The sequence below is a fragment of the Pempheris klunzingeri genome, chromosome 10 (assembly GCF_042242105.1).
Source record: "Pempheris klunzingeri isolate RE-2024b chromosome 10, fPemKlu1.hap1, whole genome shotgun sequence".
NCBI classification, from domain to species: Eukaryota; Metazoa; Chordata; class Actinopteri; order Acropomatiformes; family Pempheridae; genus Pempheris; species Pempheris klunzingeri.
The window spans coordinates 19,208,934-19,281,022 of record NC_092021.1 but is presented as its reverse complement, the minus strand read 5'-3'; the positions used below and the strand labels follow the sequence as shown (position 1 = coordinate 19,281,022).

At 43.6% G+C, this 72,089-nt stretch overlaps 2 protein-coding genes across 2 annotated transcripts; one reads left to right on the top strand and one right to left on the bottom strand.

The window, feature by feature from the left end:
- Window positions 1–2,761: 2,761 nt before the first annotated feature.
- Window positions 2,762–6,012, top strand: rpe (ribulose-5-phosphate-3-epimerase). The gene is made up of 6 exons (XM_070837902.1): window positions 2,762–2,927; window positions 3,320–3,399; window positions 3,523–3,662; window positions 3,884–4,018; window positions 5,268–5,354; window positions 5,461–6,012. The coding sequence occupies exons 1-6, from the start codon at window positions 2,806–2,808 to the stop codon at window positions 5,581–5,583; spliced, it is 687 nt and encodes a 228-aa protein (XP_070694003.1). The 5' UTR covers window positions 2,762–2,805; the 3' UTR covers window positions 5,584–6,012.
- A 10,064-nt stretch (window positions 6,013–16,076) lies between these two features.
- Window positions 16,077–63,848, bottom strand: igsf3 (immunoglobulin superfamily, member 3). The gene is made up of 9 exons (XM_070838399.1): window positions 63,824–63,848; window positions 63,071–63,451; window positions 41,542–41,961; window positions 37,850–38,236; window positions 35,016–35,423; window positions 31,295–31,720; window positions 19,301–19,711; window positions 16,862–17,308; window positions 16,077–16,327 (listed from the first exon to the last, which is right to left on the bottom strand). Exons 1-9 carry the CDS (start codon window positions 63,846–63,848, stop codon window positions 16,077–16,079), a joined length of 3,156 nt encoding a protein of 1,051 aa, XP_070694500.1.
- Window positions 63,849–72,089: the final 8,241 nt, after the last annotated feature.

Sequence of the window (72,089 nt, the reverse complement as noted above, 5' to 3'; positions counted from 1 at the left end):
ATATATATGACATTTAATTGATGCCTTATACAATTACTGAACTATTCTTTTACTGGAAACATATTTTCTTGTTTTGCTTGTCGTTTGCTCTTGTTTAGATTGTTATTAGATCAATATGAAATATTAAAGGCTCCTTTTTAAGGTGAAGGATTTAAGGCTTCACCTCTTAAGAGGTTTTGTTTCTTTTGTGAATACAGAATACAATACTTTGGCAGACAATAGTAACACTGCAGGCAAACTGCTCTCCATCCAGCCAATTGCTTGAAGCAATAAAACATATTTTTCCGAAGCCCAAACAACTTTGCAGGCTATCATTAAATACCTGTGTGTGAGAGTGTGAAAAATATGTTTTTCTTTCAGGCCAATAAACTATCTTTCTGGACACACTGGTACGTAACTTATATTTTAAGCAATAGCACAGTTGGAGGGTGGCGGCTGACAGGATTAAGTCTGTGACATCTCAGGTGTTAAAACATAAAATTACCAGACAAACACAAAAGACAATAAAAGTGGAGAGCATGCTGGATCATTAGAACTGAGAGAGGATTCAAAAGGTTTGGCAATTTTGTACCTATTACACCATTTAGAAAGCTGCGTCCTGGAGAACATCTCCCACTTAACACTTACACTGACTGCAGAACTGTGTCTTTTATTACCCAAAGAGTCCTATTGCTAAAAGCTTTCCAAAAGAAATTTATCTTCAAAGGTTGTGTTCACAGAGTTTCTTTTTCATAGTAGAGAAACATTATAGGCAGTTTTGTAGGAACATGTTGCAGCTAATTACTGTGCACAGGGGACAAAAGCATTAAGGATTAAAAAAAAAAAGTCCAATAACAAATACTGATCCATTTATGTGCCAATGAAAGGCAAACTGACAGGAGACTGTTTCACTGTAATATTCCCCTCAGTCAACATTCTGACTAAACCCACTGGGTAGGAAGCATGGCTGTTTAATGGTGAACAATAGTGAGGGCTGAGATGTGAGTTCACGTGAACTTCGCGTCATCTAGTGTCAAGAGGAAGGCACTGTTTTACTCTGAAGGCGGAAGTGTGAGGGAAAACATCAGCGGCCACATCAAGTTTTTTATTTATTTATTTAAATATGCATGCAAGTTACCGGTCAAACATCTAGAGTAAGACCGGAAGTGAGAAAATGTTGCCTTCAAAATAATACTATATATTTCAGGAAAAACGTGATTAATGTTTAAATAGAAGAAACACAAAACAGAACTGAAGAATAAAACAAATATTCAATATAATCTTATGTATTGACAAGCAATGCAAGAATGGACTTCTTAATTTTTATGTTTTCTTTTTGTACTTACATGCTTTCACTAAGAACTGATTTACTTTTTTTTTTAACAACAATAATACTAATGATAATAAGGATAAGAGGGTGAACAAACCTATCTATCTATTTATCTATCTATCTTAGTCAGTTTCCCTTTTCAACAGCTTGCAAACAAGCTATACTAAACAAACCCCTTTACGGCCGGCATTTAATCCTTAACATGTCTTTAAAAGCCACACAGCATTATTTTAACCATATGCAATCATATGTAATTGACTACACCAGGGGTGTCCAAACTTTTTTCACTGAGGGCCACATACAGAAAAACATCCAAAGGGCTGGGCCACTCTCTAGAAGTGAGCTATATTGCTAACTTTAATCCACTAGAGGTGATGTATATCGCCTCACCTCTAGTGGATTAAAGTTGGCAAAATCAATCAAATGTAGGTAAATTCTGCTTGATAACTGAATATGATTCAAGAAAAAAAAAAACAGCCTTTCCATTAGTGGGCTTTCATTTATTAGTTGTGGTACAAGCTGGTCTTTGCCTTGTAGGCTCTTGTTCAGTGTGTTGAGGTGATCAGTGAGATCCACTAAAAATGCCAACCGGAGAGGGTCACTGAGCTCATGAAGAGGTCCTTCTGTCTTCAAAACTGGTCCATTTCTGATCTCAGGGAATAAAACCGCTGCAGCACAGAGCCACGACTTAGCCAGCGCACATGAGAATGGTAGAGCAGCCCCCCCAACACCAGCACCAGCACCAGCATCAGAGAGGGAAGCTTGAAACAGTCTGTGCTAGAGCCCTGGTGCTCGAATCAACAGCCTTACCTCCACTTCCTTGCCCCTCGGCGGACACCGTAGAGGTCATTCCTTTGCGCTCGCCTGTCCCAGCTGGAGCTCCATCCTCATACCTCCACACAGCTCGTCCCATTGAAGTCCCATCATGCCAACTGCACCTGGCACAGCTTCAAAAACATCCTCACCCGTCGTGGTGCTCTATAGACTGCTAACATCAAGCAGCTCCTCTGTAATGCAGAAGTGATCATCATTAGTTATTAGCTGTGCTCTCATCTCACACCGCGTCTGAAACTTCCTACACTAACTTGCTCTCTTAGTTTCCTTAATTCTGCCATTTTAGGTCACCTGTAGCACATTTCTTCTTCTATTACTCATTTTATAGAGAAGCTGTCTCGTTCAAGATAGTTACTCCACCTAGTGGTGAGACTAAGAAGTACAACACAGTCCAGCGCAGGTTCCATGTGTGGGCCGTATTACAATACATTTTTAGAATTTCCTGCGGGCCAATGAAAATTGGACCACGGGCCGCAGTTGGCCAGCGGGCCAGAGTTTGGACACCCCTGGACTACACATTTTGGTGGTCTGACGTAAGGAGCTCGTCCTTGCTTTTGGATTTTATTTTGAAGGTCGTAAGCGGAAGTGGCGCTTTACGTCGTGGTTAACTTGGCCTGGTGTCCGCTGCCAGGCTGCGCGAGGACAGTAGCAGCAGTGACAGCATGGCTTACAGTGCTAAGATCGGTCCGTCCATCCTGAGCAGCGACCTGTCCTGTCTGGGCAGCGAGTGTGTGCGGATGATGGAGTGCGGGTCAGACTACCTGCACCTCGACGTTATGGACGGGTCAGTTTATCGCTAGTTAGTTAGCTAGTTAGCTGGATGGGCTAGCATGCTAACGGCTAGCAGGCTGATGGAAGTTCAGCGCGTGAGAGCTAAAGTTGGCTAGCATCGACAAGCTAAGATAGCTTGCCAGAAGTTGAGATGGGGACGCCAATATTTATGTAACTGGATTTATCTGGCTTAAGTTTGTCAGTGAAGAGGCTTTCAAAACCTCAAAGAGTCAAACATACTGCCTGGCGAGTCTTATCAACAGACTTCTTCCTTTTCCCTGCCAGTTTAGACATTTTTATCCTCTACACTTGTGCAAGAGGTTAGTTTGCAGCTGTTTATGCAAGAGGAGATGATTTCATCACAGCTGGCAGTTAAATGTCTTTTTTTTTTGTTTCCTTTTAAAGGCATTTTGTCCCCAACATCACATTTGGCCATCCCATGGTAGAGTGCCTCAGGAAGTCAGTAGGCCAAGACCCTTTCTTTGGTGAGAGCAATCCCCATCCCCAGCCATATGTCAGACATCTAAACCAATTATCCCATTGAACTGAACCCAGAGTGCCTCTGCTGTGTGGTGGGCTGCAGTGTTGTGACAGTGTTGATGTTGCAGACATGCACATGATGGTGTCTCGGCCGGAGCAGTGGGTGAAGCCCATGGCTGCAGCAGGAGCCAGCCAGTACACATTCCACATAGAGGCCACCACCAACCCTGGGAACCTCATCAAGGAGATTAAAGAAAGTGGCATGAAGGTGAGAAGATCATGCTGCAATGATGAAGCAGGAAAGCTTCACGTCACTAGCTAATAGAATACATGTATAATGGACCTTAAGATTTATGTAAGAAACCACAGAAGAATAGAATCAAGGAAAATGCATATTATGTTTGTACCAAATTCTATTCGTTGGAAAATATGAAATATTGGCATGAACTACAAATTTAGAGGTTGTATGTAACTGTACATTTTTTTCAGGTGGGTTTGGCCATAAAGCCTGGTACTACTGTTGAAGAGCTTGCACCCTGGGCTAACCAGATCGATATGGCTCTGGTCATGACTGTTGAACCTGGCTTCGGAGGACAAAAGTTCATGGAGGACATGATGCCCAAGGTAAGGACAAATGGCGGTTAGAGGAAGGAAATTACAGGAATGTTACACACAACCACCACGCAGTGGTGTGGCGTTCAGCACCGTGGCCTCGCAGCAAGAGGAACGCAGATGCAGAATGTCAGAGGCATTAAGGATTTAAAATTCACTCTGCTGATTAACGGGACTCAGTCGGCTGACATGCTGCTCCACCAGAAACGCCTCTAAATGCACAGCAGGGTGCAGATTCTAGGGATTATACTTATAACATCTTTTAATTCTGATAAATTAGATTTCACCCTAATATGTGTGTAGCTTTCACTTAAGGCAGAGGACATCAGTTGAGTTGGTGGTCCTTCAGTGTGGCCCAGGACACACACTCACACACACGAACACACTGCTAAAAGAAGAGTGTTTGGCACGTGTCTTTGGTGCATTCACACCTGTACTTAAGAGCTGACCGCTTTTCATAAGCTGCATGTTAATGCAAGGTCTGAACAGGGCCTATGTGCCAGCCCTGATAAGTGGTATAGATAATGGATGGAAACTGCACAGTACAAGTGCTGCTATTCGTTGTCAGCCTATACTGCTGTATGGCCCTCCTGTTATTTTGAGACAAAATGAAATACACCGTGAGCCATAGTGAAGTATTTGTAGCCTACTGATTTTACATTGTGGTGCAGTAAGGTAACAGCAAGAGAGCAGAGACAAAGTTAGGAAAACCTGTGTCATTGAAGTCAAGTGCTTTTTCCTAATGCATACCACACTAACGGTAGTTTCTTACATTCCTCCTGTTAAACTGTGGAAATACAGGCAAAGACTACCTTAAAGTAAAGTTTTACTTTCAGTGTTTTGAGTCTCAAGTTCCATGAAAGTTTCTACTAAACCACAGAACTACTCAAAATTATATTATATAAGTACCAAAATACAGATGAGTTTCAGATCCAATGCTGTCTCTCTTCCTCCTCCTCCTTGTCTCCCCCTCCTCCCTCTCTCCCCCTTCTCCCTGTCTCTCTCTTTGTTGCCGTGTTTCTCTTTCACATAAGTGGGGAAGTCTATTAAGATGTCATTTAAGTTTCTCTAACAGTTAGAAAGCACCAAAGCACAGTAATTTAATCTGAGTAGCATTCACATTTTGTGCGGAGGATGTTTTTGATGTAACCTGCAGTACTGCCTCCTTTCACAGTCCTACTAGTATGCGACAATTGTGTTGTAGAAATGGTGTTCATGCAGGTTTGGAGCTCTTTCTTAGATTTCTGTGCATGTGTCCCAGGTGAGCTGGTTGCGGAGTCAGTTCCCTTCGCTGGACATCGAAGTAGATGGGGGAGTCGGCCCTGACACCATTCACAAGTGCGCAGAGGTAAAGAATACAAACACGCATCAGTCTAATAGAATTACCGGATTTAATTTCAAATCAGGTTTCGTGAGTTTCTCTTACAGTAAGCGTGTGCTCATGTTTGCTCCAGGCAGGGGCCAACATGATCGTGTCCGGCAGCGCTGTGATTGGCAGCGACGACCCTCGCTCCGTCATTGCTCTCCTGCGCACCGCGGTGGCCGAAGCGATCCAGAAACGTTCGCTGGACCGTTGAAATCTCTCCGCTTTTTGTGGCGCTCAACCTGCCCGTCCCAGCAACAAAACACAGCAGCCAATGGAGCAGACTCAGACATTTCTGGGGTAGAGGTCGGGGGTCACGGTCAAAGCGAGGGGCTCCTGTGGAGGACGTGAGCTGACGGCCAGATCCAAATCACTTTGATGTGAGTGACGCTGCACCGTGCCTCTATAACTACAACTTTATGAACTTCATCCTGCCCTGCCACAATCCTGTCTCTGAACATATAACTCAAAGTGAGTTATATGTGAGCGAGTTATATGTTTCACCCCAGACATGAGACACCCATTTCAAGACTGCAGCTGAGGCTACGCTGATTTTACATCTGTAAACATTCCTGAATATTGGTTAATTTACACTGTAAATTGTAAGTATAATTTAATAATGGAAATAAAATGGCCTAAGGAGCACTGTGTTAACTATATGTTCAGTTTTGCAAGTCATTTTTGACTTCTATCTGAAATCATGTTTCATACCTCAAACAGTTTGAGCTCTTGATATTTTGTTGAAATGGATCATTCACAAGCAACTTAACGCACTACTGAGCAAAAATATTTTACCCTTCTGAATTCCATGAAATTTGGTTTTGCAGATTAAAACGACTCCAATGAAGTGAAGTGTGTATTTTGTGCAGTTTATCCTTGAGTGTGGTTCATAGTACCAAATTAGAAACCGTGTTGGCAGACTTATTGAATCTATCAATCATAAGCAGATCACTGAATTAAGCCTGTTTATGTTTTACCTTTAGGTTGGCAACTCCAGTATAGGAATGAAGACTTTAAAAAGGGAGGCGTACAATATTTTGCGATAATGAAAAGCAAATCTACTGGATTTTAAGCATGTCTACATTCGTTCAATGATTAAAGTTTATAGTAAATTCAGATCATTAAAATAGCAATAAACAACTATTTATGTAAAAATAGAGTGGAGTAATGGAGACCTCATGCTCTGACGTGCCTCCACGTGAGTGCCTTTGAGTCCATGAGTTGTTCGGTGGGCTGAGACGTAGCACAGCAAGCTGAAAAACGAGTCAGAGCTGCTTCCCAGCGACAGACTCCGCTTACTGAGCGAACACGGCAGCACGAGAGAGGCTGTCTGCCAGCGGCTGTGTACAAATGAGACAGACGGAGGAGGGGGGGGGCGTACAGTAGTTTTGGTTTGCGATGCTGAGATATTGTATAGAGAACCTTTAAATTTCAAGACATAACCCAAAATGAAAAGAGCACATATTTAAGAGAACAAATGTAACCTACAAGTATATAACGGTCAGTGGAATGTAACTAAGAGCAATAACAGTCCAATAATTTAATCTATAGTCATTAATTGTTATTACTTTTCTTTGAATGTTAAGAATATGTGGCTCTTAATTATTCAGTAACCATACTTAAGTCTTTGAATATTGCACTTAAATCAAGTTGTGTTACTGACTTTTATCACTGTTTCCTTTTTTATACACTAGATGGCGAGTTTGGACAATAGTTTCTTGGAGTTGGGGGGGGTGGGGGGGGATTCCTAGTGAGTGTAAGAAATCATATAATTAGATTCTAAGCATATATTGTTAATTAGAAACCATGACCACATATTTTACACAGCTCTAGATTAGAAACCCAGTGCTGTAATCTATAATGCATTCAACATCCGTGGTGTGAACAGTGCCACTAAGAGTGCATAGCCACAGAATGTGTTCTCAGTAATCAATATGTAACATTGCATTTGTTGAGCCGGACTGGAGTGTAGAGCCTTTTTTTTTTTTCCTGAGGACATCAAGGAAGACTAAAGACATGTCTACAGTATCTCTCATCTCTTTGTCTTCTGAAAGAATTCCTACTGTCAATGAGAATCACCCATGACATACTTCAAACTGCAAGCAGCTCGTTCTCAATAATGCAGCACGTCTTGGAGGCAATTCACAGACCAGCTGAAATATTGATGCCTAAAATCTGTATTTTCATTTCAATGTCACATATGATGGCAGATAATGTCATCATTTTTGCCCATCTGATCATTCTATATGTGTGCTTAGAGGTTTGTATACACTGTGTGCATGCGACAAGAGTTTGTGTATAATACATGTTGTACATCACGAGGGAATCTCCTGTGACCGATTTCTATCCTAATAGATGATGACAGGCGTTTTGTATGTTGGTGTCACAGCCGCCTCGCGAAGACAGGGACACAAGCCAGTGTGAGGGAGTAGTCATCACCTACACATGCTCCACACTCCTTAAGTCATGTCGCAGTCTCATTATCAGTTAATTGACAGTTTCTCTCTCAAAATTATCTCGCACTGTTTACACACCATTTGTTGTTTTATTTATAAAAAATTGAAAATACAGAGAGAAATATGAGCGGCGGCTATGATGACAACGGGAGTGTTTGTGGGATATCTCACACATATCTCACACACTCGGGCCTAATATACATCAAAGTTGCTCATGAGAGACTTTGCACTCGGTTGCCTTGACAGCCACATCCACAGTTACCGTCATTTGTATAATACTTAAAATCAGTAATAGATGGGGGGGGGGGGGAGCGGGGGCACAGAGTATAATAATCAGATGTCTATCAGCGCTCGGACTTCGTGTTCACTCGCATGAATCACCTACATCTTTCACGCAGGGAAAGGTAGAAAGAGAGAGTAGACACTGAGAAGTCCAGAAAAGATTTAACACCAAAAAATGAGTCAGACAGCCATCATGTAGAGCTTTTGATCTTCAGAGCGCTGCCACGAGGGACTGTCTCAGTCCCTGGCAGAGGTGTGTGCAGACTTTAACCACAGACTACCACAGAGTGTACAACCACACGGTCAAAGCGGTCAGATCACCAAACAGCAGCTCGACCCCAAGGGCCGTTTTGATGGATCGCAAGGGGCTCGTACTCACCCACAGGAACACACAGCACTGTGGGGAGAAGCTGCGCCTGGTTTGAGTAGGTTTAAAACCCACATGTGGAAATGTAACACCCGGGTCTCAAGCATCTTTAACCATATTCATGATGGTGCGAGATGAATCACTCAATGAGGAACCCTTGTGTATTATACGTTGTCAAATATTCAATAGGCTCATCAGAAGATCCTGTCTGAAGTAGCTGTTTTTACACTCTCTCCCTCTTTCATCTTCTCTTGCACTTTCTGCTGCCATTTACTTTGTTTCTGTCTATTCCCCGCTGCATACTCTTTGCCTCCATGACTTGCCCTTCCCCCTTCCTGAGATCATTATATAGTAGAATTATATCTTTCTGTCTCTCTCCTCCTCATCTTTAGCACTAAAGGCACATTAGTGAACTCGCTTTCCCTGCTTCTACTCATTCATAATTACTCGGCATCCCACAGGAGAACAAGATGCACATCTCTGATTAGCTCGCTGTTGTTACCACCTTTACTTATGCATAAAGGCCTCATCTGATCGAGTGTGCATAGTCTTATTAACAATTAAATAACAACTTGCTCAGAATAATATTACAAAAGATCTCTGCTTTGCCCTGCAGCAAGGTGGACTGCTGTACAGTATAGGGCATAATGTACCTACAGTACCCTGGATAACTAAGCTCGGATTCACCGAAGGGGGCGCAGTGTCACAGGGCAGCTATTTGCCCTTTATGCTTTCTCAGCACCGGTTTACTATATATATATACTATTTTTGTGTAAAATACCCTTAAGGCATATACTGTCGTGGTTATATTATGAGTATCTTTTCTTACTGATGGAAATTATTCATTTGCCTGTATGGATCCTTTCCTATGTAGCCACAGCTCGACTTAACAGGTCACCGATAGGTTCAAGGAAATGAAAGTCAGCCCTTAATCTTGTTAGCTGATAACAAAGCCAGATTTTTCGCCATGCTAACGACGACTCTAGGGATGGAAATGTTTTTTGCCAACTTTTGCATGGAATGCAATTAATGTGCTGTACAGACATTCATGGTTCCCTGACCATGAATGTTATTTCTAATGACTTGAGTCCTCTGACTTGTCCCTTTTTCCCTGTGGCTTTGAGTGAAACGGCAACTACAGCAATGGAATTTGGTTGCGACATTCATGCCCCCCCTCATGATGGATTGTAATAACTTTGGTGATCCCTTAATGTCACAGAGCCGGCAGCGTGGCTGTTGACTTTAAATCTTGTTTAAAAATTCCTCAGGACTAGTATCTTCCTTCCAGCTGCTCCTCCATGTTAAAACTACCTCTGGTAAACCCACTGTTGGGCAGTGAAAAGCCCCACATGCACTGATCAAGCTCAAGACTAGCTTTAGTAGCAAAGGCCGAGACGAAATGACCATGGCAGAATTTCCCTAATAAATTATACATTCTATCAAGGTCATACCACCTATCAGGTATTTAAATGCTCATTTAAATTCTCAATAAAACAAATAAAACAAAGAATGCCTGGAACAGTTAATTAGCTCTGCATCTGAATCTCCAGGCTTTCACAGGGGCCTCAGAGAATAAGAAGACTAAATGCAAACTTCCCAGGGGATTGTTGCCTTAGTAGCAACCTTTGCATCAGTTTACTCCATCTTAGGCGGTGGAAGTACACACACGATTTTAGTGTTTATCTATTATGGATGAGATGAGAATATTCCAGTGTGCGTGTCAGTTTGCGTGTTTGTAAATTTGTGCATGTTTTTAATTCATAATGAATGATGTGGGACCATCAGTTGTTTTTGTTGTTTGGGTGTCAGTGAGGTGTTGTGTATTTTGTGCTGCTTGTGAATCACATCATTTGCTTGGAGTCTCCATGATAATAACAGCAACCTCTTGACATTTTCCCAATGAGCAGCCTCAACTAACAGGTCCTTAATACAAACTATTGATTCTTTTTTTTCCATCAAAATTTACACAGATCACGCCGCCCTAGAGATAACTGACTACTGCTGATCCATCAATACCAAATTGCAGTGCCATTTTCTGCAGTCCAGTTACTGCATCTCTTCTCCTCCTACTTTTATTACTCACTTACATTTCACCTTTTCTTCAACCACATCGAGGCAAATCGATGCACTACTCAAGATGTGAATGTGGCGTGTATCAACAAGATTTCTTGCTGGTCTTACTGACTCACATTTAGATCAGGATGAGTCATACCAACACAAAGCAGAGTGGTATACAAAGGTGAGTGCAACAAGCTGTGCACAGTCCTCAGAAATCAGTCACACTCCAGAAGCTGTTAATTTTTCTAGCTCTGCCTCCCTTATGTCTTCATCTCTAAGAACTGTACAACATGTCAGTGCCAGTTATAAATGGTGGATGCTGAACACTACATGTTGGTAAGCCATCACGTTTTTGTACACAAGAAACATTCACTCCCAAGGGCTTTATGTTGTTCTGTACCAAAGATCAACATGCAGCCTTCATGGGTTTTTCTTCTCTGTCCTTGTTATGTTGCATCCAAGATCACCACAGTGAAAGCATGGCAAAAATGTCCCATCTCTGCATTCTCTTAAGTGTTTCCTCTCTCACTGGTAATAAATCATAATCTATTTGCCCGAATGCTGCCCTGCTGCTCTGGATCGTTAAGTGCTGTCTGTCCATGTGTGCCCTCTGGTGCCTGTATCCTCAGTGAGGACTATGGATTCGTGAGCGTTGCTTACTTTTATGCAAAACAGATCTTTCGTCACAGGGTGTGCGCTTGAGAAAATGGAGATAGAGAACAAAAATCAGGGGAGAAAGTGGGACAGCAAGATAGCGCTCAAAGGCGGAGGATTCTGGGTTTTTTTTGCACCCTGTGAAGTTGTTACGGAGCTGGCTGACAATAACATCAGCAATATCAGTGTGCCTGCTATGAGCGCCAGTATCATCTTTGAGTGTGGGGGCTCTTTCAGTCAAGACAGATTGTTTTGTGAAGAATCGACCAAAAGCTCTTGCAGGGGAACCTGCATGCATCACAGCACCCAGAAAATGATCTACTAACTCCACAAGCAAATACCAAACTATGATTTTCCTTGCAGTGAATGCCGTTTCCCCTTTGTGTCACCATGATTTGTGGAATGGGTGGCAACATTTGTTCTTGGCTTCACTGTGTGCGTGCATTAATATGAGCTGATATGAATTCATGGGAGAAGGAGCCGGAGCAAAGTTTACGAATGGCATGGACTGATGAAAGACCGCAGTTTGCTGTTTGGGAGTTACGTGTGTGTATGTGAGGAAGGAAGAGTGAGCAAGTCCATCTGCATTTGGATGAGTTATGAATGGTGAGATGTGATTTGCTGAGGCTGTCAAAAAAGTGCCTGGTTAACTTGCAGGAGACCCTCTAAGCATCACTTATCCTCTGACATGCTGACCCAATCCTTCTCTCTCCTCCACTCAAAAACAGAAACTGGCACACTCTCACACACACACACACCAAACTGAACATGCAGAGTAAATAAACCATCACGTTGTTGAGGGGCTTCGAGGTCAAAAACCCACGCTGGCTCACCACCCTGCCGCCTGCAGGGCATTAACCTTGAGTTTACAGTTAAAGCATAACTAGATGGTTGAGAAGGGCGCTAGTCATATTTGAGCACATCGTGGTTGTTGTGAGAAGACTGGATCGATCTGCTGTTTTAAAAACCAAATACTTCAAAATGCATATGGTTGAGAGGAAAACGGAAATATGCAATGAATGTATTTTATTGCAATAAACTGACAATAGCAAAGTGCCTTTTTAATGGTCACGATGGCAACTATTCCATAGAATAAGAAAAAAAATAAATTAATAAACAAACCATGGTCATATAAAAATACATCACTGAAAATAAAGCATCACTGGCTGCACTGAAAACATCACCACAATCTATTTTACAGCTAAATCTGGAGCCAAGCACACAGCCAATACATGCAGCCCTCAAAACGCAGCTAAAACACTGTCAGAACATCTGGAGGAATCTTGGGAGGCAGCCATGGATGTTATTAATATTATAACTAGAAAAAAAAAAAAAAAAATTCATCATTCAGGTTTCGACTGTACAAGCTCCGATGATGGCGACAGCGCTGTGGCATTACACGCCGCGACCACGCCCTGCACTTCCTGGCTCAAGTTTAGAAAGTTGAAATGAATTTTGCACGAATTAAATCTAGGATTATTTCTCACACTGACGCTGAGGCAGCTGTTCAGTGGCACCATCTCACAACCTGCATCTCAGGGAATGTTCAAGATTTATAAAAGGCAACCATTCAACCGACAAACAAGCTCCTGCAGTATTTTTCACCTGTGAAAAACTCAGCTCTCCATTTGCATGTACTGCCAATGCAAATGTGAGTCAGCCAATGCTGATAAAAAATCCCATGCAACCTTTCCAACAGCTTCATCAATTACTCCTGGTGATACTGGGGCCTGAAAATGCACAGAAGGGCTTTCCTGCTGTTTTGATATATACACCTTTGACTTGTACTAGCATCGCATCAGTTAGCAACAGGAGGCTAAAGACTCTTTAGAATGGAAAAAGAGAGGTAGTCCACACACTCGATATTGCAATTTAATGAGGCAACATTTCAATCACCAAGGTCTTTGTGAGATCACAAGAACTAAGGCTATTTCCATACTCAGTTTTCTCATGCATAATCACAACATTGTACATAGTTCTACCAAATTTAAGCACGGTTGCCATGCAAGTTTATGTGTATGGTGCACAATTTTTTGACTTATGGGTTTGTTTGTTTGTTTATACGCATTATACTGTATGTTCTTCCAATTGTAGGAGGAGTTGTCATTTTCTGTTTTGCTCTCGCACTGATGTGCCTGATAAAGATTTTGATGGTCAAAATGTTGCCTCATTAACTGCTCGGGAGATTGCAGTATTCTGTGTGTGTCTTCTTCACTTAGTTTTAGAAGTGCACACTATGCCAATTTTCTGCTGAAGGTTATTTATCCACATCAATATCAGTTTTGTGAAAACACTTTTAAAATGCATGGAGTAGTCAAAAATGTCTTTTTTTTTCTAGGTGCAATTTCGGGAACTGCCCATTGCCCCTAAAAGACCCCCCCCGCAGCTAATTGATGCGCCTTTTTTTTTAAGACACTGATGAGTTTAGTTGTAGCTGGATTCACTGCACATGCATCATACTTGTAACTCCCTTGACTAAATAGCAGCAGCCTTACTCCACCTGGAATAATGGGGTGTGCTTGAAATGGAGTGATTTCCTTGAAAAACAGCGAAAGAGGCTGAAATCTCATGACTCTGTAGCTCGTGTCAGTATCAGCTCCGTACTTTTGGCTTTTTCTTTTATGACATAAATCATTTTAATGAAGTGCTGCATAAAAGCAAAGCATTAAAAAGACAAATATGAGCAATAATATCAAACACAATCTCCACAACACCCATTCTTGAAATAGATTACTTCACAGGTTCAAAGGGCATCTGGAATTGGCAGTCACATGTTGTAAATGATGAGGGACCGGGCTTTGTGGTGACTCTTGGCTCAGGAAGTCGGGGGGTTTTGGGCACTGCTCTGTCACACAAACACAATGCTCAAAGAGTTCAAAGTTTACAAAACATCAAAATTCCTCCTGCAGTATTGTCATGCAATAATACATGTCGACACGACTGAGACAACAATGTCAAGTTTTTCAAGAGAGTTTTCATGTCCAGTCTGGCAGTGAAAGGGTTAGGCCCAGGTCGAGTAGAGGATTTCACATCTCTCCTGGCTGTTGCATTCCAGGGAAGGTGACACAGATTTTCAACCCTTCTGCCTTGCGTCAGGGGAGCCGAGGATGACGCCTTCAGCTAGAATCCATGATTAGAAGACGTTTTAACAGTTCAGCTTCAGCTGTCTTTGATCAAACATCCTACCTAGGTGTTACATCACACTTCACTAAATAAATGCGACTCAAGCAAAAAGCATTAAGTGAATTCATTTTTGTGACTTGTCTGTTCAACTATTGTACATGTAAAGCCACAGTAATTTCCATTATAGGTATAGATATACAGTGTTTTGACACTGACCAAACGTGACAATCTGGTATGAAATGCTACAGACTGCAATGCGCAGGACAAATCTAGCATTTCTACATCTACCACATTGCCAACACACAGGCTATTGACATAATCTGCTTGGTGCAGTTGCCTGGCAACACAAGCAGCACAGTTCTTAGAGAATTTCAAAGCAAAAAGAAAATCTTACAAAGCTATGCAAAGTAGTATAAAACAATAAATAGAAAAATCTTTAAAATAAACACAAAAGTCAAACCTTTGCCCACGCCTATCAATTTGTTTTCTTATAATGTGCAGATAGAGTGTTTTACTAAACAACACATTTGGTAATCCTCAGTGGGGCTCTTAGTAAATCAAAAGTCTTTTTTTTAAACTTCTATGCATCATTTGGGCTTGAGATATCTTTTAAAGACAGGACGGAGTGGTCATACTGGGCAACTTAAAGAAATGTGCAAGAATTTAATTTCAGTCACTAACCCCCACTGTGTAATCTAAGCAGGACAATTCAATTGATGACTGTAAAAATCACCCTTTTCCCTACAAGACCCATAAACCCACAGCAGGAGGTAAGCAGACATATTTACAATCTGCCTTAAAACCAATCAGCTTTCCCCCCCCCCAAACATTAGCTGCTGAGGACAGTGTGGAAATAAGGAGGTCTTGGCACTGAAAAAAAAAAAAAAAAAAATCCCTCATGTCAAAGTACATATATCTTCAGCAGAGAGAACTGTTCATTTATTCTCCATAATTTCCAACATCCCTCCCTCTCTTTCTCTCGCCATCTCTTGTCGGAGAGGAGGAGGATAGAAGAGAAGAGCAGTCTCTCACTAAGGCCAGAGTGTCTGGCAGTGTTTAAGTGGCGCACGAGGACCTGTTTCTGTCTGCCAAGGCAAATTCATTGTGGAGGCAGGTGGGCCAACACACATACACACATCCTCACTTAGGACACAGACTTGTGTGTCCTTGCCTTTGTCTCTATGCAGGCTGGCAACCGAGTCATCAGCTACGGAGTCGGTGGGTGCAGAGAATCACTATGGCAACCAACATAGTGGGCCAGGCTGTGGCTGCTCTTGGATCAGTGTGGAGACTTTTTTGGCATCCACTCAGTGGCGGAGTCGATTATAGAGTTCCTTCTCTTAAATGTTCTTCCCAGATTGGCCAAAGATCTTATGTGCGCAGTTTTTTTTTCTCTTTTGAAAAATAGACAAATATTCAAAAGTAATAAAAATCAAAATGCAGCTATGAGATTAAGTTTCACAGAAAACAAAAAATGAGAGATTCATTCTACTCTCTTGCCCTTCAATTCACACTTGCACAATTAATCGTGCTAACATGGCACATCCATTCCAGTCCACACACACTCGCACACCCAAACACACGTAGTCGCTAACATAAAACAGGTAGCCACCAGGGTAGGAATTTTTAAACTGATCAACTGATTGACTAATTCAACACAGCAGTGAACAACGGTAAGGTCTGAAGGTGGAGTCCAGATCTGCTCCCTGGCGTAGTGTAGGCTGGATCCGCGAAGTCCGCGAGGAAGGGGTCGGGGGGGCCCCCCGCTTAGTCGACGGAGCCGGGGTGCAGGCTGAGTGCGGGTGGGTCCAGACAGGTGGGAGAGTAACTGAGGTGAGGCTCCTTAATCCACAGGAGGGGCGCGCCGTTCTTGCCCTCTTGGCTCTTGCTGTTGTTGCGGCTCTTGTAGCGCACCAGCAGCACAGCGATGAGGAGGATGCCGAAGATGGGGAAGGGGTAGAAGAAGACGAAGTAGAAGAGGGAGTCATTGGAGCACACCACTGACTGGAGAGTGGACACTGTCGACAGAGAATAGACAAATTAAAAAAAGGTATTCACAGATACAAAAAACATTTTTCAAAAAACCTTGATACGGTTCCAAGACGACGACTTTTAAAGAAATTATACTCTGGTTGTCATGACTCTTATTACATATTAAATGCCCTTCCTTCAGATTATATTTCTAATTATATTCATCTAGTTGTTGACACTTGTGAATGAATCCATTTGACATCTTTAGATTCAAGCACTGCTCTTGACACCATTTAAATGTTTAACAGTGGGCGGCCATCTCTGGCTCTGCTTTTAACTGGGCTTGTTTTCCATCTTAAAAATAAATGCAGCAAGTGAGGAGGCCAGATCATCTAGGGGAAGACTGACATATATGGAGAGCTGAGAGCTGGCCTATAATATTTACTGTAGCACAGAGGGCATATTGGGATTGGGCAATATGACAATATACACGAGATGAAACATCCAAAGATGCAGCAGATAAATGCATTTTGCCACGGTGTTAATTTTCACCTTCATTCAAAGATTTAATACCAACTTGCCTTGTTGCAGCACATTGACGATAGTGAACCCAGAGTTGTTGGTGGCCAAACGGTACCATGCATTGCGGGGATTAAGTAGCCACTCCTCGACATGGCAGTAGTACCGGCCTGTGTCTGTTGGCCGCGCTCCTTGGATGGTCAGGCTGTACTGGTCGGAGGTCATCCTCTCAAACTGCAGGCGGGAATTCGGCCCTGCCTCCTCTCTGGGGCTGCAGTTGCCATTTCCGAAAACGGCATCATGGCCGATGGAGAACACGCATTCCTGCTCTTCCTCTTCCTCGCCTGGCTGTTCCTCATCGTCAGTGTCTTGGGAGCGATCCACATACCAGGACACAGAGAAGCGGGAGTCTCGGGACGACTGGGAAGGAATGCTACAGCCCAGTCGGATAGAGCTGGACTCTTCCACGGTCACGTTTGACTCCATCTCCTCCACCTGCAATCGAACTTCTACGGAGGTCGAAGAAAATAAGAAAGAGAAAGAGAAACAGATGGGCGCAGAAAAAGTTTGTTTACTCAAAATGTACAGTATCTGTGGATTTTCAAGAATCTGAAGTACAGCTGAGATGATTAGTCAATACATGGATAAGTTGGGAAGTGAAAAACGAATTGGCAACTCAATAACCAATTAATCACTCGTTCAAGCAAAAATGCCACGTTTGCTGGTTCACTTAAAGCTTCTTAAGCTTCTGATTTTCTTTGTCTGGTGTGACAGTAATCTGAATATCTCTGTTTTGGGCTGTTGATCAGAAGAAACAAGCAACTTAACCTTTGGGAAATTGCGAACGGCAATTATTACCATTTTCTGACATTTTATATATAAAAAGATTGAGAAATCAACCAGCAGATTACTAGCTAATCAAAGTAATTGCTAGTTGCAGCCCTAATTCGACCTTCAAATAAATACCACAAAACAGCTAATTATTCTGCAAGAGGGACGCAAACTTTAAAAATGTGCAAACAAGAGACAAAAATAAATAAATCCCACAGTGCTGCCCACAGCTATCACTAGTTTTTCAGCTTTCCAGCAAGGTTAGATCCTACCCCAAGGCTAGCATGTCTGTCTGTCTGCATGGGTATGCTACAACCCCTTCAGGGGTGGTACAATGACCCAGTTCCACTGCAGTTACAAAAAAAATGGCAGTAAAGACCTGGCTTGCTCAGGCTCCTCTCAGACACAGTTTGGAATGGTCTTCTTGTTAAAGCAAAACGAGAGGCAGACAGGACAGCAGGAGAGCAGAAAAAGAGACAAGTGCTGGCATACATCTCCCCTCATCTTTTCTCCCGACAGGCAGATTTCTGGATGACTTCCTAGGTGAATGCATTTTTTAGCACCTTAATGAATATCCATGATGTTTACACAGCATATTCTATTCATCTTATGTACATGTTTATGTATCATTAAAAGTAAAAACCCATACGGTTATAAATAAAATACTTTACCTTGACCTGATTCAGTCTTTAATAAGTAACCCATTCCCTAGTGAGCTTTTTCATATAACCATGCGCCAACTTTTTAGTCAGAGGTCAAACTAAAGTATGAAAAGGAATCAATGTCCTATACAAATATGCCTCGTATAAAAGATGCACAAATGTGTAGATCTCTGTATTTGTCTGTATGCTGTGGCTCGATAAACTGTTCGGGCAGTGTTGTCTTCACTGCCTACATAAAATACAAGCATTTTCCTTGCCCTAGTGGTTTATGACCAGACGTTTTGATCCTCACGTTCAAGTTGGACAGATGCCATATCAGGAATTTCACTCTGCATTATAAACGGGACACCTGGCAGACGAAGACTGCTCTCAGAGATGTCTGAAAAAAAGTCACCTTCAGCTGGTGTGTGGAGACGATTCATACAAAAAAAAAAAAAAAAAGGGAATGTCAAGGACAAGATGGATTGCTATTATTTATTTGCATTTGGGGGCATGGGGATTGTATATGAAGGGAAACAGATTTATGGTAAGAGTAAGAGGATGGGAATGAGGGGAAAATCAGTCAAGAAGAGAATAAGATATGAGACGGAGAGTACTTAAGATAACCGCTATGAGGTGGGATGTCAGGGTCTGGTTAGCTATAGGTACAAAGGTGTGATGTTATGGCTTTGAGTGTATTGGAAGTTTTAGAGTAATGGACAAGAGGATTAGGTTCCCTGTCTGAGCCAGGCTCTGCCCTCTGGCATTGGCATATGACAGCTGGCATGGCTGCAACCCATTTTTTGCCACCTGAGCTCTGCCTGGGGGAAGGTGTAAGGTCATGAGAGCGAGGCGGCCTTGAGGCCTTGAGCAGAGCACATGAGAATGGGAGGAGGGATTGGGCTAACAATGTTCAACTGGTCTAAAGCAGGACAGCATGTGGGGCTAAAGTGGCAGCAGTTGCTTCCCCGCAGCGGAAACAAATGAGCATTTTGTTAAAGACAACAGCACTTGTGACCGTTTCCTCACCTGGCTGTCTGACCAGAACCTGCGTGAACCCTGAGGACTCCCTGGAGAGTCGATACCAGGCTCCATCTGGGTCGCTCAGCCACTCTTCCACCAGGCAGTAGTACGTCCCAGAATCGCTATTTTCCGCCCTGTTCAGCGTTAGCGCGTACAGGCGGGGTGACAGCCTTTCAGCCTGCACTCGGCGTCGCAGTCTCTCCTCGTCTGCGTAGGCACCGTACTCAAAGGCCCCGGAGCGCTCAATTCTCAGCAGGAGCTCATCGGCCTCTGACCCGGTTGCGCGCCTCACGTACCACAGCACAGCATGCTGGGAGTCCTGGCTGGTCTGGGAGGTGATGGAGCAATTGATCCTGACGCGACTGTCCTCCAGGTACACCTGAGACTGGTTGGTCTTTTGCACTCGCAGCTTGCTCTCTGCAAAGAATTAGGAGAGAAGGGAGTTTCAGGAGGGAAGGAGAAAGAAAAGACAAGTCATTTCTTTGGGTGCAGGGAAATGTGACAAGTACACAATACAGTTTCTGTTTTGTGACAGACGACCTGTAGCTGGGTTTATTTCTGGTGGCAGCAGGGCAGGAAAAGATAGTGGTGCGTGGGCGGGTAAAGCAGGTGACAAAAAGAAAGAAAGAAAAACAAGGGAAAGAAAAAGGAGGAGGAAATGTCAGGCAAATCAGAGCTTAGGGGATAGGAGGTCTGTTGGTATCAAGGTAGGAATGTAAGATAAGATGCCGAACAGACGAAGAGACAAGGATGAATGAGGGGGGGTTGGATTGTAAAGCAGGGCTATGGATATAATTAGGTAAGATACAAGACAAAAGCAGGGCAGGGGGTCTGTCAGCCTGCCAGAAACTGAAAGCAAGAGAGGGAAGAGGGAATGCTTTTATAAAGTCAAGCAAGGACGGGAAGAGAGCAGATAGGAGAGGAGGAGATGATAGAGAGGTGTGACTGAGATGTCAGGAAGGAGCTGAGGCTGCCCTGAGTGTTGTGACAGGATTGGTTACACCGACATCGGTTATGGGATAGGATTAGCTGCAGGTACATCAGGTGTGACTGCGACCAGGACCCCGCTGTCAAATGCTTGGGGGGAGGATTAGCTCATTTTTCATACCATAGGACCTGCTGTATTTTACATTCACCATTATACAGCTTGAATTAGACAACTCTGCTTGTTTGTCATAATCACAATGGTATTAAGCTGCACTCAAATACCACATAGCTTCAATAGATGTCAAACAATACCACATATAAGTGTATTTCTAAAGCTCACTTTCTAGCCTCTGACTGGAACTGACAGACACCTCGCAGACCCTCTCTTTAACCAACTTTGACAATATTTACTGTAAACTGAACATTAACAATCCGATTGGTAGCACTGTCGAGTTGTGGCACGCTGACAGCTGAGCCTAATTTGGGGAAACAAATTCCCTTAATTGATCTCAGCAGCAGACATGCAACCACAGAATGTCATTTTGCCACTGCTTCTCTACAAAATGAGAGTTTGAGAAAGATTTATTTTTGGATCAGAGGACTGATGTCTGCCAGAATTGTCAAAGTAGCACATCAGGTGATCTGTGAATGAACACGACAACCCATAAATATGTGATGGTTTTTTATGTCAATTTGCACAAAAAGCCTGTCAAATGTATTTACTGCAATTAATTGGACATACATTTGTCAGAACAAACTTAGTTTAGAAATACATACGTATCACAAATACAATATCCATACTCGGTTATAGACGATGATGTCAAATTACTTTTGTCAAATTAAGAACAGGTTTTGTGAAAACAAAAATCCTTAATGTAAGGTATCAAAAATGTAATGTAAAATTTGTTGTCTGGCTGATTTATGAACATAAATCTGACCCAATATAAAAGTCTACATTTCATTTTCCTTCCCAACAACCCTCTGCATCTTCAAATCCATGTACCCTCCTAGCTCACGCTAAGCTTTGCTGTGACTGACTAACTGATTGACTGCCTAGGGTCACAGCCATCTGCCCAGAAAAGCTCACCCTTATCCACAGATTGCTGTGCCTGCTCAAATGATCACTGTTTGTGATGGCTGTCTGCGTATTTGCACTATACATACAGTATGCACACATTTGGTTGCATTCAAAAGATGCATGGCTGCAAGGCATCATCAGACCACCCTGTTGTGCAACGACAATTCAAGCTAGCATCTCAAATTAGTCATCATCATTGCCTCGGTACCCACTAGAGACGTGGTAGGAAGCCTGACAATCTTCCCATCCGGAATTACTGCCGAGCCCTGCGGAATCCTGGCAATCATTTTTTTGCAGGAGAATTACCTCCGAACCTCCTGAAGTGGAACCATGCAGGATTGGATTGGCACAGGACAAAGCAATTCTCTGCCGTTCCCATTTGAAGTTTGAATCCGGAGCCAGGAGAAAAACTGGGGGCTGAAAGCGAGCTGCCGTACACCGGTGTTTACAGAAATGCCTTTTCTAAGTTAAAATAGGCTAATTATTCAAGCCCTATTAGGTGGCATCATGAGCTATTACAAGTAAATAAGTAGTCACTCGAGCAGAAACGGAAGAGCCATGGGCAGAGAGGTGGAAGAGAATTAGTGAGAATAGATATACTGTCTTTCTGTGTCCAAAAACAACTTTCTGAAGTCTCCACTCCCTCCAGAATTGTCTTGCTGTGAAATGTCTCAGCAAGACAGCAGCGGCTTCACAGTCCAGCCTGTCGATGTGACAGGCTGGACTGTGACTCGTGTCCATTCCCACTGACAGTGAGGTTTTTCTTCCCTCAGCTACAGTACAGCCATCCTACCACAGTTAGATCAATGCATCTGCTGACGCAAGCAGTAGAAAACAGGCTAACAATTCTGTATGATGTGCATACAGAATGTATGTATGTATATAGTTTGTATACATATATATAGATGAGGGTACATTCACTATGTTGTGGGAAGAGAGTCAGTGTAGGCAGACAGCTCAATCATATGCTAACAAGGCAGCTCATGTATGTGAATTCCCTAAACAGTAAGAGTGTGCCTGTGTCAGCAAGACAGTCAATACCTTTTTAAAATGTGGCCACGTGTTCTTCACTATTCTGTTTCTTTAATGAGCCTCAAGGGTGCATCCACAAAGTAAGACAAACCCATAATTGGGAACACTTGTTCTCACTGCTCTGCATTAGTTCATGTACCAGTCAAACCTGCTCTCAGTGAGCATTTAAGTGTACGGCCATTTTATATTTTATGTGCACCAACCTTTAACTCCCCTTTTCTTTTCTTTTTCAGATAACTTTCGCCATTGGAAAAAGTGCAAAAACTGTGCTCCTGTATGATCATGTAGGAGACAAAACTAATAATTTTGAAGTTAACTTTGACAGCCTTTCAATACATCTGGCTCTGGTTTCCAGGGCAACCCCATCTCATTGAACAATGTGGCATGGCTAAGATACCTTTGACGAACTCACTGATCTTATGCTTCAATAATAAAATGCAGACTCAATTAAACAAGGTCAGAGCCTTCAGTTTACATGAGAGCATATCAACAATGTACAGGATGCAATGATAAAGATAGTGTTTGGAAAGTTTGGAAAGAAAGTTGTCTACTGATATATAGAGTTTGGCATCTTTTGATGAATTGAACATATATAAAATACCACAAAGAGCAACTGTAGATACAATGCAGAGGGAAGAATAGCGTAGCTCACTTGGAGACAAAAACAGATTGAAAGCAGATTGTGATTTGATGGTAAACTGAGGCAGTAGTTGATGACTTGCTGCCCCTAAAAGCCGGTTAAGAGGAGTGAGGAATACACACACAAGACCAAATGCATGATCCCCTCCAGGCTTAACGCAGGTGGAAATAATTTACATTGTAAAGAAGTTACATAGAAGAATCAATATCACAATTTCATTATATCTGTAAATATTTTAAATCAGTCCGACGTTAAGTGTGTGATATGTTGAGGGAATATAGAACTGAGGAACATAGGACCCTGTAAACAGGACTTTGGGAACATGTGGATGACCCCGATTAACATCACCAATCATGATTAAATAAAACTTTTCAAAAAATTCTTATTCTGAAAAATGTGTGAAAAATATTGTGTTTGGTGGGATGTAGATGTAATGATATGAGCTGCATCCAGAGAGTGCGCCTCTTACCCTACTTATGTTTAGGGAGTTTGCTGGGCATGTATCGTGATTACAATACACAGAAATCCACACAGTACAGTCACTAATTGGCTCGCTGAACCCTCGTCTCACCCTCTTCCCATGTGTGGCCAATTTGTCTCATTTAATAGCTACAGGAACTGCAGAGTTGAGACGAAGCTGTCTTTATTCCTTTTATTTATCAGTGGAGCCGAGTACACAACAGCTACATACATCAGCCCACTTCTGATAAGGAAGAAAGATAGCAAAGTGCACCCCAAACCCCAAAAGCTGCACTACACAACTGTTGTTTATGAGGCAGAGCGGATGAAAACAAGTTTGAGTCCGGGGGGAGGAGAAGTTTACAGCTAAGGATGCTACTGTCGCATGGCAGCGCACACTAACCACAGCTCCCTCTCCCTCACACACACACACACACACACACACACACACGTAACAAAATTTTAGGATAACTTCAAAGGAGTTAGGAAACTACTTGGCTGAGTGTTCAGAGGAGGAGAATACAGTCTGAGATTGAAAATCAAAGAATGTTACCCTTTATTCTTTGGCTGGACAGGAAATTCAATTCATTTTCCATCTCTTTTTTTAATACAAGAATGGCTCTAAAAAGTTAGGGTTGATATGTACACATCAGCCCTCTCATTATCCCATCATTGCAGGCTTTGTTTTGACCAATCATCACTTTTTTCCCCCTCTCTTCGACAATACCATGATCTCTCTGTCTCTCCTGATCACACTCTGTTTAATCACCTGACACTAAAATGAATATTCAGCAGCATCACCTGTGGGTTCATGAATATTAATGAGCCCTTAATGAAGTGAGAACACCAGAGGTGCTGGTGGGGTCCCTGCCTAACATTTTGGCACTTTTAAAATATAGTCTAATATGTACTTAATAACCACTGAGCTGACAACCTTTCCACTGGGCCACAGATGTAATGCTTCCACTTAGCTGAAGGAGGCCAGAGTGGGAAAGAGACGGGGAGAAAACTGAGACATAAAGAGATGAGAGCGATGAATAAAAGTAGAAAGGTAGACTCGGGGAGAAGGATGTGATTTTTTTAAAGAAGACGGGATGAGAAATAAAAAAAAAAAAAGTAGGAAAGTTAAGGGATATGTCTACAAACTGAACAGATATTCACAAGCACCTACCAACGGAGGAGCGGAGGAGTGAGAGTGAGTGTGCAGAGGGAGGAGAGAGCCTGGAAAAGATGAGAGAGATGTAAAAGACAGAAAGTGAGGACATGCTCCTCAGGGGATTTCGGAAAGCAGCAGGCAGTCTCTCAAGCTCCACTCCAAAGGACTTATAGTCTTAATGGCTGCCTGCTCCGCCTTTAGCTTTAGCATTAGCACAGCCCTGGGCTAATCCACGGCCAGGACCCCAAGCATGTCAGGGCTGAAGGCTTTAGACATGCCCTGATCCCCTGCAGAACAGCTCACTTTGGCTTGCCGCACCTACCCAACATCTGCAACTACACACAGACACACAAACAAAATTTACGCAGACAGTGCTGCACGTCCCGGGCTGTCTGGATGTGAAAGGGGGCATAGATCAGAGCAAGCTGCTAGTCAGAGGCAATGAGCGATGGGGTTCCCCTGACTGAGAAGTGCCTCCTCTGCTGAACTGGGAGCCTAATTTCTATGCTAATAGCTGCGATGTATCTATGATCCCATTGTGTCAGAGGGATATTACCACTCCACATTCCTCCCCTTTCCAACTCCCCCTACTATATCATTAAGACTGGGCTAATTATGGGGATCTGGGCACGTAACAGTAATCTTGAACACACTCAGGCAGAGCCACACACACTTGCATACTGCACCCATATAATTCCCCATTCTCCACCATCAGTAGGAACACACTGATGCACTGACTGCACCTTCCCTCTTCCTGCCTGCCTGTCGGACAGAGTGATTGCTGGACGCAGGCTGGCCAGACGGGAAACGGATGCACAAGAGGGGGGGTGAGGCGCGGGGTCAGGGCAGGGGAACTCTGGGAGATTAATGGCCAAAACGAAGCTGCCACAGAGGGGAGAGCACAAAGTCACATCAGATTGAGCTGAACATGTGAGTGCACGTGTGTGTGATTGAAACGGGTCTGCCAATAAGCATAAAACACATTATGCTCATTAAACCACAGAGAACAGTGGTCATTAGTGCAGGCTAGAGGCTGGTGTTTGTCTGTGTGTGTGTGTGTGTGTGTGTGTGTGTGTGTGTGTGCGTGTACGTGTGCGCATTAAGGAGGCGGCACTGCTGAGCCTCTCCTAGCATTAGCCACTGATTTACATGGGGAGCAGCAGCACTGTAGCTAGCTCTGAGTTACGACTTCAATTACAGCAGCAGGACACACAAGTGCGCATGCACACACAATCTCTCCCTCTCTCTCTCTCTCTCTCTTCACTTAAGGGGGATGGAGAGACACAACACAGAATCTCATTGTGTCTGCAGATTGGGCCGAACAAGGAAATGAGACCTGGATTGGATTGGATTTGACAGAAAAATGTGCCTGTGTCCCTGCGTGAGTGTAAGAGGTTTGCTCTTGTGAGGGGGAAGACAAAGGGAAACAGCCTGACCTTGAATGTCTGAAACAGGCGTGATTAATCAAAAATCTTTTATGAAATTATTTTCTGTTTCAGTGCACCCCTCAGAGGCTCTTAATTTATTACCCATCATGACCCTGTGTGTGTGTGTGTGTGTGTGTGTGTGTGTGCAACAGACAAGACGACAGGGAGTGCTCTCTGATTAGTTGTATATGCAAAGTATAAACTGTATGTAGAAGAGGCAGTGTGTGTGTTGCAGAGATACAGGCAGCCTTTGCAGAGTGCTGCCTCAGGTGAGCTTGTATGCAAACCCAAACTATGTCCACTGCAGCCAAAAACAGGGCACAGAAACGATTTACAACCCTGACATCAACAATTACACTGTGATAAAGCTGCTATTGTGTGCTGGCAAGTGCAGCTGCCATAAGGATTGAGGAACGAACACGGCACTTTTAAAAGTACTGACCAAATTACCATAAGTCAGTGCTGAGTACTGAGTACGCTAAATCAGTGGCTGAGAGAGAATCTGGGTGTGAGAGTAGGCTGGAGTTTCCATTAGAAGGAAAAGCGAGCTAACGTGGCTACGTCCAAGTCAAGTCCAACACAGACAGAGCAATGGCGAGCTGAGGGCAGACACAATGGTGGTTATACTCTCCAAAGCGTGACACAGACAACACTTGCCGCAGTATTTGTAATGCAAAATGCAAAGCTGGCCGCAGCAACACTTTTAATCTGAAAAAAACATCTGGTCAAACACAAAATATACCTTAAAGCTGAGCAGTGAGCAGTTTTTGAACTATAGCAAAGGCCAAGTGATTGCCTTTTGCTCTGTGATGTCAAACTGAAATAGTTTGACACTTGTGGCCGGTAGGTGGAGATGATTAGAGTTCCATTGACTAAAACAAAAGACTAGAAAATGGCTTTAAACCAACTACAACTTTCAGTAAGTAATTACTAAATATAGACTATAACTAATTGTGCAGAAGCCAGTCAGGAGAAGTGCCGTTCTCTACTCTTCTTTAAATGAAGAAATACTCTCCAGCTCAGATGTAACTCATGTTTTAACAACATCTAAACCCCACCTGTAGCTTATGCTGATTGGTCTGAATGACTGTGGCTCAGCCCCAATCATAAATTGGAGCATGGCAAAATGTCTATTCGCACGATAATGTTCCAACAAATCCAGCTGCCTCGCAAGGTAAGTAGGAGGGTGGTGCACGGGCCAGGGAAGAAACCCATTACATTTTGGAGTCAATCCAGATCTGACTCACGAGCAGGCAATTATTAGGAAATACAACTAATGGACAAGCAGTAATATATTGACCAAATTCTAGGACCAAAACATGTATAGCGTTGCACTGGCAGATTTGCATATCATTGAAGACTGAACTCCTGGCCTTGGGGATGGTTTGTGCTCTCCGATTATCTTTGTAGTTACTTATGAAATGCCAACAATGATGAAGAAGCTATTTGAAGGAAAATGTAAACATATTGGAGCGAATTATGAGGAGGAGGAAGGAAGCAGGGAATTATAAAATATTGAAAAATCACAGGAGTGAGAAAGAAGCTGGGGGCGTGCGGGAGAGAAACATGAAGCTAAGTGAGGGTGAAGGGGAAGGAAGACATTAAAAGAGACTTATGGGGAGAGTGAGAACAAAATGTAGAAAGACAGAGATGGAGCAGGAGTGAGAAAGGAGGACATGAGGGCGATAGGCCGGGTCTTAATGAAGATAGACAGCTCCTATCCGTGCCCTGATAAGCAGGAATCTCCAATCACCGCAGTGCTGCCACTGCTATCAATAATGGCTGGGTGGCAAGTACTTCACTGGCATGAAAGGAGAGCACATGTGGCATCTGCTAGTGCCAGCCCATATTAAATGGGAAGATACCCTCAAGAACTATCAGAGAGAGACAGAGAGAACAGTCGAGGCAGGACAAGATAAGTAGAAGAAAGGCGGCATATATCCTCTAACTCAAAGCACAACCACAAGAGAGCAAAACAAGAGAGGATAAGAATAAGCAAAAAAGGCTTCCACTCTTGTGTCGTGATGTTTAATAATAATGCGAGTGAACGGTAGCCATGCGAGCGTAGGTGTGTGAGGACAGATGAGGAAAAACTCTAAGTGGGACACCACCACCCCACCCCCCGTCATCATCATCATCCCAGCTCACCCAATAACCAGACGATCTTAATATCCCACTCCTCGTGCCAGAGACACACACAAAATGTGCACATACACACATTCAAACGATGAAAATGTATTGAACTCCCAAAACCATCATTAATCTAAACTGCGGTTCCATTAGGAAAGATTCAGCATAATTAGTTGTGCATGTTTTCTGTGTGTGTGTGTCAGAGAGATGAAGGGTGTGTGTTTGTGCGTGTGTAGGCTGAGTTATGAGTAGATGATATTAGATTGTGTCGTAGAGACTGAGGCTTCCCCGGTGATCTGCCATGCTGAACATGTGTTTGCCATTATTGCATTCCAGAAACAGACAAACAGAAAACTCAATCAGGTGAAATCTAATATCACTGCCACTGTATATGCAACTGTATACTGTGTGTTTACACTTTGTGTGTTTGTGTGTGTGTGTGTTTGTGGAGATCCTCTGCTGAGAGGGCTAATATTCAATCGTGTTCTTCCATAAGATAATTATACAGTACTTCTGCTCTGGGAGGTAACCCCCCAGTGTGTATCCATGTACTGCATGTTTGTGAGTACATGAGCATGATGGTGTTTGTGCTCCTGTGTGTGCAGTGGTTGTCTGCATGAAGGCTGTGGTGGATAATTCAAGCCAAACTGCTCCACAGGGTTGCTCTCACAATGACCATAAAACTATTGTATGTGTGTGTGCGCAGATATGGTGGTGAACTCCTCTGATATGACCCATGGGGCATGGAGACAGGCAGTGCGCTGCTAATGCAATCTGGAACAGAAAGTAGGCCTGTACTGGGCTACAGGAGGCTCACTAGTTTGATGAAATGTCAGGGTGATCGCCTGACTGCTTCTGTGTGGGTTTGGTCCAGCTTTTATCTACATCCAACTTTTTCCACTACTGCTGATATAAGATGAATGGCTGTGGGATCAAGGCTGCCGTTTTTGATGCTGGTTTTCACTCTCCGCTTTTGAAGTTCAACAATAATTTAATGAGGAGTGTTATTTCAGCATTCGAAAACCTTCTCATGTGAGGCACATGTACGTCTTTTCTCTGAATACGAGAAGGTGGCGTAATGGACCATCAGGACGCTGAGAGAAAGTTCTGTGGTTGTGTCACTGAGCATCGGGGTGAGCAAGGCCTCTGTATATATGCATAGTAAGCATATGGAAGCTTTCAGAGGCACATCACGAGAAACACGTTTGCAGGGGCATTCATGCAAGAACTTAGACGTGCACACAAGTATGTATGTGCCCGCAATGCTGGTGGGGCAGCTCATACATATTGAGCAGGTACCTCTGGAAGCATGATTTAAAGTCTCTCAATTATGAATCTGGTCAGATGCTGTGTTTGCTCACACCTCATTACACACACTCCCCTTTATCCCGCTTCTTTGCGAGAGGATCTGAAAATGCCAGCCGCTCATTTAGCTAGGAGTGGTTAACATTTAGGAAAACAGAGAAGAAAAAGCAGATGGGGAGGAGAGGCGTGAGGCAGAGAGAGATGTCCTATATTCTGACAAATGAATCATCAGTCTAAATGAAGGTCTGACTGCACAACCAAAAAAAGAAAAAAAAACACACAGGAGGTGGAGAAGACAAACACAGCATGACCAGGACTGAGCCGGGCCTCGGCAACCAATGAGATAAAGGAATTACTCACTCGCCCTCCCCTGTGAGATAGTGCCCTTATACACTGAATGATCGCGCCGTTATGGTTACTGATTGGCTTTCGGTTGGCAACTGATCACATGGTCACGGTTACTGATGGCATTACCGAGGTAACTGATCACTTTGTCATGGAGACTCTCCTCAAGAAGGGAGTGGGAGGAGGACCCAGTATTCATTCCCCTGCAAAACGTCGGTGTGTGTGTGTGTGTGCGTGTGGGTTTGTGTGCAGCCTTGAGATTGTTCTGGTTAAGGATAAACAACGTAAACTGCACTTTTGGGACGGGGTGGGGGGGTGGGGGGCCCCCGTAAATGAGCATTCAAGATGATAAGTCGATTTCCAAATAACTCCTGAAGGGCCTGGGGACGCTGTGTGCTCTGCTTGAATGGTTAAGGTCAGTGCACAGTCAATCACGCAAGTAAACCAACGTCTCGTCTCTGAACTGCGGTGCTCCTGTCTGTGGTGCTTCTGTCTCAGTCTCTGTATCAGTTTGCATGCGTGTGTGTATGTGAATCAATGGCAGCAGAGAATGAGACACTATCTATACTGCACGTGACTACATTCCGCTGGCTAGCTTTGAAAGTTATATTGATCACCACAGTTAGCCTCTGGACTCAATACGGCATCTTAGTTACCCTCATGTGAACATGGAGGAGGCCCGCAGACAGGCAAAACACATGCGTACACATATCTAGTCAAAAATTGCTCAAGATCAACAAAGATAAGGTTACAGGCAAAAATTTGGCATTTTAGAAGTTGAAAACCTGCTTCGCATCCCACCCACATATCTTGCTCATATTCCTCCTGCAAATCCAACAAATCTGAACCCATTGGCACCTCAGATACCACAATGCTTTGCAGATTACATTGGTGTTTTTTTATTAGCAAGATGAGTACTTGCCTCAGGCACATTCACCTGAATAAATGAAGAATCATGCTGTTGAGGTAAACCAGACTGGGCTAATTTGAGCCAGTGCATGTTTCTGTGTCTGTGTGTGTTTGTTGTTTGTGCTCAGCCACTAATTGGGCTGTGTCTGACTTTTTCTGTGTGTGTGTGGAGCACAGAGGGCCAATGAGGGCGGTCCAGACAGTTTAATGCCTCCGCTGAGGAAAAAGGTTCAAGGACAGATTGCTCACTCTCTTTATCTCCATCCTTTGCTTTCCTCTCTTCCACCTCTTTCCCTCACTTTCACTTCCTGTGGGATATTACATTCACTGCGCTCCATTAGGAGACTCCACCCTGCCCTGCACACATGGACACGCACCCACGTCCACACACACTCCAATTAGTGACTAAAACAGAGACTAAGAGCAATTAGAGCAGGCAGGATTCCTCTAAGCTCTGCAGAATTCACTCAGTGCGTATGTGTGAGTGTGTGCAACTGTGTGTCTGCATCTGTGTTTATCCCTGTTTGTGTGCTTGTGTGCGTCCATTCCAATTAGGTGTGTGTCTACCTGGCAAGCAGCCATGCAGTCTTACCTGGCTGTACGACACTGATGCCAAGCAGGTTGGAAGTGCGGTTGGCTACTCTGCTCCAGCTGTTGTCATAGTTCCTCCTCCACAGCACGGCGGTGCACTGGTACTTGCCCGCCTCCCGACGGCCTGCCCGGGTCACTGACAATCGAAAGTTGGTGTTGGAGTGGGAGCGATCCACTGTGGTGCGGGTGCCCAGCCCCAGCAACTGCTCTCCCCACTGCAGCGTGCCCTCACGGGTGAAAGTCACCAGGTCTTTGAACTCTCCCTGATCTTCGTTGTCTGATTCGGTGCCGGCCGGCATGAAGCGCCAGGTGACGGATGTGGGGACACGAGGGTTATGGCGAGGCTTGACCAGGCACAGGAGGTCGAAGGAGTCTCCGAAGGTTACGGATGGCGTCCGTGATGAGGCTGACACCATGAAGGAGGACTCTAGATGGTGAAAGAGGAGGAGAGAGGATCTTAAGATGATATATTGTCAAATGGCCTTTCAATTCAATTAATGATGAACCCTTCAAACTGCTGATTGCATATAATAGCACAACACAACCAGGGTGCGTGATTCTAAAAGCTTAAGCTCAGCAAATGGGGGTGGGGGGCAGTGGCTCATATTCGTCTCCAGGAAGGCACCGCGAGGAACAAAGCCCCTTGTTGGAACGAATACAGACAGTATTTACTTAAAGTGCACCGTCTTATTGGTAAAGCAGTCCTCAATCTCCACAAGCATTTGCGTCAGTTTGCCCTGAGCACCTAAAGACAGTCATTTAGCTCATGCATTTGCATGTGGATGTATGTGCTACCCAGTGCTTGTGTCTAAGTTTGTGTGCTAGACTGTGAGAGCGCGCCTCAAAATTAATGGGTGATGCAACAAAGAAAACCCAGGGGAGAGATTTCCTCTAAGCACCAATGTTCGATTTACGCCCAACTCCTTGCCAAGTCTAAACTATCCTCATTAAGCTAAAACGTTCACCCAACTCCATATATTATTGCCAAGATACATCTACACTGGAAAGCAAGGGAGTCGGAGAGAGAGATAGACTAGATAAAGAAAAATCCCTTTTCTCCATGGCCTTTTAATAACCTGGCTCTGCTGCACCTATTTCAGGGCTTTTCAACAAATGTGAATGATTGGACCTGAATACGAGAAAGACTACCACACACAGATAAAAAAAAAAAAAAAAAAAAAAGGAAAGACAAACGTGGAATGGAGAGATGTTGATGAAGTCAAATTTTTTGCCAGATCAGATAATTCATTTCCTTGAGTCTTTGCAGATTTTTCCATTATGTTCTTGTCAACAGACTTGTCACTTTCTCTCTGTCCCTCGTCCCATCTCTTTCTCGGTCCTTCAGGGTGTGAAATCAATGGCTTTCTGTCCAGACATGGCCACTGCTGGGACAGACCATAATTCTCTAATAGACAATAACTCTGCCGTCTCATTCTATCTCTCATCTCCCTGCACCCCTCTTCCATCCATCCATCCATTCCTCTCACCGTCTGCCCGCCTTTGTGACAGAAAAGAGGATTTCACGCCGATCCATTTTTCTGTACAACTCTGTCTTTTTGTTTGTGTGAATAAACATGAATGCATTTGTTTCATTCACTGTACTAAGTGTGTGTGGTTGAGTGGGAGACTGTGTCTATGTGCATCTACTATACATTGGTATGTGAGTGCGTGTGTGTGTGTCTAGGCTTCTAGCTTGTGCACATTTGCCACCCGAGACACCCTGAGGCCCCTTTAAGCCAATCAGCTGGAAAGAAGACTCTCTACTAAGCACCTTTGTCTTCAACAAAAACACAAAGCTCGAAGAGGACATCCCTCGCCTATCGCCTCCAAGTCTTGTCAACAAGCAAAGGAGGAGGCTATGAACTAAATCAAGGTGCCGCAAGCGTTTAGAATATCTTGAGCTTCAACCTGTAGACTGGTTTTACTTAGAGGACAAGTCTGTGTGAAGCTCAATCTGAGCACAGAAGCAAACTGAAGCTTTTGAAGACAAGGGTTGTAGAAGAGAAGAAACACAGGAAAAAAGAACAAGTTCTCTATCTGCATGACAGAATTAGGTGCAATAAAAAGCTGCGGTTGGAAGCGTAAGTGAGAAAAACGAGGACCAAATCTGAGACAAGGTAAAACACACGCACTGACCGTCACACAACAGCGAACTTAGAAAATCCTTTGATCAACAAGCATGGAGGAGAGGGAGAGGAGATGTTGAGGAGTGTAACTGAAGAGAAACGAGCAGCTTCGGACTTCTTTTCCCCTGATTTGCATAATGCGTCCCTTGTTTCTGTTGTTGCCCGAACTTAACAAATGGCCACTTAAAAACTGACATCTCTTCTCTGCAGCACCGTTGTGTGCTGCTGCAGGGAGCTAATCCTTTGGCTGTGTGTGTTTGTGTGCGTGTGTGTTAGTGTATTGAGCACTGTGCTCCTGGCCTGCCAGCTCCTCACTGCTCCGCTCCAATGGCTTCCTCAGCCTGTACCGAGGATGTTCAGCTTAACTCAGCACTGACAGAGGAGGCCCACAGACTGTGAAACACATTGCCGCTGCATTTCCATTCTAATAATTCTGACTAATCCACATGGGTGTGTGTGCGCGCAACTTTGATGAGCGTCACGGTACCACTGCTCTTGACGTCTGGCAGGTGGTGTGAGAGTGAGCGTGTGTGTCATAATAGCTCTTTCCCCCCCGAGCGGTGCATGAATAAACCATAGTGTATTCTACTATGTGGACTGCATGTTCTGCCTGCACCATTCATCAGTCTTTAGCAAATCACAAACCATATGCCTCTCTTTGGTTTGGTGTGCATGTGTGCTGACACGCCATCTTCAAAGAGGTGCCTTACCATGCACACTGGAACAGATTTTTTTCAGTGGGGGGCTTCCCTTGATATGTGCATGTGTACAAAAGTTTCACATGCACTTATGTCCTAATGTTGAGAATGAAGAATTGACAGATGTAGTTGAATCTGAACCTTTCGTCGAGATAAGATTACAAAACCAGTACGATCCATTTGATTTTAAACATGCATGCATAGCATTCAATACTGGCTGAATAGCACGTACTTTGTTTTATTCAGCATGTTATCAATGATGCATCGCGTTTCAGATGCAATAGATGTCCATCCCATCTGTATCTGTAATAAGAAGCTTTAACAACTTTCTCAGCACAGAGCGTTTGTTTTTAATTCCTTAGCTCCCCATGTTGATAAAGGGTGTCCACACCACGACAGTCATTTTCAATAAAATGAGAAAACACTAGATTTACAGGATAAACACTGCTGCCAGGCTAATGTAAAATCTGCAGTAATGCACCTGGGGATATTAAGATAACATATGTAGCATGGCGACTACTGGATGCTATGTCATTTTTTTCCATATAGCCTATTTTCTACTTGTTTTGGACCATTTAGGGTGGAGAAATATGCTATTTCATGTTATTTTCCATGTCCTTAATTGCTATGGCCAATTATGTTTAGTAGCTCCTCTAAACCTTTAGCTAAAGTGAAGGCACGCAGTCATGTTAAGAGACTTAATTAGAAAACAATGATTATCCTTCAAATATACCATATTTTTCTGACCTGAATCAGAACAATGCATCCACAAGCACAAAAACGGTTCAAATTATTTTCATCACAGCAGTACCCACCTTTCCACACTTATGTGCCTGACTGACTTGGTGGGATCAGAATATACACTATACTGGGGTAAGATTGGGCAGCAGTAACTTACCAACAGTCTTCACGGTGACCGTCTTGGTGGCTGACTTCTCTCCAATCTTCTCCCAGTTTAGCTCTGGTTCAGTGCCAGTCTGAAGCCACTCAGTGGCTGTGCAGCGGTACTGACCCTCATCCCCAGGTAAGGCATTATACACGGACAGGGAGAACGTGTCCGCCCGCACCTTCTCCACACGAATCTCCCCGTAGCTGGACCGCTCTCTGTAGGTGGCACTGTGCCACACGGTGCCATCCCGATCCACAGAGGCCACCTCCTGAGCCGGTCCGGTCGCCTGCTTGTCTGTCCACTGCCAGACAACAGACAGGGGGCCTGTAGTGGTGTAGATTGAGCAGGTCAACTGGATCACATCGCCCTCTAGGACCTCTGAAGAGTTACTGGTCAGTGACACTGTGATGTTGCTCTCTGTGAGGGAAAAGAGGCAGAGAGGCGTGGGGGTGAGGATGAGAAAAGATAAGACACATAAAATGAGTTAGAAAGTTCCTCAGCATCTCAACTCCTTCACACGCTGAATCCAAGAGACAACAACAATCACACTTTCTGTGCCAAAACATTCGCAGAATACAGTAGGCCAGGGGCAATAGAACAAATCACTGAGCCTGTTCTCGGGGAGTATAACACAGTCCCGTGCAACTGCTACGCATGTGTGTTTGCGTGCCTGTGTGTACAAAAGTACATGTGTGAGCGGATGATAGTGTGGTTTTGTAACTGCCCTCGGGCATATCAGAGTGACAGCCAGAGAAAAGGCTCTGGTGAGTTTGTGTGTGTGTGGGTTGAGATTCTTTTTCCCTGTGTGAACCCTGTGTGGCTTGTTGACCAAGTCCACATGGGCCCAGGAAAGGAGGCTCAGATCACAGGGCTCTGTGGCACTTCAGAGGAAGAGGAGGATAAAAGTCTTTACTGGCTCTTCTGCTCTGTTTTTCTGCTTTATCTCAACTTTCATCACTTCAATGGTCATCAAACATTAGGGAGCTCTGATTGACCCAAAAGCTGTCTCTGCCCTGCGGGGCCAGTGCAGCTCTCTCTTGGGGGTGGGGCTTAAGGTTTATCACTTTTTTTTTTTCTCCCCCAAGGCCAAGCTCTGCTGCTTCCCTCTCAGCTCGTCAGCCATCCTAATAAGCATGAGCTCTCTGTGAATATGGAATAAACTCGCTTCTTACTTCTATCACACTTAAATGAACAAAGAAAAAAAAATCCTGCATCCTTTTCTTCTTCCTTTCACTCTTTCATTGTAACAGCTTCATAGTTTTTTCCACAGCTAAGAACTTATTGTGTTCAATCACTTTTTCACACCGAGACGGGAGGAAAGGATTGTTAGACATCATATATAAGTGGATACATACATCCACATTTCCATAAAGTTGTCTGGTTTCTGGACAGTTTTGCCTCATTCCCTTCTCCTTCTCTCTCTCTTTTTTTTTTTAATTATCACATTTTCCCCACCAGCTCCTTCATGTTTTTTGAACTATAGAATTAATTCTGTTGTTCTTTATAACAGTATAACCCCTCTTTTTTTCCCCCTACCCTTGCATTTGTCCTTTCCATCTCTACGATAGAGATTCAGGGTGGCATGTAAGCTCTCTATCCTGTTCTCATTGCAAAGGTAAACTCATCCATCAAGACTGATTTGTCACAAGTGTTTACCTCCCCTTTTCCTTTGCTGTCACCTCTGCCTGCCTTTGACTCATCAACTTTAACCCCTGTCGCAACCTATTACCAACTCTCACCCAATTCCTCCAATTAGAGTGATGAGGCACATCTTGAGATTGTGCGTGTGTGTTTTCAGGTGAGTGAAAGCAGACACGAGAGGACAGTTTGTGCATGAAATGCATGTCAGACTGACCGTGACTGCTATGTTTCATGCAAGTTCTCCTCCAATAACCATGGCCATTATCCTGTGTAAACCCTAGAAACATCCTTTATGGGGCATTAAGGTCTTTTGTTGGAAAAACAAAACCTCCCATACACAGAGGTTCCCTGGAGACCAAGGCCATTGTTTTGGGCTGATTTAACAGGGGGTGCAGAGCGGTCAGGATAAGGTAGCATTGGCTGCTTGAGAGGAGATACTCTTCTGTGGTTATAGTGTTTTATTATTCTGGTAGCAGCTGGCTCCACACACTGTTCCAGTCCTGAGAGACGTGAGGGAAAAGAGAAAGGAGGGGACGAAGCAAATGACCCAAACTGGTGGCGGGACGTTTTCCTGCTGCCATTGAGATGAAGAAAAATCTTCAGGACAGATTGTGAGCAGGGTTCTGAGGGTTTGACTGTAAATTTGCATCAATCTGCCCTGTCCCGCTTAGCTGAAGAGGTCTGCCCCAGCAGACCACATTAATTTAGCCTGGGGAACCACTTAGAGTGCCCTGGAGAGCTAGGCGCCATTCTCTGCTTCTTTTCTTTCTCCATGCTTTAATTTCATGGCTGTTAGCTCAGCCTCCTTGAGTCTGGACTCTTCAGCTCTCCATTATCCTACTATAGTGTTACCCCCCCCTGCTAAGCCAAGGAAATGGAAAGGACCATAATGCTGCATTACCAATCCTTAGCAAGCCACTGAAACAGAAAATACATCAGGAATAAGAGTAGCATTATCCTTTCCCCTATTACTCACATTTAACAATAGAGGCTGTGCAGCCATCTCTTATAGGCCACCTTGGCAACAGAGAGGGGGAGATAGAGAAAGATAGATAGAGGCTAGAGCAGCGCACAGCATGCCAGTCCATACTGTCTACATGAAGATAAAACTGTTGCTATGAAAAGCTCATCATTCTTAGTGTAATTGACAACTAAGGACAGGACAACTAAGCCAGTGACCTCGTGAAAAGAGTATTACTCACTGAGTGGCTGGACTGTGATCTGAACATTGCGGGACCTCTTGCTGCGGTCGATGAAGTCTCCCGTGGGTGTCTTCTCCCGCTCAGTCACACGGCAGATGTATTTGCCAGCATCTTCGGGGCGTAGGTGCTGCAGCTTGAGCAGGTGCACGTTGGCGCTCTCTTTGCGCACAGTCATGTGACCAGCCGCCTCGCGGGCTACATAATCGGGGCCCAGGACAGGCACGGCACTGGGGCCCACCACGGCCACCGGTGAGCTGCTGAAGACCCACGACACTGAGAAGAAACGCTCTGGGACGTTCTGGGCCTCAATGGTGCAGCGAAGCTCCAGCGGCTCACCGGCCGTGAAGGACCGTCGCTCCGTGGTCACCTGGATGCTGAAGTCCCGATCTGAGTGAAACAGGGGGAAGCATCAAGGTTAAAGGCAGGTTTGACAGAACGATCGGAAATCTGGTCCAGGTGGCTGTAAGAAAACCAAGTAGTATATTGCATGCGAAGCACTCAGTCATATAACTCTGATATGAAACAAAAAAGAAAAATCCCCTTGTGAATGTTGCACATCACTATGGCTTAGTAAGATAAGAATTTTATCCAATACCAGTAAACGTACAAAACCCTTGAATAACGGCACTAGATTTTAAATGAAGCAGCAGGATAGAAATATTGTGGGTGATATCGTATTCAATAGGGTGATAGTTAGTTACATTCTAACAACTAATTCTAATGTCTAAATGATGTCTAAAACAAGACAGACATGTACTACAATTGAAATGCATAACATTGCTGCGCTTTCTTAATATCCACAGTCTGGGATGCTGAACCTTGACGGGGTAGGTGGTAGGGGTGGGGTTTTGCGTTGGTCAAGGATGGGTGGGGGCAATTAAATAGCATCAGTTAGTGAGAGAGAGAGAAGCTCGAAGTCTGGTAAAACGCTGATCTTTCAGAGCGCTCTGCTCTCGCTCTCTCCCCCTTGGTTTCACCTCTGCAATAAAAAACACATCTAATTAAAATTCTCTTCAGCAGTCTGAAACAGAATCAGATGCTCTCTCCTCCCCTTTCCGCGCTGTCTAAGACAGAACAGACAAACACCACTAAGGCTAGCTCTTCCCTTTACATTACGCTTGTTGCCTGCGCATGTGTGGTTTGTGTTTGTGTGCGAGTGTATGGCTGCGTGTTCAGTTTTATTTGCTGTATTAATTTCCAGATGATGAGCACAGTATGTATCAGAGGCGGCTGCTTTGCCTCTCAGTGAGGTGGTAGCCCCGAGCTGTAATTACAAAGACTTTAAACAGACTTCCTGAGAAACACACTCATGTGGAAAAGTTCAAAGCCTGCCGTTGGTGTAGAGCTCGTTATGCAGGGGAACATTATGGTGGGAGAGAGACGGATATTGTTTACCGAAACATATGAACGCACACTCATACTAAATACTGACACACACACACACACATATAGTAATATACAGACTTGTGAACTGGAAGGCTGAGTGCCTTTTATTAAAAGACAAACAGCATATAAACAGTAGTGTAGCTATGGATGTATAAAGTGTGGAAACAATCATCACCAAACAATACATTAAAAAAAAAAAAAACATTATGCAATTAATCTGATAAAAATGTCAAATGTTTTGTAGTGGCACCATCTCAAGTCATCTTTGGATTTTGGACTATTTCTTGCAGCAGTAGTGCACATATAGCTAGACATAGTGGCACAGGGGAGAAGAGAAAGGCCCACAGAAAACAAAGAACACATCAGTTGCTGCACCTACAACAAGACAGCAAGACATTGTATTATGACATTTCAATATGATTCATTGTCGAGAAAGGGAGGCAAAGCTAAGAATCCCGTGACCTGCTGTGATGAGAATTGGTCACCACCGAGCGTCGAACTCTTTTACGGTCGTGCTTTACGGGAAGAGCTCAGCTGAGAGGACGCAGAGGGCTTGGGATAGTAAATAGCCTCATGAGTCCAGCATGTTTTAGTGTTTAGAGGTAATTAGAAGAGAAGGAGTATTAGGTGCAAGCAGCAGAGCGTGCGAGGAGGAAGTTGGCGATGGAGAAATACTGAGGAAGAAGAAGAAAAATCCAATGATGAGACATGACTGCAGAAAATGAGAGGTGATGTGAGAGTGAGGAATGAGGCACGAAGCGAGAAAGAGAAGGAGAGATGGTAAAAACTGAGAGAAAAAGGTACATTAGGATTCTGTCCGTTGCTCCTCTCCCTGTTGCTGGCTGTGGGTGATTAGCTGGTGATGGGGCTGTCTTGAGATCCACTCCATCTTTTATAATAAGAGCCTAATGGAGGAGCTGCTCCCTCTCCTCTCTAAATTTCTCTCGCTCACTGCCAAATATGCACAAGGACAGGTGCAACATCAAATACACAAGTTCAGCCTAAAGGTATGCGAGGTTGTGCTCTCACCATGCAACAAGTAAGTAAACAAAAAAAGTCAAAATGAAACCACACACACAGTATAAAGTTCGAGCACTCACATCCAGAGCCGCACAGCACAACTGTGCTGTATTCTCTTTGTCACGCAACAACACCTCCATCCATAATAGATTACAGAGAAGACAGAGAGTGACGAAGGGTGCTGAGAGGGGAGCTCTTTGTGCCTTTTGTCTCCTCCCTGAAGTATCAGGAACTCATCTGACAAGCCTGCTTTACATCTGAGCTCCCACTTTCCTTCTCATCCACCCAGCACTATCTGGGGCACATCAAGTTATATTGGTCCAGAGCGGATCTGATGCTTAATGGAGAAAGGCAAAACAATCCCACTTTGAAATGATTTACTGGCATGAGACACTCGCCACTGCGTGCTGCCTTGGTAATTGAGCTAATGTCAAAATGGTTTATCACCCATCTCCACGGCCCTTTCTTGGAAACGTACAAAGAGAGACTTTATGTACGTGGAATACAGACCAGTGGGTGTGATGGGGTCAAGCCGGGAGGTGGGGGGGGTTATAAGTACACGTGAGGAGACTTAAAGCCGTCTTTGTTTCTGGTCAATCAGCTCTAGAGGTTGACAGCTTATTAGATCATTATCATATGCGGCAGACGCCTCCATCAGCCACCCCAACACATTCTTTGTTTCTCCCATATTCATCCATCGTGCACCCCTTGTTACTTACTCAACCACATGTCTCCCTGCCAACCGTCTCTCCCCCATTATCTTCAGCCTTGAGTTGGTAACTCCCTTCCTCCCATCCATTAGACAATCTCCTCCTTCATGGTTGCCAACCGCACTAAACCGGTACGGTTTCTCACACTAATGCACTCGAGAATAAACTACACTAATGCAATTGTTGGCGAGGAATGACTGAAAACAGCATTTTTGGCTCCTGATCTCTGGGCCACTTGTTGCCTGGGAGATTGTATATGTGGAAGCCATAGGTCTCCTGTGTCAAACACCCACGCTGTTTGGAGCTGGTTAAATTATTCTTGGATGTGCTTGTAATGTGGCCCATCAAACAGACACAAATACAAAAGTGGGGAGCCTGTGGAGGCTTAGTTAAGCCCTTTTTAGTAAGCTAATGAGCTTAGTGGGAGATACTGATCAGCAATCAGAGGAACCCGGCCCACATGCTTGCGTGTGTCTGTTAAAAGGAAAGGGGGGACCTAAGAGTAGACTAGTATCTTTACCCTCCCTCCCCCTCCCTCCTTTTTTTTTTTCCACAGAATTTCTTCCCTTTACTCACCAGCGGGCTGAATGCGGAGCTGAGTCTTTTCGCTCTGCTTGCGGGTCATGGCAAACCAGCTGCCGTCCGGGTCCTGAATCCACTCAACAGCCTGGCAGTAGAGCAGGCCCTGGTCCACTGGCTGCAGCTTGTGAATGGTCAGCCTGTAGGCCATCGCGCTGGTTTTATCCAGCCTAAGGTCCCCCGCCGCTATCCTCTGGCGGTATGGTCCCCCGGAGCGCAGGACAAAGTCTCTCGACAGGGTGACCAGCTCCTGAGGTGGGGCGGCCGCGTCCTCTGGGGACCGCAGGTACCAGCCCACCGATAAGTGAGTGTGCTGCAGCGTGGCCCGAGACACCTCGCAGGTAAGCTGTAGCGTGTCGCCTTCCACCTTTGACAGAGTCTGGGCTGGAGCCGATACTGTCAACGAGTCAGCGATGACTGCGGAAATAAAGAAGATGAGAGAAAATTAGCACTCGGAGGCAGAGGATACGTGGAGGCTGTTGGGGAGGGTGAAAGCAGGTTAGAAGGACTCATTTTAGAAAAGTGTTATCTGGCCCCTTAAATACCACATGACCCTCTACCTGTCTATAAAAATACTTTGTAATAATGTTATTGCTAAATATGGAGGGCTTGCAACAATAAAGCAGACTATTTTTGTTAACGCCTACTATTATAGAAGTGAAAATAAATAGGTATTCTGCTGTAAGCTGTCAAACTCCCCAATGCGAGGAAAAGCTGTTAATGCAACCAAGCTTTTGTTCTAAGGTGACTGCCCTCTATTTCCTCTCCCATACATGACTTTCACATGTCACCATGCGTTGATGGCTTTTTCTCAATCTTGTACAGCCAGATGCCTCCAGAGACCCCTCTGGCACTTCTTTCAGACTGATTATACCCCATCTGGTTTGCCATACCAAACATAACAGCTCCACACTGGCATCCTACAGCTGCACTCCAGCTCTCTAAAACTTCCGAATGTTTTTTGATCACACTCACTAAATAAACAAACGGAAAGTTAAAACTGCTGTAACAAATTAATCCAAGCCCTTCTTTCTACACTACAACTGAGAACAGAAGACGGACTTCGAGCCAGATGGTCGGGAACGGCGGAGATGAGAGAGCGGGACAGTCGAGTTCAAGAAAAAAACAGAGACATCAAGATTCGATTGTTTCAGAGAGGAGGCTGGAAACAATCCACGTGTCGACAGAAATAAACATGTATAGCTTTTAAAAGGAGCTAAAGGAGTATTTTTGGATATGTACCAGGGAGGCTCTATGCGAGTGTGTGCAGAGTAGAGACAGAGAGAGACTGATAGATAGCACTGGACCTAAGATTCCAACATGTCATGCATTAATGACAACCACAAGGAGGAAAGGTCATAAGGTCATAGTGAAAAAAAAAAAAGTAGTTCCAGTATGCTGCGAGTTAGCTCTCTCAGCTGTGTTTGGATGTGTGTGTCTCCCTGTCATTTGGGAATGCATGACCTCACTGGTTGAGGCTACAGGCATATAGATGGTGTAAGCACACACACAAACAAACACATGTGTGTCTGTGCATGGGCACAATGCTTAGGAGACAGAGAATATAGAAAGACGTCAGTGTTCACAATGGATGGCAGTCAACCATTTAAGCCAGACTGGGATAAAATGATTGAGTGAATAATGCCGATAGAAGCTTTCTTGCATTGCCATGTGGTGACTGTGAGCCCCTCTTAGAAGCCTGAAAATGGAAGTGCTTTGTGTGGGTTTATGCTAGTGGAGTGCTTTGTCAAGATGTTTGGCTATTCGGGCTCTTAAGGGATCCTCATTGTGAAGAATACAAATCAGCATGTTTGAGGTTTGTGCTTCTCCTTAAGTTACCTGCTGTGACTAATCACAGATGCAGGAAATATGTTTCATCTATTCCAGTGATTATTTGATGTATGAAAATATATATTACATACACGCGCACACACTGGGAAACCTGCATATGTGTGCACGCTCACGCGTCTGTGTGTGAGAGCATGAGTAAAGCTGAAAAATGGGGATTACAAGAACAGAGAAACAGACTCCGCTAATGAAACAAATGGGGGGAACAAAGGCAGAGAGATCAGAGAAAAAGATAGAGGAGGCGGAGAGAAAAGGCTTGACATCTGGTTACTGGAGTTTAACAAGACACTCAAAGAAAGAAACGACGATAAAACAGAAGTGGCAGGAAAAGAAAGTGAGTAATCAGGTGGGTCAGACACAGTGGCACTCTAATGAGATGCTCTCCTCTGGAGTTATATACAGTAAGTCCAGACAAGAATAAAGTTTCATGCCATTTTGAAACAATCTTGAAAACACTGACAAGGTCTGGCTGAATACGTCCTCTACTTCGCTTCTCCATTACCTTGAGTGCTTGATAAACAGCATAGCAGCGAGTGTGGTAAATGGTATACTTGGGCAGCAATAAAACGTTCCTGTTGATATATTTGTTTGTTGCTTGTATGATAAAATGACTAGCGTTGGATCTTATAGGCCTGTAATAGTGTTTATCCTCAGATGCTTTATTTATTACTGGTTTAGGCTGAGCAATATGCCTCTGCTAATGGTGGAAACTGCTGGATGATAATTCTTTATTATCTTTTACTACTTCCAGTGGAGTCATATTATATGATATAATCTTGTGCCACTGTTCTACAAATGTGTCTAAATAAATGATTTTTAATAACTGAAAATAAACAAGATTGATGTTTTTTCTGTTGTAATCTGTCAGTGGAATCAAGATAATGAATCTTTACATATGATTTTGCATATCTACATCTATAGATAATAAGCTGTGAAAAAGACTTAAATCATGTGGCCAAGCCTTTTGTCTCTACCATGAGGAGCTCTGTCTGAAAAAGACAGGATAAAAATAGATCATTTTCATTACACAGGTATCACAAAAGTCTGATTCTGCTCCCTAAAGTCCTCTCACTCTGACTCTCCGGTCAACACTGAGTTAACGGCAGCCTCACATAGACATACTGTTACCACAACAACACACCTACGCTACAACCTGCCATTTCCATAGCAACCCTCCCACATGATGCTGGGGGCCTCTGAGAACAGCCGCGAGTTACTATAACAACTGCGCCCCCTCCCCACGACACCAACCCAATTCTGAAACCGACTCCCATCCCCTCCGTCAACCCACCTGGGGAACAGTATGAAAACAGCAAGCGGATTCTCCACGTCCCTCAGCCCGCTTCGCATCGAGATATTTAACACTTTGACTTCATCTCAAGTCCTCTGGGCCCAATCAGATCCTTCCACTCCCAATCTCAGCATTTCCAAGGGTCAGGCTGAGGTTGTAAACACACAGAGATCCTCCAATAGCCCCACTGACCTCAATCTGGGAGGGATTAGGAACAGCATGAGATGGCATTCTCAGGCAAACATGCACTTTGAATCGCTCGTGCAGACATTGCAATGACTAATTCTTCCTTAATCAAAACCGCTGTGTGCCTAATTACAACAACTGCAACAGCCTTGAAAGACAAATCCTACGTCGTTGTCCTAAGCTCACAAAAAGTCCAGCAATGAATCTATCCTACTATAAACTGTGGCCAAAACCTGATATTGCATAGCCATATAGGTAAAGACCTCCATTTTTGTCCTAACAATTTTACAAGCGCTTGGATGAGCCACACCGGGTCACATGTTTCTCCACTATGATGAACACGGGCACTGTTCATTTTACCTTGATCTCACATACACCATCCTGCTGCAGTAAATACTCGATTGATACACGTTTAGTGCACAATCGCAACTGAAGATAGTCCCTAACAAAGGCACTAGTAACTACTGAGTAACATTTACAAAAAAGTTCCCTGTTGCTGTAGGAAATTACTTATCCTTTTAAAAACATAAAACATTTGTAACTGGTTTTTCTTTTTACAAATGTATGTCCTCACTAAGAATGAATGGGCAAAGGGCTGAATGAAGCCACAAAGGAACTCTTAAATAGTGAAGGACAGGCTAACGCACAACAATAATTTAAGTCTTTTCATTGGATTTGTAGAATTTAATAAGAAAAAAAATCTCTTTCATTTAATTATATCTCTTTAACCTGTACCTACCTCTAGCGTCAACCAATCCTGGTTTAACTGTAATATTTTTGTGCCAACATTGAGGATCAGTCACCAAAATGTTAACAGATTGTTCTCCCTACAGTGTGATTAATACAAACATATGGACTTGATTTGGGTTGATTCTGATTGAAAAGAAATTGCAGCCACTTTGCAAAGCCAAAAGCTGTGCAGCTGCAACATCTTCCTAGCTCATCCAAGTGTTACCTAAACGCAGACATTAAAGGCACTTCCTGGGAGCAAACGCCAGATATTTTCAATATCTTTGGAACTTGTTTCATTTCCCTTACTAACCCCTGCAAAACTGCCAAAGAAAAATGCGTTCAGGTTCATGGGAATGCCTCCTTTTTAGTACTTTTTTTAAACATATGCAAAAGATCTGGCACTGTCATTCCACCGTTGCCAAAAACTGTGCATGTGTTCACAACAACTCAATGAGCCCGTCCTTATAATAAATACACAATTTGAGGACTTTATGGAGGATTTAAGGTAATTTTCCTCATTTGTATCGCATTCATAGACACTGGAATCTCAAAGTACGAGCGATCAAAACATTTTTCACTGATCAATCAGGTAATCTTTCGCATTTTGAGATGGAGGTTCTTATGTGCGGATGCGAAGAAAAACATGTCTGTTTTAATCTGACTGACATATGAGCTGTCAATCCTTTATAAAATTTTAAAATGACTCTTTTCCTGCTCTACCTCATCTGCAATTTTTGCTTTCATCTCCCTCCACTCCCGATCTTCTCCTACTCTCTGAGCCCTCTGAAGTGAGCGACGGTTGTCATCCCTCAAGCTGGCCTTTTAAGTCCAGTCACACAGGGATAGAAGTGTGGGGGACATGAGGACACAAAAACGTAGGGAAAGAGATTTCGCAAAGACGACAAGAGGAGAAAGAGATGACAATTTTTGAAGTCTGATCTGTACATTTTGCATGCACCCAAACTTTTAACATCTCTTTGCAGTGTGTGCGATGGCTATTGATGTTGCAGAAGCAGAAAAGATTCCTTACAGCAAAGAGAAACAACAGGAAATCAAATAGCAGTGTTTGTTTTTGCATACACTGTTTTCACATGTGAGTATTTGGGGGAACATTTTTTATTTTATTTTTTTTAAAAGATGGAACAAAAATGATCCAACCATCCGACACCTTGTGCTCTCTGTTGTGGTCTTGTCATGTGAGAAGATGAAGAGGAACTGGAGGGATTCGCACTGCCCGCTGGATGTTACCACTGCTACAGATGTTCTGGCTCACATTAACACACACAGCTCTCTCCTTTCAACAACAAACAACACATGCAGGCACCCACACAGATGTCATTTCGTCACGTTTCTCTGCAATTCTATTTGCATGTATATGTTTATGTTCCTATTGAAATGCCTAAGTGTTAAGAAGTGTTAAGGCAGCTTGTTCCTGAGAATTTGGTGTTAGTTCTCAGTTTGGGAATGCGTACAGTCAGCATTACAAATCATCCAAAAGGTCTTTGATGGGGTTGAGGCCAGGTTTCTGTTTAGGCTAAGTTCTACCACACCAAACCTGGCATTTTTAGGATGCATTTACATGGACTTGCGCCCTGCATACATTCATTTCAGCAGAGCCAATCCAGCAGTGCAGCTGGTGTGCAGAAAGTGCCAGCTCGGGGGATTCCAGCATAACAGCAAAAACGTTGAACCAGGCTCAACTTAACAAGCAATGCAACATCATCCGGCAAGGTGTTGTGTTAGCCAATCACATACGTGCAAGTGCGCGTTTCCGATGGATTGCTTTGAAGTGTCACGTTACAGTTCTCTCGTCTCATCTCCTACTCCATCTTTCAGTAAATGTGTTTGAAAACACTTTTGTTTGTTTGACATCATAAGGGGTTCCACACCTACTGAAAACCTTGTGAATCCTTGAGCTGTCCGCCATTGTGTTTTCCTAACTAACACCAATTCCCAGTAACACGAAGATGTCGAAAGCAAAACCTAAGCACAGAGATCGTTCTGCTCTTCTAAAACGGAGTATTCAGAAAGAATCTGAAATCTGCTGCCGCCGCCATGTCAGGCAAGTGCAAAATAACGTGTTTTTTTTTAACATTAAACCATGTAAACCTATTATAGGAGGGCTTCCAAATACAAGTATGAGCTTTAAAATGAACATAATATGGGACCCTTGATGAGGGGCTGTTTCAGAGTCAGTGGATGAGGTGTCCACATACTTTTGGCCCTATAGTGTTTGACATTTCCATACTACTGCCTACCACCGCAGATGCTCTGCCAATGCTGAGGAGGTTACCGCTTTTCAGTGTGGAATGGCTTTAAAGTGTTTGTGTTTGTGTGTGTGTGTTGCTGCAAAGCAAATAGCCATTTGGCAAAGGCAGTAGGGTGATTATTGTTAATTACTCTGTGAAACTGAGAGCACTGCTGAGAGGAAAACAGCACGAGTGGGCGATCTTCAGCTCCACTTCATGTGAGTCCAGCCTCATCACAAAGCAGACGTCACTTACTGACCCCGGATGCTTGCAACACATGCAGGCGTATTGGGTCAGGAAGAAATAGAAAGCGTGATAAATACAGGAACTGAGCCTCCACCTGTATTGCATATACTTATTATCCATTATCCTGCCCATTCACATCCTCCACGCCTTTGTTCTTCTCTGTGAGAGCTGTTGATGAGTCAGAATGACAGATGAAGTGGTTCAACTGGGAAATTGGGAGAGAGGAGGGTAAAGTAGGAGGAAGAAGATAAAAGGTGAGGATGAAGCCAAAGAGGAAAAGGAAGAAAAGAGCAAAGATGAAGAACAAAGAGGCAGTGTTCTGTTCCTTGATGCGTTCCACAACACCCCCCCCCCCCCCCCACACACACACACACACACACACACACACACACACACACACACACCAACTCTTCATCATTCTTGCACAGGAAGTGCAAAAATTACTGCAGATAGATTATTATTATTCTGTTTGTAGACTATATATAGATAGTGAACTTGTCACTCTTACTTCAATACCCTAAATGACTGCGCGCGCACACACACTAACAAAAATCTGCCACACAACAAACAGAGCAAGCGCTTTCACAGGAGACTGGAAAAATCAAGCAGGACTTCAAACAGTGAGCAACCAGTGAAGCAAACTCTGATGAACTGAGGTCTACACGCCAGCTCCAAGAGCTTGAACGGATAATAAGGACAGGATATGGAGTAAACACAAAGGGGAAAGAAAGGCAGGGTAGGGATCATGCCTTGGAGCCAGAGAGGAGACGTGTGGGAGCCCTCTTTAACAGAGAAGAAAGGGGTGAGCGGAAAAAAACAAGACTGGAGTTGAAGGCTGTGGTGTGGGATCTAGGTCCACAGCAGGGGGTACATCTATAATACAACACACACACACACACACTTAGACAGATGCACGAGTGGTGTTCTGTATTTTAGACTCAACAGGGTGTCGGGGTTCACCCATTTCTGTTTTCACATATTTAAGTGTTATGTAATGTAAGGCTAAATGCTGTTGTGCATCGTATGGACTCTGGGACACACATTTATTCATTTAATGTCTACAAGTTGTGTTCGTTAATATGATGTTCTCTTGTGAATTTATGACAATGTGTTGCTGCAGTGCTGTTTTTTTTTTTTTTTTTTTTTTTTTTTTTTAAATCCATGACGTACAACACCCTTGTAAGGGCTTCCAATAACTGAAACGCTGTTGTGCTCCCTGCTGAAAAAAAAAAGGCCCGAGCCTCAGTAGCTCACGATAAACTAGGCTCTGCTTGGCCGTCCACAGAACAAAAGTGCTGAACCAAACTCCAACTGCTTCAGCTGTGCTTTCAGGATCCCATTCAAGAATGACAGTAGGGGCGTGGATGATGCCTTGAAATACAACCACTTAATGAGGAAACACAATGAGCGCATTCATTAGACTGTATGTGGATGGCGCTGTGAACTAACAGCTGTCAGTTTGCTCAGCTGTCAAATATTAGACATCGACACAGCTAAGATCTTGGTCAGAGGAATAAATGTTTTTTTTCAGTGCTGAATAAATTAACTAAATGTTTCATCAAAACCATCACATTCATCTACGTAACAAAAGCAATGGGATCCAAGACCTTTTCACTGCCACATAATTACTGCATCTGCAGGAAGTGATCTTGATTACATAAATTATTAGCTCATCAGTCACAGAATTTCTTTGAATAATCAATTGTCTTAAAGTTTGCTCTGATTCTTCTCAAATATTTATATCAGAGTCGTCCCAGAGATGTCGTTCTCCTCTTACAGTAATGACTACTTCCCATATAAGGACCACTGTAGAAACCATCGCCATGCAGATAGGGATAACCAGAGAGTTACACATTTGCTGTAATCTGTTAGCAAATATGATCAGGCAAAACACAAGCAAACAAGTAAATGCTCCTTAAACAGTATGAATGCATTAACAATTGTTTATCATCAGGATCACAGATTGAGAATAAACCCCAATTATACAACCCCAAAGTGTAAACTGCTTCATTTTGAGATTTTATAAAAAAAAAAAAACTGGTACAAATTTAAAACAAATTTTCTTTGTAATTTGCTTTTCAAATGAGCCACTGTGAGTCGATTGTCTCGCACTGTCCCATCTGATGAAAGAAGCTTCAACACAGTCCTACCATAAGAAACCACATCCAATGATCCCAACCTATGAAAATGCGAAGCTAAAATATTTGAAGCGAGTGAGAAAAGGGGTAACAGGAGAGATGAGAGATTGTACAGATGCCGTTATGAGCTTCTCAGGAGCTCGGAGGTCCCTTGCTAATGGAACATCAGTCTGAGTGGGTGTCTTTGTGTGTGTGTGTGGTTGTGTGTGTAAGTGTGTCCCGTGCTATAACACAGAGGTCACAATGACTGGAAGGAAAAGGCTTCTTCATTTAATAAAGGGGTCTCTGAAGCATTCTTCCCTGTCACCTTACAATGTCATTCTTCTTCAGGCTCTGTCCCATTTTTCTCCTCACAATTTTCTTCTCACTTGAGCGTACATTCCCACCCCCCCACCCCCTCCTCCTCCACCACCTCCCTTTCAGACAAGTTGCTTGTCAGCACCCAATTATCACGTCTGTTTTTCGCTGGCTACTTGATACTCCAGCCCATGCGCTTCATGGCTGTCTTAGAACACAGCCAGGCATGTTTTTATTGAGGGCCAATCAGTCTCTAACCAGCTTGTAGTGTACATGTCAGTCAGAGAGTGACCCTCTTGCAAGTTTATTTTTTTCATCATCTTAGAAGGCCGTAGAACTAGTACGGGGGTATGATCTGCTCAGTGCGTGACAGGGAGAGACAAACAAAGCTAAGCCCCTGCGGCTCTTGCAGCTCATTATACCTAAATGTAGAAGAAGACACATGAAAATCAGGCAGTTTCTCGCTCTTACACACCACCCAAACACTCCAACACACACAGATAGTCAAGCCTGAGGGGACAGCGGCTCCCTTTGACACACAGCAGTCCTCTCATGTGAACTCAGGACGATGTCCGCAAAATCAGGTCCAGACTTGGTCCTGTGTTACACTTTCACACATGTAGCAGAGGACTGGAAATAGTCCATGTCAGATGCATTCATGCCTACAGGGAATATTCCGGTTGGTGTAGGTGAGGGGTGGCACCTGGGTAGACAGCAGGAGGCAGGAAGGAGCGGAAAATACCTCAACTGGACATTACACAGACTTTGAACAAGGTATCTGGCAGAGTAAAATCTGTTTTATGTCCAGTCCAACTGATTCAGACATTTGCGTTCTCACATGCAGCTCCTTCCAGTGGTCTAGATAAGTTGAGGGTTGCAGGGGATCTGTGAAAGGGACTACAGAGTAGTATAAGTGACTGATGTACTCCTCTCTGCTCACCCAAACATTTCCTCCAGAGCTGTGACTCAGCTGTACTGGGTCACTGAATCACACACAGTCCTAAGGGGTGTGCTGCTTATTAACTATTTTCTAGAACACGCAGTAGGTTAATAACAGAACACACTGGCACAGGATGTTTTCGCCTCTATGTGAAGGGTTGCAAAATGGTACAAATTTCATAATGGCATTTCAACTACATTTCTACAGCATGTTGTCCTGGGAAGCTGAACTTCGTCTGAGTGAAGCAGGGGATTTAAAGAGTGAATAGCTCGATATCCAACCATATTTTATCTGCCTTTTCAACAAGAAACAATGATTTGCTTCCGACGACCAATGCAAGACGAAGGTTGACGGGTTAGACTTACTGATGTATGAAACTACCACAGCAAGAGACGCAAAATGCCAGCTTGAAATTCATGAATGAAATTTGATGGGACGGTTAAGGGATTAACTTGCATCTTTTAGCTCATTATTTTTGTTCAACAGCCAGCAACTAAGCTGAAAACAGCTGCCTTGACACAGTTAACTATAGCTAGTGAACATAGTGAAACATTAGGCAGCTAAAGAGACAGGCATTTCCCTCAGGAGTTGGTGGAGACCAAAACTGAGCTAAAAGTTAGCATTTATCATTGGTCATCCAGTCGGCCAAAAACACAACTCTAAATGAATGATAACTGCCTAGCTGAATGTGTAAATAGTCAACTGTTTGACATACTGTATTATGGTAAGGCAAATATGTTAGCAGTGTTGTGTTTACAACTTTCGTGCCCCAAAGTGGTTAAAAAAAACAAATCAATTGGAGAAGTTGAACACTTATTTCCCTAACAAATATTTTACCAAATCACATAAGAATTCATAGCAACATGCCAGCTCTTTATGAATAAATAAAATGACCAAGGGACATGCAAAATAGAGCATTACCAATATGATACACAATTAAATAAAAAAGGAAATAAGAGTGAAAATACATGAAAGCATCTAAAAAACTGGCAAAACTTGAAGGGTGATTGAAAAGTTCATTTTGTAGGACTTGCATGCATGTGTCCAGGTTTCCTTGCTGGATGACATAAGCAGAGAGGGAGGGGTAGAACAAAAGGAGACAGTAGGAGAAGAAAAGAAAGATGGGCAGCGAGTGGAGGAGTGGGCTTTGTTATTGTAGCAGCAGAATGGTGATGTGGAGTTAAAAGGCTGTATGTTGTGATAAGAGAGGGATCTGTGGTGAGAAGAAGCTTTCAAAAATGAGACGCTGTTTACACAAAGGCAGAAGAGGAGGATTTAACACTAACTAAGATGCATGCAAATACACATGGGCACACACACATATGCATAATATGACACAACCTCTCACTGAGGCCCAGCCAGGAAATGAGCCTGAGTGTGAGTGTTGGGAGGATGGAGAGTAAGCGGGAGATTAAAAGGCAAGGCGTGAGAGGAGGGGTAGTCTGAAGAGAGGTGGGAGTATGAAAGACAAATCTTCCTAAGAGCATTTGAGAAGAGCTGTGTGCAAAGCTATCGTTGACTGAAATCCTTTAGAGCATCAAAGATTTACTCATCATGCCTAAACACATGAAATATTCCTTCCAACCCTCCCCTCCATTCAGCATCACCCTCCTTCTCTTTCTTTCCCCACACTTTTTTTTTTCCCTCATCTTCATCAGCTTCAGTCACGTTCCTCATTGCTTTGTCTGTCATATGCATCCTTTGACGTTTTCCGTCTGCTCCTGTGTCCACATAACATGAATTACAGCGAAAACTCCGCACTCGAGAAGGCCGAAACACAAACAGACGCCACCCCTGTGTGTGCTTGTTTGTCCTCTCCATTGCTGCTGTCCTGGAGGTTGTTGGCACATGTGCAGAGTTTTGCTCCGTCTGCCAACATCAGCACAAACACACACCCCAGAGTCATTACCACTTCTACACACACACACACACAAACCCACAGATGCCGCCATGCAATAACCCATCTACCTACAAGCACATGTGAATGCACGCAGGCACACGAACATGCCATGTGCAATCATTCGCATTCTCACACAAACATGCCTTCCCACTTGTACACTATAAACAGCATTTATCAAGTATATTATGATTCTAATATTACTGGAGGTGCAAGTATTAAAACTAATAAGCTCCATCCCTGCACTGCACTTACTGTCTCTCCCCCTCTTTTCTTTCTCTCTGTACCCCTTACAGGAGCTCCCACCATCTCCCTTCATCCATCGCTCCAGCCCCAGATGGTAAAGCACTGTGACCAATTAAAGACTTCCCTGAGGATAGAACCAGTTATAGCCCCAGCCATCTGACCATTTCTGTGTGTGTGTGTGTGTGTGAGAGAGAGTGTGTGCGTGTGTGTGTGTGTGCGCATGTGTGGAAACCTTACAAAACATATCACTGTGTTTTAATCAGTGTACAAAGCCTTATCTTTGGGCCAGTTCCACACACCGTCTGTCCTAAAAAGGTACCTTGCCATTTAAGTCCAGGAATACTGTCATATCTAAAGCCTTTTGTATTGCATATAGACAAACAATGATAAGATCTAGAGTATCGTTACATTAGGACTGTGCAAGGCAGGGGTTGAGTCAAGCAGAGCCTGGAAGCTGGCCAGAGGCATTAGCAGGTGTGTGTGTGTGCTGTGTTGGTATAAGAGAAACAGTGTCTTTGAGGGAAAGAGGAACAAAAAAAAACAGCAGAATGTAACTGAGGGAGGTGGGCAGCACTCAATCACCAGGCACCCGTCCAGCAGGGCAGCAGATGAGGGAGCAACTGTCTGTCTGAGTTGCCAGCACAGAGGGGAATTAGGCATATGCCAACCCCACCCCACCCCTCTCATACACACACCACACACACACCCATCTCTCTACCCACATCCCAAGGTGGCTGCTCTAGTACAGGGGCACAGGTGGCAACACATGTCTGGGACCAGTCATCCCTCCGTCTGTTTGTGTGTGTAGTACATCTTTACACAAAGTCAAAATCTTTGTGAAAGCTTTTAGATAAGTGACTGTGTGTGTGTGTGTGTGTGTGCACATTATTAGATTCTGTACTACAGTTTTAGATGGTGGTGTGTCCCTGAGATGGAGCTTGAGGGTCATCAGTTTGCTTGCCTCATTTCAACAAAATAAGTGAAGGCTCCCAGGTTTCTCCACTTACTTTTCACTTCTACGCCAGCACTCAAAAACTAGCCTGCGGCTGCTTCTGCAGCCCACACTCAAATCCATTACATCAGACGTTTTGAGTAAACCTCTGTTTCTCATTGCAAATAACGAGGCTGTGATTAGCATGCTAATGAGGTGGGCGTGATGCTAATCTTTAAACTAGTTTTTAACAGTCCTTACCGACAGGCCCATGCCAAGTAGAGGACAAGGAGGTGGCGACTTCTCTAAAGAGTAAATCCACACTGGATTGTGTATGGAAGAAGACTATAGCTGCTGGGATAAAAGGTATATTTGTTGAACCTCTGACCACAACCATGGGTGTGGCCACATGTGGTCTATGGGTGCCCTGCAAAACTCGACACAGTGGCTTGTTGTATGTAAATCCAAAAAAGTGAAAAGTGACTGCATTGTCCCTGCCAACTCAAAAATGCTATAAAGAGATAATTCAAGTTATTATAGCATAGTCAGGACATGCTGCTGTTCATTTTCCCCCCTGATGAATATTTAACATCATACCTGCTGCCTCATTTGTCGCCTGCTCTTCATTTGAGAGGGTTTCTCCGCCCCTGCCACTACGTCACAATCAGCATGCTGGCACGGCCAGATGGAGTGCAGCTCATGTGCTTGCGATCACAGTCAGCTGCGTTGCACGAACAGCTACATCACTGCCAACCACTAGTTGGCATTCCAAAAAAATAATTTGCCTGGGTGCAGTTGCCTCCTTAACAATGCCAATCCTCTACCTCTCCACACGCTGACAAGGGTTCATTGTTTAGGTATCTCTAAAGTGCTTGAATAATCTGCCTCGGGTGGCGGCACGAGTGCCAATATCCATGCGTGTTCTAGCATATATGAATGTGTGTAAATGGATTCTGATGCCTGAGTGCGTATTTGTGTCTGTGTCAAAAGGGGTTATCAGATGTATGGCTTGAAACAGGAAAAACCTCCTGCCCCCCTTGTGCTCAGATAAGCCTTCAAAGCAGTCGCCAACATCAAACAATGCAGCGGCAGGCTGAGTATCCTGGACCACACTCACAAGCACAAGTCCTGGAGGCTATTATACCACAAGTTCCACCCTTTGCAAACACATATTTTAACGACATGAACACAAGCAATCGTTAGCACATCCATTCACATCCATATTCATGCTGAATTCATATTCAAACTGCGGCTGTGTTCTGTTAATCTCAAAGAGAAGAGGCAGCAGGCCCCTGAGGGTTAGCGCTTAGCTAAGCTAATCAAATCAACTACAGAAACAGTGGCACATCTTTAGCCCATTATATAAACATTAATAAACATATACACTCAGTACACACCAACACACACACACACTTGTATTTGTTAACATATTAAATCCTTTCTCATTAGCCTAGCACAGTAGCGTGGGCGCTGAGCTAAATGCAGAGCATCTCTGACATCATTCATATTTTCATATGGGTAACAACCAAAATTTGCATGGCAATGTATGCTTGAAAGTGTGTCTGTAGGCTACGAGAGCATTTAGATTCACGTTTGATGGCAACAGCTTCTTAATTGGCCCACCCTACTCCTCAGCAATATTTGGAGCAAGAGGCAGGGCTAAAGCGCTATGCAGCCTCATCCAGGGGTCTTCAGAGGTTCATAGTATTCAAGTGTATTCAAGAGCTGAGCTGGGGCGTGGGTTGCACCAGGTCCAAATTATATTCGGTGTAATCAGGTCTGTGTGTCATAAAATGCTTATTTTTTAGAGTGAAATGTGGAGTGCAGGAAAAATTACACATAAAGCGTCGCTTTTTGACCAAGGCTTCTTGTTAATTGGTGATGCATCATGCTGCTGCCAGCAATAGTGTGCTCTCTCTGCTTCTTTTATTTGTCTGTTTAGAAAAATTGAATTTCGGATCAGGTCTAACAAACCTGTGCTCTACTCATGTCTGATTGTTACTTGACTTTGGCCTTGTGAAGACCTGTAGCTCCATCACAGTGGTCCTCATTGACTTTGGCGATGAACGCAGTTTTTCTACCAATATTGAAAAATGCAATCCACCAGAATGAGTCTGTGCCAAGTCCTAAAAGCTACTTAAGACCATCTAGTGTCAGGGAGCCAGGTGTGATTCTGACCATTATGTGATGAGATTACACGCCTGAGCACACATTCAAAATGTAGTTGCTCCACCAAAACACTTCTAATTTGATTAATGCCTCTAATTTCTTATTTAATGCACTGCCCCAATTTTCAGTACAGCCTTTATGAGGCCTGATGAGGATTAGCGTAAAACTACAGTTGTCCCCAAACAATACATGTACATACAGTATAATACAGCTTGCCCAATGGGACTATAAAGTATCAAGGTGTCTGGTTTGCCCTGTTCAACAGCACTGTTTTATTCACAGTGCTACGGGTTCTATTCAGAGGTTGTATTGTCTACCACGGTGATCCGCTAGGCTGTTAAAGCCCTCTTCAGTGATGTTCAGTAGAAAGGATGTGTTCTGATGGGAGCACTACAGCACCGTCTCTCTCAGACTCAATTATGGGTGCGACATCTGTCCTGACTGACAGCTCGCTGCAGTGTGTGACTGCGACTGTGTTTGTATTTCTGTCTGTGTATGTGCGCGTTTCTGTCTATGGTAGGTCCGAGTGCCAGTAATGTTATTGAGCAGGAAGCCCTGTCCGCTGTAGCAGATGAGATGTGCAAGGAAATGGCAAGCCAGACGTAGTGATACAATCTCTTTCCATTTGGAGTTCTGCCTGGTCTGCAGCTTAAAGCCACTATGTGCTCTCTCTCTCACACACACACACACACACAGAAAAGGCAGAAAGGAGGATGTAATTGTAAATGAAACTGAGAGGTGATGGTGAGACCCAAGAAAGGAGGAGCAGAGAAAGCTAGAAGTGTCACTGCAAGGAGAGATGGGGGAGATAAAATGCTCCAGTCCCACACAGGCCTCTGCTCCCAATCAATACAAACAGAGAGATACAACTTCCCATGTCTATTCATCTACACTTTCTCTCCTCTACTCACCTTTTCCTCTGACACATCTTACTGTGTTTTTCTTTGTCACCACAAGTTTTCACCCATTTGTTTGTCTTTTAAAAAAAAAAAAAAAGAGAGAGATGCCCATCTCCATCTTTTTGCTTCCCATCCTCCTTCCTTTGGCCTAATTCAATCACCGGTCCCCTCCACAATCTTATCCTATGTGCTTCAATCATCCTCGTGCCCGTCTCCTGTGATGAAGCTCAACGAGCAGCTGTATTGACAAAACCATATACCTGCATGACCAACACCGGTTGGGGGTCGAGGCGGGGACCAGACTGAATCGACTCTGAAGCTTTTGGATTGATGGAACGAGGAGGGTTCAGGTTGAGGAGAGAGTCGAGGAAAGGGATGTGAGGGGGGGGGGGGGGGGGGGGTCTCGTTGTCACCCAGTGTGAAAGATAAAATGTGAGATGACATCTCCACATTCGGTCTATCTCATTAAGTGAGGTAGAGGAGTGCAACCTGGCAGCACTGACTCCCTCGTGAAAAGAAAGGCAGGGGAGAGACACAAATCACATGCACACACACATATACACACACACACACACGCTGAGCTCAGCAAATGCATGATTTAGCCATTCTTACCCTGTATGTGTGTTTAGCAGTGCACAAGCTCAGCTATGCGAAGACGCATCAACATTGTTGGTTTTTTTTGCCCATTTCACAAACACTGCATTTTGACCTTGGGTCACATTTATAGATTTCTAGCTTACACTAGGGCCATAGTTTCACCAGGTGACAGGATTCCTTTTCTCTACTGCAAATGGAGGGACTAAAATATAGGCCATAAATATAATGAAAATGAAAAGTGTGACAGAAGAAATGTGGTACTTTGGTCTGACGTGTTCTGAAATGGTTTTCTTCTTGCTTAATTGAAATTCCTGTGTCTCATCTCTATCCCTTTCCTTCTTTCTCTTTCTCTCCCAGTCTCCTCCTCAATTTGTGCTGGCTAATTGCATTTAGAACTTGTATGGCAGTTAGTAACTGCATTAACCTTAGGAGTCACATCAGGCAGAGACTATTTAAAACGCACCCCTATAGTGCCAGCTGTATTGTGGGTAATGCCTCCGGGAGGTGTAACCAATCACATTGGAGTCGAGTGGAAGAGCTCATCATTTATTGGTCACACACTCTATTCAGCATCGCCCCACTACCCATTTCCAGTACTGCCGCTTCTGTCCCCATTCCTCTCTTTTCCAATTTCCTCATCACTGCTTTTTCCACACAATCCATCTCACTTTCTTTAAAACCACTCACTGCCAAACTTCATTCTTTCAAGTGTCATATATCTAAAAGATAAACGCTTTCTTCCTTTCTCTTGTGTGGTGGCAGTGAATAACAGGAAGAAGCAAGAATGCTTCTGTTTGAAAATCCACCAAGGATTTGGTTCACCACCTCCATCACTGTATTACTACAGGACTGGGAATGGATGACTACTGCCAAATGCGGAGGCTAAAATCTGTGTATCTGCCAGCATGGTGACTCCTATGGTGCTTTCAAGAACAGTGAGGGTATACGGGAGCTTCATAAGTAAGAGCAGTATGATACTTGTCTCAGCGAGGGCTTGTTGTTCTGCTAGCTGTTGGACTCACTCACACACAGGCTGTTGCGTAGGATAAGGACAACCATGATGGCCATGTCAGGCTGCTGTCCTTTTCTTCTGCAATCTGATGTGTAGGAGGAAGTCAAACACACACATGTACACGTGCAAACAAGCGCACACACACACACTGAAATACAACCCACAGAGCTGAGTCAAGGCGACCTTTGACCTCAAAGGGCTTCACAACACCCTGGTTTAACGCTCTCCTTGTGTAGCACATAACCACTGACATTTATCAAGAGGGACAGTATGCTACAGGTGAGGTTAATCTTTTGAGGTTATCTTTTTTTTATTACTATTATCCAAAAGAGAAAAACAAAAACAGAATGTATCCAAACTCTTCTTGTAGCCTCAGTATAGCTCAAGCTCACCTCCACTGTCATTCAAAAAACACATAAAACGCAGAAAAAGTGCTCCAGTTATGCATGAAAGTGGCATTTTGAGAGACACATTCCTTCATTCTGATGAACACGCCAAGCTTGGTTTACCCTCTCAGCTTGTCAATTCAGTATAGCAGCGAAAACATGGAAACTGAGAGCTCCAAAATGTAATGCTTTAATATGCAAGGCAATACACAGAAAATATTTGTTTGCAGCAGTAATTTACTACTTTTGATGTTTTTGATGTTGATACTTTGGCCACTTAGGAGCAACAGAAATAAGGTGTAAACATGTTGACATATTATTACTTTATAAGGCTGTTATGATGAATGTGCTAGCAAACAGTTTCCTGTTTAGGCATTGAGCAGATAGGGACCATATATTAGCATTGTTATGAAGTGGTGTTTCTAGCCACCTGATGAATGCAGCCCGCGTTTAACTCTGATGTGCAGAGCATTTAGCGTCTAAAAAGCGAGTCGGTGGAGACCAAAAACAGTTAGTCACCAACTCTGGCAGGTAGGGTACAATGGAACTTTATTTCTTATTGCTGAAGTCATGTCTGATGAGACTAGTGAGACTGAACCAAAACAGTTCAGTCTTGGGCGGACATGATGAAGCTCTGTAAAGCCGAAGGGGAAGTGCAGAGTTGGGTGAAGATTCTCTGTGGGTTTTGTCACTGTGATTCACTCTTCATATCCGAATATTAGTTATAAACGCTTTAAATGTGTAGGCTGATATTTCTTTTAGATGAAAAACTTTTCTAGCCAGTGAACCACTTTGCTTCCACCTTCAAAATCTTGGAGAAAAACAACAAAAATGTCAAATATGACCTTTCTCTCTATTAAAGAATAATGATTTTCACACATCTCTGTGTCACTCCAAGATTTAGTGGACATAATCCAGCATTTGTGCCAGGGCACAATTAGTCTTTTCACATGTGGGATGATGGTGCACTACCTAAGGCAGTATTGGTACTTAGGGGCTGGGCAGAGCTACATTTCCATTTGATTAATCTAAGTTTAGTATCACAGAGGGTAAAAAAATAGACGCAAACACACTTTCTGTTTACTCATTCCCTTAAAGCATTTTGGGAAACAAAGAGGAGCAGGGATTGTCTTTCCAGGCAATCATCCACTTGCACAACCCCATGATTCTATGTGACAGGCAATACTACGCACAGCGTCATCGTATCGGGGAGAACAGTGTCCAGGTGCAATGCAGAAACTGTTTTCCTCGGGCAGCAGGTATTAAGTTCCATGCTAAAACCCGACCCTGTTCTCTGTACAGAAAGGTGACGGTAGATGAAACACATCCCTGAGAGTAAGCCTTTATGTAACTCGCAAGGCGCAGATCACCGCCTTCTACCCCTACAATTACCCCAACTACCCCTCCACCAGATACACACACACAAACACAAACAGAGACACATCCCTTCTGCCTGCCCTTCTATCTCATATCCTTCCTCCTCTTATTTCCTCCTGCTAGTGGCTGTCCTTTGACATCACCCCTGAAACAACAAAATTCTCAAAGGCAACATCAGCTAAGGTTTTTTTTTAATGCAACAGAACAAGAGCAAATTAGAGAAAGAGGCCAGTGCTGACGAATGAAGACAGACAGATGACAGAGTGAAAGACAGGAGAACGAGGAAGAGAAGAGGGATGTGAGGGGGAGGGGACGGAGAACAAGGTATTGTTTGACCCTTAAAGGTCCAAGGAGGCGTGCAGCTGCTGGGGAAATCACAGACAGTCTCCAGAGCACAGCAGAGAAAGGATAGAAAAGACCCTGCTGCATACCCCTGACCTCCAAAACTGGGTTAAGAGGTTAGAGACACAGAGAGGCTCAGATAACAAAGTGCCTCAACACCTCTGCTCGCATACTCTCTCACACGCACTTCTATAAATACTGTGTGCCATCAGCAGTGCTGCTTTACAGTGGCCTGTGCCTGAGCCCTGCCCCACATTCAGATCATACTCCTCATACAACCGCTGAGGTCCTCATAATAGCACTTTTTCCGTGAAAAAACCAAACTATTGATCAGTTAAATCAATAGCTAAACAATAACTTCTGTTTTCAAAGGAAAACACCATTCACAGTGCCGCACACCGAGTGACTTGGTTACGCTGGGACACAAATGAAGTGCAGACTCTCGACTCGACTTTTCAGCCGGTAAGCGTTTGGTTTGCACTTTGACCCCTAAGAGAAAGGTCAGTCATCATCGGGGATACAGGCATGAAGCTATGAAAGGAATGGTATCCTCAGCTATGACAGCTGTGGCTTCACTACTGCGGGTGGATTTCTGCATGTCTCAGGGAGAAAAAGAGGGGGGAGATTGGGAAGGAGTAGAATAAGGAAACTAGTGCTGCTGTTTTAAACAGTCACACATCACTCCAACACATCCGGTATGCTATTGAAACAGCTCAGGGCACGGACAGAAAACTGTAGATGTGGGAGGGAGGTACGCGAGTTGGTGTGAGTGTGTGTGTGGGTGTGTGAGTGTGTGAGTGAGATTGAGAGAGGAGAGGAAAGCTTTGTTTTCCCCAGTCGGAACAGGTGGGACTGGAGTTTAGGGTTCTGGTTATTGATTGTTTTCAGCCTTGCCGTCACCGATATGGTCGCGATACAACTTCCATCTTGGACTTGGACAAGACTTACAAAACAATAAGACATCACGTTCAAGTTCACAGCACACATAAGCAGGGCAGCAGCCAAAGGCCAAACATCCCTCATGGGCCACAAAGGCCCCAGTTTGAAAATGTTACTGTAAGTTTGTTTGAATATGCATCACTAAGACACACCGTGACAAAAAGCAGGTCATGCATGTTTTACTTCACAAGGCCCTACATAGGGGGGCCTGTGTTATATACTAGTTTTGATACCTTTCAAATTTCATTGACATTATGCTTATTATGGTGGTATACTGTACCTACATAAATCTATCACAAACTAATGGACTCATGGCAAACCTGGGGCAGGATAGTAAACCAGAGGGGGATTTTACTGGCCATGTTTAGTCTTCTATGTTCACTTTATCTGATGGGCAACAGGACACATGTAAGAGTCACAGAGAGCATGAGGGGTCAGCTACCTTCAGAGAATGGCAGGCGGGTTCTCTTTTAGTAAAGTAAGAGGAGCGAACTCAGTTATTATCAATAATACAAAACCATAAATGAGAAATATACTCATATAATGGATTTGGGCGAGTGGAGAGGTAATTAGGTGGTGGTGATACACTCAGAGGGTGATTTGGTTGATTGTGATTGGTGCCTACTCAATCAATAAACATCCATTGTTTAATTCATTTATGCTGCAGCCTTTGACGAAGGTTGGCCTTGATCAGATATGACAGTTCACAGCTCTAAGTGTAACGTCACCACATGAGCGTTCGTGGTATCTGTACATTGATTACAGTGTATTTGTATGTCTGTGTGTGTGGTCTTTGAGACTCACCAGTGAGGTTGGTGCGTGCGCTGTAGGATCCCAGGTACCGCCCGTCTGTGTTGGGTGTGTAGCACTCAAACAGGCCCTGGTCGTTGGCCTGCACTTTGGTGATATGGAGCACAGCTGAGTCACGACTCAGCCTCTCCACATTGATCTCTTTGCTGTTCACCCTTTGGGTGTACACGGCGTAGGCATAGTTTGGCTGAGCTGTGCTCACGATTCGGATCTCCCTGTCCGGTGCTGATGGCAGGTACATGGACCACTCAAAGTCCTGCTCCACTCCCTCTTTGTAGCCCGTCACGTTGCACCAGATGGTCACGTGAGAGCCCTCAGTCCGTATCAGCGGTCCACTTTCCACTGTTACCACTCTCTGGGACACGGCAACACCGGCTGCAGATGGAGGACGGGTGAGAGAGATAGAGAAAGAAAAAAGGAAGAGGGAGTGGATGGGGTGAAGGCAGGGAAAGAGGAAAGAGAGAACACGGGTTACAAAACTGCGGTTGAAATATTTAGCAGTGGCAGAGCTTATGCACCCCACATCTCCCAGGAAATACAGAAACGGCGTGACATGTGCAGCTGAGCATTCTGGAGAGCGCGTTCTGAGGCTGAGCTGCGCGCTCACACAAACAGTGTTTAAACACCGCTAACCACTTCAAACATTCACTGCAACTCTTTTTAACAGCTGCCATACAATCACGCTCACTGCCATGACACGCACTCACATGTTAACCCCTCACCACACAGACAGCACCGCAGCCGTACGTCTCCTGAGGTGAGACGCAGCCATCTGGGAGTTAGGAGAGAGGTCAGGGTGAGGTTGTAACACACAAGTCAGCAGGGCATGTTAAGTGTGTCCAGCTGTATGCACTACATGTGTTTTTGATTTTTAAAAAAATGCTGTTTTGCCCGACACATTCATAATCTTTAGTCCTAATGATTCCTGAGCGAGGATGTGCTCAGACTACAGATTAGAACTGGACCAGCCTGGCTGATATATCGGCCAACATTAGCTGAACGCCGATATATCGCGTACCTGCATATGTGGTGGCTGAAACGTAACAAGACATTTCAGAGCCAAAATGACGACCACATCCAAACCGTTTGTCCACCAGCAAACAATGACAAGTTTTCAACTGCAATTTAGTCTCACTCAGTGTACATCTTGCTTACAATTCTTTAAGAGATCGTCATCAGAAAAGTTTGTTAAAGCTATAGGTTTGTGTACAAGAATTAATAATACATTATCAGAGGTTTTAAACGGTCAATATGTGACCAAACACATAGAGCTGAAAAGTATCAGTTGTCATTATCAATTAATTCTTAGCAACTGTATGTCCAAAATGTCCACACTGTTAACATTAGTGCCAACATTTGCAGTTTAATTACACCCATTAACACTGTACTGTAAGGGGTCAAATCTGCTACCTGAAAACCTATTCATCACAAATGCCTCCCTGTCCTTAGCAAGAAATAAATTCAGTTTAAACGTTAGTCCTCAATATTCAACTCCTGTAAAGCCAGATTAGTTTCATAGTTTATAGTTTACAGTATACACAGTGCAACAGTATTATTTTTTATTTAAGAGACTCTTTCATTCGCTCTTGTATTGTGCAAATAAAAACTAAGGCTTTAGGAATATGAGATGGGTAATCTTCAAAACGATGTTTTTGCAGATTTTGTGTTTCATAGGAATGAATGAGAATCTTTTATCTATCATGTTGTTCTCATGGAATTTGTGGACTGAACCATTAGGCATGTACTGCAACAAACTGAGAGCTTTAACTTTAGCATTAAACCCCTAGTGAGGACTGATTATTAGTATTCTGTATGTTGCTTTGTAGCCTATATTTAGGCAGGCGGCATATGTGAATCTCATCTCATGCACACATACACACGCACCCACACACACCAAACACACAAACACACAGCATTCACCATTCAGGGAACAACTACAAACATCCCTCTCATTGGGGCCAGAGACAACAGAGCACTTACACATACCCCCCCAAATCCAGACAGAGCGACAAGTACGCAGTTTCCTGTCTGCACAAGCAACTGGGGATTGCAGCTGTGTTTGTGTGTGTGTGAGAGAGTGTGTGCATGTCAGTGTGTGTGTGTGTGTGTGTGTGTGTGTGTGAGAGCGAAAGTCTGTAAGATGCTGTGTCTGTGGGCACAATGCTTGGCATTAATAATTCACCAGAACAGCTTTTTAACTTCAACATCCTCTCTCCTCTCGTAATGTTCTCTTACACTTCCACTGCACCCCCACCTTTCATTCACTGTTATTAGCGTAAGTCCATTTTCTGCTGTGTGTGTGTGTGTGTGTGTCCAGGCGCGAGCACACATGACTCTGTGTGTCTGTCAATCATATTCATAGTCCTATTTCCTTCCTGTGCTTGGGAGCATCACGACTTTTGTCTGTTTGAGACAAACACACCACTCATGAGCGAATAAAATCTTTAAAAGTCAGATCTATGAGTCCCTCACTTGAATGGGAGTTGAATTCAGGCAGTGGCACACTGAAGACAGCTGATTAAAATTAAAGTAAAAAATTCCTTTTGGCTCGACTAAAATAGACCCCCCACAGACCTAACCAGGATTTAAATTCTAAATACTCCACAAAAATGCCACAACTTTGAAATTTTGACTTGTTAAACTTGTTCTTTAAAGAAAAACAGGGGTGAAAATATTTTATTTGGCCAAATAGTGTAGTTATCTGCATATCAGCTGCCTCTAAGTGATGGCAGGGAAATCATAAAATGCCATAGAGACAGCTGAAATAACAAACACGTGAAGTATATAAAGCTCACAGTAATGTCACTGAGCCCTAACAGATATGTTCCTATGGGACCGTTATAGGAATACTATTTGAGGCTTGAAATGATAAATTGAGTGCTCCTAATTAGGGTCGGGAGATTTTTACTTGATATAGATAGATCTAATAAAAACAGAAACTGATCAATGACGGAAGCAGAGGAAGGAAAACACTTATCATGATCACATGTTTTGCTATATTGCCCAGCCTTACTCCGAATGAGTCTTTAATACATCTACACGTTAATATTTCCCAGAAGCACACTGTTCACATTTTTCATGCAGTCCTGCTGAATAATAAATCACATCTGCGGACGCTTTAAAAAAAAAAAAAAACACAAATATAATAAACATAATCAATAACAATGTAAGACTTTGGGCTATTTTTTTTGCACAAGCACTGAATAAACTCACAGGAGAAGAAGAAGTTAACACAGGAAATCCTTCCACAGTGAGCAAACGCTCACAACTTAAAAACTGAGATTGACAGAAAGTCCATAGTGGAGCGTGCTGACTAAATCTGGCAGAGCATGTTATGGGATGTATTAGGTAAGAGGCAGCTATCTTTTCTGACTCAGGCCTTGGTTCCCTGTTTTTCTTCACTGTGATGTCAGTGAGCTAATCTGGCGTCGCCCAGTCTACCCACATCCAGCTCAGATCAGGTCAGAGCTGTAGCGCTGCATCACTGCTTCTCATGTTGCAGCTACTCATCTCGAACTGCTGGAAACATATTACTCATACATCCAAAAAAGCCATAGTGTGTTGGTGCGCTCGCCTGTCTCCTGTCATCAACCTGAAACAAGCCGCATCCTTACTTCTGATTACTTTCATTCTCTTCCTCCATCTTTCACCCATCATCAATCCTTCCCTTCGTCCTGCCACTCCATTCTCTCTCTCTCTCTCCCTCCCTTTCTTTCTGTATATTCCTGTCTCTTCTCTGTGCCTCACGGTTCTCTGCGTCTTTTCAGGCAGGATTTAAGCAGCTCTGTGAAACTTCAAAGTGCCCATCGCTCTGCAGGCTGTTTAGAAAGGCTGACAATGACATACCAAACCCTGCAGACCTTCAACTGATCGCTCTATTCCACCACCCTTCCACATTAATCCTGCACCCGCAATCTCCCCCACTTCTTCACCTCTGGCTGCGCTGCCTCGGTCGCCAAGTGCCCATATTTGCTCAACACGGACTCAGACTTTCTATTATTAACACTCATCTCCATCTCTGCATACCGCGGATGTCTCGCTACCCCTCTCTTCCTCCCCCTCCGCTGTCTCTGGCTTCCCTATCCTGTGTGTCATCTCTCATCTTTGTTGCCAGTGACTTGCCACACAGCCACAAAACAGCCGTCCCATGTCCGAGAGCTCGTCTGTGGTCATTCACCATCATCTAACTGACCTTGCTGTTCGTTGGCTGGAACATACAGAGCAATGGGAGCTCCAATGACTCCGAACACACACACACACACACACACACACACACACACACAAAGCTGCAAAGAGGATTATGCTAAGTGGAATGGGGGTTAAACACTAATCCAATCATTTGCGGCTAGTGTCTTATTCTCAGTGGAAACTGCAGCGAGGCCACTAGCATTCATGCCTTCTACTCCCATCATCACTCTTCTATGACACAGGATAATTATACACCTCAGAAGGTGTATAATAAAAAACACTGCAGGGTGTAAATAATATGAAGGACATTCACAGTGGTGTGAAGATGTGGTAATGGGGAAATTCAGGCTGTCCATCACTTCTTCATTTCTAATTATTCACACACATGACATGAAATCTAGTCATATCAGCGATGAATAGATACCTTACCGTGTCAAGTATCAAAACCTCAAGTATCTGCATCACGAAACTCTTTGTGTTGGTGCCAGAACAGAATGTGCCTGAAAATTATTTTTCATTGTCATCCTCCAGCAAGAGTGTGACATCATGTACACATGCTTTAGTGTTCTGTGAAGGCATGCATACAGGGGTCAATTTGTTCAGAGAGGACAAACACAAGAACCTACATAATACACACCATTTTCTGCTATAGTCCTTATAGTGTGGTACGTAGTTGGAAAAAGATTATGTCAAGCATTTCCATGTAGCTATCGCCATTTTCAGACAATTTAACCAGAATGGGATGGCAGTTGTGTGGTTTGCTACGGTTACTGTCAGTCAGTTGTGATACAGTATTGCCCACCTCTGATGGAGGGTATGAGCAGCAAGTCCTCGTCCTCAAACTTTTCTGCAAAAACTTTTGGGGAAAGTTGCAGAGTGGAGGAACTGAAGTAACTCCAGCCAGGGAAATATGAATTAATTATGAACATGCTTGCTAGATGTAAAAAAAAAAATGGACCTAGTCATGTCCTCTCTCCCCAAGGGAGGTTCAGACTCATCTCACAGATATGAAATCTTGTGAAGATTCCCAGACAGCGAGGTGGAGATGAGGAAAGGAAAGGACTGCATGGCGAGAGAAGGGGAAAAAGAGGAAGAGGGTGGAAGCTAAAGAGAAAATGACAGCTGCCTCCAGGGTGCTGAACACCACGAAAATGCACAAAACTCAGCGAATATACAAGCACATGTGTGAAAGAGAGAAGTAAATGCTGGTGAAAGATGAAGAACATTAAAGAGTATCTTCCTCTCCACACTTCTCAGCACTGGTTAACCAGTCTCCAAAATCACTCTGCGCTTTTCTCCCTCTAGGCCCCCGAAAGCATTTGACCCTGTTAACATCAGCACCAAAGAGAGCATGAGTGCGAGGGAGACAGAGAGATTCCAAGATGAAGGAAAACTGGAGGGAAAAAGATGAAAGTGGCAGAAAGAGGAGACATTTTCATGTAAAGGAAATGTTAACATTTAGAGAATGTATGGGCACGGTTCCAAACAAATTGTGCCAGTTTCCTGAAATCGTGCAACAAAATAAACCTGTATGTGCGTCATTATGTTGCAGGTGATGTTGCCTCATCTTCCTCATCTAAATAAACATTGTTCTTCTATTCAAGTGAATTTGTTACCGACACTAACGATAGTGTAAAAACTCACACCGTACTTGAGCAGGAGAGTGCACATTTGGCTGCTCACCCATTGCACGCATCAGCCTAGTGATAAGAATCCCAACACTTTTGTCTGCACAACTTTCTCAGATTCTTGGATCTGTGGGTGATAAGCTCTAGGGCAGCATCAAGTATTTCAATTCAGGCCTTATTCTCTCCCTCCCTCGCTTTCCACTGTGTCCTTCCTGTGGTGATAATCATCATGCGAGTCAGAATGTAGAAATCAGTGCAGCAGCGCTGTCACTAACAACCTCTGACCCCTTTGCCAGCTTTAAAACCTTCAACAAATCCCATATTCACCGTCTGATTTATTGACTGGGATGTTTTAAAGAGAGGTGAGAGAGACTGAATATTTCCCCTGCGCTTGAGTGAAAGCTAAATGATTTTCAGTGTTCAAGGGAAAACAGTCTAGCTGCTGGGAGCCTGTCAGCTGGGAAACAGGTGTGTGAACGTCTGACATGGAGAAATACAGCGAGAAAGGGAGACTAAGTGCTCCGTTCCATTAGAGGGCCAGTTAAACAGGCCAGCAGGCCACTTTAACAGCTGACAAACAGCTACGACAACTGCCCATTACATCCACGCAGCTTTAATCAGAGCAAGAACAAGAGAGTACAGGAGTGTTCAGAGAGTGGGAGGATAAAGTGGATATACTGTACATCACTATTTCATCTTTGTGTGGCTCAAGTGAAGAGACCAAGGTGATGTGTGGTACATCATCACTGGCTTTTGTAATACGGTCACTGTCATAGAGCAATAAAAAAAAAAAAAAAAAAAGGCATTTTATTTCCTTCAAAGGTTCAGTTGCGGTCTGAATACTTGTCTTTTTACAGTATATATCTAGTTGCAAATAGAAAAGAACATATTTCCTAATGTTCCCTGTTTTAAATAAATATTCTAAATTTGTTTCTATAATAAATGAATATGTAGATATCAAAAAAATTTACATGCAAGGTTGAAAAGTCTCTTCAGCATAGATAGTTCAAGCATTGCGTTTCTGAATGTTGTAGTGATGTTTTTAGAGAATAAAAAGTGTAAGATTGTTGCAGTGAGCTTGGGTCAGCATCCATCTTACTCTCTGTACATGTATGTGCCATTTTTAGAAAGAAGGAAAGCCAAATCTATAAAGTTTATCCAAGTATTGCACCCTTAATAAGTGGTAGGTACATAATATTCAGCTCTATGTAAAAGGCTGTAAGGAAATTCAAAGGCTGTAAAAGGTTACACATACTGTGTATACATGTAGTGCTGTTGAAGGCTATTGTATTATATGCTCTGGTATCAGAAAAAGTCGCACTTGCTAATTGAGCAGCTCTTAATTATTAATTATGGTAAATATAAATGCGCTTTGTTATTCTAAATTGCTCAATAAGTCATTTAATGTGCAGTGTTTCAGCATGTAAATGCAAAATTGGAGGATTTGTTTCCAACTTTGTTTAAAGTGAAAGGCTTATTAGCAGCAATCCGTGTGCTTTAGTTTCAACAGTGTTAAAAATGATGTTGGCCATGCTGCTCATCACGATGCCAGAAAAATAAAATGATTACCCCTTTAGAGACCCTTTACTGGGATTATTGATGCCATAGGCTGCTGCATTGTCTCTCTTGTCATAGCGGTTTCTTTCAAAGACCGCACATCATTTGCTTGAGTCGTAGGGAATTTTGCAGTCAGTCGCATTTCCAAAACTCCCTCAGTCAAAAAAGACAACAAAAAAAAAATCAAAAGTAGGCAAAAATGTTTAAAAAAATACTAACAACATCACCGTGGCGTCTTATTAGCTGCACGCCGTTCCCCACTGCCAACACCCCCGTGATGAAGTGATAATTCAATTTTAGATCATATCGCCCAACCCTAGTACATATGCAAGGATTACGAGATGAGGACAGTTACATGGAGGGAAAAATTCCCAGAGGGAGTTTTTGCAAGCCAGCAGTGTTGAGGAGGACTCATCATATTTTTCACAGCTTCAGAAAGCAGCCAGAGGGAAAAGAAAACCAAACCTAAAAAAGCAGAGATATACATGTATTCAGGCGATCTCCAAGACCTTCACTATCTCTACCTGGAGTACCAATAGTTTACTTGTACGTTCTGTATCTTGCAGAGCTCTCCACTCTTGTTTGCAACTGGGACCGAGTCATTTCTAAAAAGATAGTTTGATATTTTGGGAAATACACTTATTCCCTTTCTTGTTTAGAGAAGACTGATTCCACTCTCATGTGTGCAAGTTAGTTAGCTTAACTCTATACTACACAATTGTGTAGAGCCCCACAAATGATGGTGCCTCCAAAACGGTAGTACAAGAACGGAACTGAGCCCCAGATCTGATGTTGTATGTAGGTCCTTCTCAAAACGAGAAGAAGCTGGATCCCACACTTATTCAAACGTTGTGGCACCGGATCCGGAGAGCAGAGGTGGATCAGTTCGCCGATATAGTTTACCTTAGTTTACCATGAGGGCAAGGGGCGTTCCTCCACCAGGAGCTGATGCATTACCTCACCGACCGTGGCCCAAAGTTCTCCTCTAAGCTCTGTCCTCCAATTCATCGCCGTTTTAGTGCACATTAAGTTGGAGGGTTGGCAGCTACTCTGGTGGCTCCAGAACCCACGAGCACATCATGGTGCCCGTCATTGAACCATGGCAACTTCCTCGGCACAGAGACGCACTGCCCCAGCTGGTCCTATGCATGCTCATCAAACCACATGCTTCTAATATATTGTATTTGGTTATTTACAAGATATTGTTATGAATAGTAGAGAGCCCATTAAGCATAAATAAGTCCCTCCAGTCATTCTGGCAGTTCCAATTAAAAGGACATTGGAAACCTCTTTCCTTTGCAGTGGAAAAAATTCTGTTTGTGCACTGAAGGCAAGTGGCATCTCACTGGAGGAATTACAGATTACATCTATGTATAACAGAATGTAGTCCCTCATGTTGTTGGTATATGTATATATATATATATATATATATATATATATATATATACACACACACACACTCGTTCACATCTCACATTAACAGTATTAATTTTTCTGTGTGTTGAGTGGGCTTTGTTGTCATTTTAGATTAGTTTGAATTGTATGACTGCTGTCGAGTGTTGGCCGGGTTGTATTGTTTTCCTGCCAACATGCCTGTCGTCAAGAGTTGTATCATCCTCATTTTTCGTGCCCTGAGGAGG

Excerpts from the sequence above, each read along its gene's own strand:
- rpe (XM_070837902.1), top strand. The coding sequence starts at position 2,806 with ATGGCTTACAGTGCTAAGATCGGTCCGTCCATCCTGAGCAGCGACCTG. Across the intron at positions 2,928-3,319 it reads CACCTCGACGTTATGGACGG|GCATTTTGTCCCCAACATCA; the intron begins GTCAGTTTATCG and ends TTCCTTTTAAAG. Across the intron at positions 3,663-3,883 it reads TTAAAGAAAGTGGCATGAAG|GTGGGTTTGGCCATAAAGCC; the intron begins GTGAGAAGATCA and ends CATTTTTTTCAG.
- igsf3 (XM_070838399.1), bottom strand. The coding sequence starts at position 63,848 with ATGGCTGCGTCTCACCTCAGGAGAC. Across the intron at positions 41,962-63,070 it reads CGCACGCACCAACCTCACTG|TCATCGCTGACTCGTTGACA; the intron begins GTGAGTCTCAAA and ends TTATTTCCGCAG. Across the intron at positions 16,328-16,861 it reads CGTCAATGTGCTGCAACAAG|TGTCCACTCTCCAGTCAGTG; the intron begins GCAAGTTGGTAT and ends CTCTGTCGACAG.